This window comes from Apium graveolens, chromosome 7 (assembly GCF_009905375.1).
Source record: "Apium graveolens cultivar Ventura chromosome 7, ASM990537v1, whole genome shotgun sequence".
NCBI lineage: Eukaryota > Viridiplantae > Streptophyta > Magnoliopsida > Apiales > Apiaceae > Apium > Apium graveolens.
Genome location: NC_133653.1, coordinates 261,422,797 through 261,494,885, shown reverse-complemented (window position 1 = coordinate 261,494,885; position 72,089 = coordinate 261,422,797). Strand labels below are relative to the sequence as shown.

Genomic DNA, 72,089 nt, shown 5'->3' with positions numbered 1-72,089 from the left:
TTAACAATACTGAGTTCGATCAAATATTTTTCCGAGTAATCTAATACTTATAACAACAAGAACTCAAGTAGTTATTTGACAACCAAAAATGTTTAAAACTCATTTCGTGTAAAGATCTTTTAAAAATTCTGTTAGGAAAAATCTTTTTCAAAAACTTGTTTTAAAATTTTGAAAATCAGACATTTGGTCATCATTACTATATAAGTTACTCGTTATTCTTATAATCCTCTAATGTGATATCTAATTAGAGAAACGTCAACATAAGAGTCCTTCTACATCAGTATATATATTCTATTTTTTCTTGGGTTCTATTCGCATTTATTAGTCGACGAAATTTCATTTACCGTTACGTACCATTTCATTCATAACTCTAACTCCAATGCTGACATCTAGTACTATCTTTGATATTTTCAGCGTCGTCCTTAATGTCGTAGTTACCACCAATTGACGTAATTCGACGTTCTGTTCATACATAAGGTCGTATCTTCTTGTTAACCTTGTATATAACTAATAAGGTCGATATGTTGATCCTTGCGCGGCGCCCAAAAAGCGATAAGAAGCTTCTCGCCACCGTGGTGCCTTTAGACTTACGACGTTGGCCCTTCGTTAGCTTTAATCAACACGTTGCCTCCAGCCTGGAGCTTATCCTACTACGCAATTCTAAGTTGGCTCATACTAGAACTTTCCTATCTTCCCTTATACAAAATTCTCACAGAATTCAATCGCGTTTTCCTTTAAAACTATATAAAAATAGGGTAATTTACCCATTCTCCATCGAGCTGTTGACGTGCAACCATAGGATCTGGGAACTCGATATATTTATAGTGTCAATATATTCTCATTTCACTTTTCTTAACAATATCCTATCTTACTAACCCATATCAGATCTACTAATCCTAATTTACACTTAACTCGAACTCAAAATGAGTATACCCTAGGATCTTTCTTATCTTATATGACCTGTCAATCATATCTTACTTTCACCTATTCTTATTTCAGGGACCAATAACCTGTAGCTTTGATACCAACTGTGACAACCCAAAATCCGGGGTCAGGATTGGATGTCACTAAACTACTTTAAACAATACAATCCTGTATATCAAACCAAATATACAGATAATCCCTCAATATTCCGGATCACTTACAGGTTATGGTATGAAACAAGAATCTAACCTTCTAAAATTATAATAACTAAATACCAGTTTATTACCTCTTTACTAACTTCCTTGTATTATTCACTCTGACAGCTCCAAATTCCTTCAGCTGGAATCTCTCCACTTTTGCAGTCTATTAAAAGTTATTCATTCTTTTCCTCATTTGATGCTGAAAGAAATAAAAATTCACAAAGCAAGAGTGAGCCGAAAATGCCCAGCAAGTATCATAAATGGTTTCCAGGTATCAGATCAAAGAAACTCCTGGAAACGATTGTTGAATGATTTCAAAACATCTTTATATATTTAAAACAGTTGAGCGAACAAAACGTCTGCCCTCATTGGCCTTTAATCATAAATCACATTTTTCTGTAAAAGAACAGCGAACGTTTCAATGTTTCATCCCTTTGAATCAAATCTTTGTTTGATTTTGTAATTATGAACTATTCAAGAAGGAATGTCGTTAATGGAGATCAACAATAAATTAGACTGGACACTAGAAACCGACATATGCATTATAACCTGCTGATCAGTCAGGATATAGTGCGGATCTATACCCAACTGCATAGACCCAACCAACATATGGGGCACCCAGGCAACTAGGCCTAATAATCAAGGGACCAGCCATCTCTGGCCCTTAGGGTCCAGCTCATTTGTGGCCCTCATCGTAACCATCCAGTCCGTGGAGTATTTTGATGTCAAATCATTTTTGATTTCAAAACATCTCAATTCAGGGTTCGCAAATAACCCGAAAGAATGGGTATTTGCTCAAGAGATCAATCGATAATCAAGGAACAAGATCAAAAGGCACTTGCATAAATAAGAGTAATTACAGCGAAATATAAAAACATATAACTATTCTGAACTTAGAATAGGAACGAAGAAATATTTGCAGTATTTCAGAAGAAAGATTAGGAATACTTGCCTCAATTGATAACCCTCTGATATTTAACTATCTACCATATCACTCAGTCCTGATGTGTCTGCATTCCATTGATACGCTACTTGACCTTTCTTGTCCTTCACCATTTTTCGGTTTATCTCTATTCTGAATTCACTCGTTTCATGACTACACGTAATGTAATATCCCATATTTTCAAATATTATTTTTATAATTATTTGGAATTATTTATGTGAATTTTATATGAATTTTAGTGAATTATCTGATAAGTGGAATTGGGGTTTGGGTGTTTAGATGTGATATTATTTGAGGATTTTAATTTTTATGTGCTCAGAATAAAATATAGATAATTGTGATATTTTTCTAGTAATTTTTGAACTATTAGATGATTTTATATTGATTTATAAATTATTAATTATTTTCTGAATAATTACCAAAATTATTTTATAAAGCCGGGAATCGTCCGACTTCAACCGTTTTTGCGTTCTTACAACCCGAAACTCTTCTGAAAACTCCTTCCTAACCTAATCTGGTAATTCCGAACATTTTCCGTGTTTTGACTTTTTCAATCCGGATTACGGTTTGACCCGTGCGTGGCCCGGCGCAATATTTTCGATACGATAATCATTTCGGTAATCGACAAAATCCCGTATTCTCGAGAGACGAGATATTTTTATATTATTCTCGTATATAGTGTTTTATAAAAAGCTCGGTTTTGATAATTATCCAGTTCTGGTATTTAATTATATCGTTTATATAGTTACTTAGTGGCTAAGTAACTAATTTAACGATCCAAAACGATCCAGAACGATCTAATATTCCATAAATATAAATAGCCTATTTCTTATTTCGTTTATTCCGTTTATTCATTTGCAACCAGTTAAAACACCGTAAATACAGAGAAAAACCCGAGAAAACCGATACGTTCCTGAGAATCTAACACACGAACGAAGGTGTTATCGAACTCCGATTCGGGCGTGCAGCATATCAAAACGAAGCTCTCGAAATCTTCTTTCTGAATCAATCATCAGTTTCTTTCCAGAAATCATGGTAATTTTCTTATTTAATTATTTATATTCGAATTATTTGATAATTAAATTATGAAAATTTGTTCTTGATGTTGTTGATGTGATTTGATGCTTCCATGTTGTAGAGCATGTTTTTCTGGTCGATTTGGTATATTATACTTCAAAAATAGAGTTCAATATCATATAGAAATTAAGGTTTGATTTTCTGAAAATTATTTGAATATGTGTTCTTGGTGTTCTTGAAAAGTTCTGAGAATCAAACCTAAATTTGAGGGTGATGCAAACTTCAGAATTCAAGGTATAAGTAACCAATATGTTCAGATTTTCATGCTCTTTCTGTTTAAGCCATGAAATCATTCAAACGATTAGTAATTTTCAAAATTCGATTCTAGGGTTCTTGACCCGAATTGGGGGTTTCTTGTTCTTGAATCGTCTGATGCTTTGGATGAGTAAATAAGCTTTATTATCGAATTTGCAATCAAATGGTATATCTATTCGATGATTATAACCCCTAGAGTAGTGAAACCGAGTTCATAGGTTTATGTATTTTTCAATTTGATTTTCTGAACTGTTCTTGAATTGTTGGTTGATATAATTGATTGGGTTACATTCGTATGCATTTCAGCTTTAATTTCATATATAGCACATTAATTTTAGTAGAGTTTTATGTAAAATCGGTGGTTGGCCGGATTAATCGCCGGCGAGCTTCGGTGTTTGGCCGGAAACGGTGCGTCCCTGTTCGATTGTCGTCGGTGTTGGCTTAATCGAGTTGCTGAAATCATAAGGATTGTTCTGGTATAAGAATTGTGACGAGAGGATTATGTTGGTGGCAGGATTCGTGACCGCCGGAATCGGCCGGGAAGTCACCGGATTCCGCCATGGTTTCCGGCGATTTCTTCGCCTGTTCTTAGCAGGTCCACGACCCGACTTCTGACCCGGGAAATAACCCGGCTTTGATCCATTTTTCCCCAATTCCCTTTCCTGAATTCTGTTTCTGGATTTAGAAATTTAAAAATAAATGAAAATCTATTATTAATTTTAAAATTTTAATTTTTTATTCATTATTTATTTCTGAAAATTATTTTTAATTCAAAAATAAATCTTAATTATTTAATTAATTAATTCTAGTTGATAATTAATTATTTAATTAGTCAATTAATTTAAATATTAATTGATTAATTAATTTAATCAGTTATTAATTAATTTTAATTGATTATTTAATTGGATTTAATTATTTAAAATTGATTTAAAAATTCCAAAAAATAGTTTTGAGCTTTAAAACATTATTTTAAATTATTCTTAAAGCTCGATAATTATTTTAAAATTATTTTAAAGTCATATTCGATTATTCGAACCCTATTATTTAATTATTAATTCGGAGACCGTTTTAATTCCGAAAAATATTCAAAAATTAATAATAAATCAACCGTTCGTCTGTTTAATACGAAACGAACGCGTACAGACTCAGAAAAATATTCCGCTTTCAATAAAAATACTTTCAAGACCCAGATCCTTTTATTTCAAAAGGTCGCTTGTTTTACGAATCATTGTGAGTCAATTTTTGATCGATAAATCATATTTTGATCCGATTTCAGTTTTAAACATATCGAGTCGACCCTTCTGATGAACTGAGTCTTATGTGATATGAATTATGTGATATATGAGTTATGTGCTTATGTGCTATGTGAATTATGTGCATATGTGGGTCAAAATTCCTGTGTTTGGCTGATATAATTATGTGTGGGCTATCGTATGGGTAGACGATAGGATTTTGACGCGCAGTTCGTTGAGTGATTATCATTTAGACGATTAAAGTTCTATATTTTAATTATAGATGCGGATCTCTCGAGTTGATCGGGACAAGACGTTGGATAAAGAATGAGATGGAATAGTATTGGGTAGCTGACTTCTAGTAATCGCAGGAGCAGCATATCAGTAAAGTGTTAGAAGGGAAGACGATGATGTTTTGAGACAGAATGTCAGAATTGATGCGTTATTGCGAGTGTGCTAACTGCTAAAAACCCAAAGGCAAGTATCCCTATCATCACTTATTGTTCAAGTGATATTTATTTTAAAACTTTTGATGCAAGTATTGCTTTCCCTATTCAGTTCAAGATAGATAAATGTTTTACATATCGCTGAATTAAATAATTTTGTTTATGCAAGTACCCTCTGCTATTCTATGTTCAGAATCGATTTACAAATGTTTTGGGTTTTGAGAAAAATGATTTTGTTGCAAGTATTCATGCCCAAGTGAATGGGGGAATAAAATTATTTCGGGTGTCGAGTATTATGACCCCTTTTCAATAAAAGGTTTTGAGATTGAATGGTTACTGATTGCGTAAGAAGCCGAAGCACCGGTCCAGCGTGAGCTATTATACAGAAGTGTAATACGGAAGTGTAATATCTTAAAAGGCTTGTTATGCCTTTTCTGGCGCCCTATAGGTACCGTATGTCTTCGGGATACGGGTAGTAGATATATTAACGGTATGGCTGCGGGATACCGGTGTTGTTTCATGACTAATCATCAGGAACAACATAGTGCATAATTTGGTTCCAATCGATATTATTATATTGCTTTTGATAATCGTATGAGGAATAATTTATCAACTGTTTCTGTTTTGCAATAATGGTAAAGTGCGGTTTTGATTCAGATTTTGATTTATGCTGATACTTAGTTTGTTGTTAAATATTAAATGTGGTATTAGTATAGATGATTGGTGTTGACTTCAGTATGGGATATTGTGAGCATCAAAGTTCGTAGTGATATCTAATTTGATATGATAACAAAATAAGTATTAATTTCCAGAGTTCGGTTTTGAGTAAAGTTTATGATTCAATCCATAATCATTGTTTCATGTTATTGTGGTTTACGATATTTCCGTAAACACTGTTTTACGAGTTTTATTCTCGTCAAGATTCAAAGTATTGCTGAAGCATCTCGCTCAAAAATATCAATTGGTTTTGAATACAATTAAGGAATTAAATCTAGGATTCCTCAACTAAAATTTTATGATTCAATAATTATGATTTTAAATGTTCTGCTCTAATGCAGATGTCGGTTTTATATCAAAAAGACCCTATATATGTCATAATGATCTTGCTGAGCATTTCTTTCGCTCATACTATTTGTTTTTAAATTTAACCTCCAGTGAGGATTAGCTTGTTGTTTAGCCGCGTAATTCGAGGAAGCAAGAGGAAGCTTTTCGAAGGTGGTTGGTCCAGGGTTTGCGGACTAGTGTAAGTTTTATTATGTAAAGTTGTTTATATTATATTATATTATAATTGTGTATTGTATTTGGGCCTAGTATACTTCTTTTCGAAGTTATACTAGCGGGTTAAGTTTTAAGGTTGAGAATTATTAAAAGAGTTTTAAAAGAAAGTGAAAAATTTATTTGTGGAATTTGGAATTCTTGTTTCTAGAACTGTAACCTTAAAAGATCTTGGAGTAGTTAGGGGTCATTTATGATAATTATCTTCCGCTGGCATTTATTTATCGATTAAACATGTTGATTTGGATTGAGGTTTCATAGTGACGATCAAATCCTCTGACCCCGGATTTGGGGTTGTTACAGGTTGGTATCAGAGCTGAGGTTATAGTAAACTAGAAACGAGAGTGTGTAGGAGTGTGTATAGCTATGTGAGGGCGTTTGAGCTCATATCGAGTTCCTGTTGGACTATTGGATATAGTACCAACGAGTAAGTTAAGATGGGCGCATTCGTTTGAGATGATTGTGCTGAGCTGGATGGAACTCCGGGAAGCTGCAAAATTATATTCTGGAATCTACCGAGGCTGCTACGATTTGACGACGACGAAGATTCTTGATATCCTCAGAACATGAAGAAGTATCTATAATCGGTTGACGAGTCAACATAAGAGTTCAAATAGAAATAAGTATTAAGACTTTGGCAATACCTTCTCTTTCTATAATTTCTTTTTACCTCTCTTAAAAGAGGTATCTGTTAGAGGATATATTTCCTAACACCCGTTTATTCATTTTGTGCCAGAATTTTTATTATCTGGATTTCATTTCCTTCAGAAATATCAACTTTGAAATCTTTTCAGTTTTATTCAATTGATTTTGAATTCCTTTGATATTCTTTAATTCTGACTGAGATGAACAACCCTAACTATAGGGGACACAAGGTATACCTGTCTATGTGATAGGAGTTGGAAGGGACGCCATCACTTGTGTGTATTGTGAATACATGAAGGTTAACCACCTTTAGTAGTGTCTTAATTTGGGCACGCAATACCAAGTTCCTTTGATCATATTGATCTCTCAGTTATTCTTTTATTTCAATAATACTTTTTCTCAAATTCAGATTTTGGTCTCGTTATGGTATCAAATACTTTTCTTTTTGAAATTCCATGATTTTATCATCTCAGACATTCGAAGGTATGCCAATCAAGTTAAGTTAAGTATCTTGGTCAGGTCAAAGTAAGGCGATGTGATGAAATTACAAAGGACGACAACGGAGTGTAATGCGATTAAACTATCAATGGCGTACAACGAAGTCAATCTGTTTCTTTATTTGTCTCTCTATATCTCTCTTTCTTTTCTTTCTCTCCATCTTTCTCTCTGTTCTTTTCTCGCAAGTAGTAAAGGAAATTCTATTGAGGAATTGGTCGAAAGATGTGGATGGATCAATGGTACACAGTGAAGCTCCTGTAAAAGTTTTACTATACAAGGAATACAAGATTTATTTGAGATTATGGAAAATTGAGGTTATTTGGAAATGAAAAGTTGGCTAGAAGACCCCTTAGTGTTCTCTTCTGCTGATTCCGAGGACGGAATCCTTATAAGGGGGGTAGATTGTAATATCCCATATTTTCAAATATTATTTTTATAATTATTTGGAATTATTTATGTGAATTTTATATGAATTTTAGTGAATTATTTGATAAGTGGAATTGGGGTTTGGGTGTTTAGATGTGATATTATTTGAGGATTTTAATTTTTATGTGCTCAGAATAAAATATAGATAATTGTGATATTTTTCTAGTAATTTTTGAACTGTTAGATGATTTTATATTGATTTATGAATTATTAATTATTTTTTGAATAATTACCAAAATTATTTTATAAAGCCGGGAATCGTCCGACTTCAACCGTTTTTGCGTTTTTACAACCCGAAACTCTTCTGAAAACTCCTTCCTAACCTAATCTGGTAATTCCGGACATTTTCCGTATTTTGACTTTTTCAATCCGGATTACGGTTTGACCCGTGCGTGGCCCGGCGCAATATTTTCGATACGATAATCATTTCGGTAATCGACAAAAACCCGTATTCTCGAGAGACGGGATATTTTTATATTATTCTCGCATATAGTGTTTTATAAAAAGCTCGGTTTTGATAATTATCCAGTTCTGGTATTTAATTGTATCGTTTATATAGTTACTTAGTGGCTAAGTAACTAATTTAACGATCCAAAACGATCCAGAACGATCCAATATTCCATAAATATAAATAGCCTATTTCTTATTTCGTTTATTCCGTTTATTCATTTGCAACCAGTTAAAACACCGTAAATACAGAGAAAAACCCGAGAAAACCGATACGTTCCTAAGAATCAAACACACGAACGAAGGCGTTATCGAACTCCGATTCGGGCGTGCAACATATCAAACCGAAGCTCTCGAAATCTTCTTTCTGAATCAATCATCAGTTTCTTTCCAGAAATCATGGTAATTTTCTTATTTAATTATTTATATTCGAATTATTTGATAATTAAATTATGAAAATTTGTTCTTGATATTGTTGATGTGATTTGATGCTTCCATGTTGTAGAGCATGTTTTTCTGGTCGATTTGGTATATTATACTTCAAAGATAGAGTTCAATATCATATAGAAATTAAGGTTTGATTTTCTGAAAATTATTTGAATATGTGTTCTTGGTGTTCTTGAAAAGTTCTGAGAATCAAACCTAAATTTGAGGTTGATGCAGACTTCAGAATTCAAGGTATATGTAACCAATATGTTCATATTTTCATGCTCTTTCTGTTTAAGCCATCAAATCATTCAAACGATTAGTAATTTTCATAATTCGATTCTAGGGTTCTTGACCCGAATTGGGGGTTTCTTGTTCTTGAATCGTCTGATGCTTTGGATGAGTAAATAAGCTTTATTATCGAATTTGCAATCAAATGGTATATCTATTCGATGATTATAACCCCTAGAGTTGTGAAACCGAGTTCATAGGTTTATGTATTTTTCAATTTGATTTTCTGAACTGTTCTTGAATTGTTGGTTAATATAATTGATTGGGTTACATTCGTATGAATTTCAGCTTTAATTTCATATATAGCACATTAATTTTAGTAGAGTTTTATGTAAAATCGGTGGTTGGCCAGATTAATCGCCGGCGAGCTTCGGTGTTTGGCCAGAAACGGTGCGTCCCTGTTCGATTGTCGTCGTTGTTGGCTTAATCGAGTTGCTGAAATCATAAGGATTGTTCTGGTATAAGAATTTTGACGAGATGATTATGTTGGTGGCAGGATTCGTGACCGCCGGAATCGGCCGGGAAGTCACCGGATTCCGCCATGGTTTCCGGCGATTTCTTCGCCTGTTCTTAGCAGGTCCACGACCTGACTTCTGACCTGGGAAATAACCCGGCTTCGATCCATTTTTCCCCAATTCCCTTTCCTGAATTCTGTTTCTGGATTTAGAAATTTAAAAATAAATGAAAATCTATTATTAATTTTAAAATTTTAATTTTTTATTCATTATTTATTTCTGAAAATTATTTTTAATTCAAAAATAAATCTTAATTATTTAATTAATTAATTCTAGTTGATAATTAATTATTTAATTAGTCAATTAATTTAAATATTAATTGATTAATTAATTTAATTAGTTATTAATTAATTTTAATTGATTATTTAATTGGATTTAATTATTTAAAATTGATTTAAAAATTCCGAAAAATAGTTTTGAGCTTTAAAATATTATTTTAAATTATTCTTAAAGCTCGATAATTATTTTAAAATTATTTTAAAGTCATATTCGATTATTCGAACCCTATTATTTAATTATTAATTCAGAGACCGTTTTAATTCCGAAAAATATTCAAAAATTAATAATAAATCAACCGTTCGTCTGTTTAATACGAAACGAACGCGTACAGACTCAGAAAAATATTCCGCTTTCAATAAAAATACTTTCAAGACCCAGATCCTTTTATTTCAAAAGGTCGCTTGTTTTACGAATCATTGTGAGTCAATTTTTGATCGATAAATCATATTTTGATCCGATTTCAGTTTTAAACATATCGAGTCGACCCTTCTGATGAACTGAGTCTTATGTGATATGAATTATGTGATATATGAGTTATGTGCTTATGTGCTATGTGAATTATGTGCATATGTGGGTCAAAATTCCTGTGTTTGGCTGATATAATTATGTGTGGGCTATCGTATGGGTAGACGATAGGATTTTGACGCGCAGTTCATTGAGTGATTATCGTTTAGACGATTAAAGTTCTATATTTTAATTATAGATGCGGATCTCTCGAGTTGATCGGGACAAGACGTTGGATAAAGAATGAGATGGAATAGTATTGGGTAGCTGACTTCTAGTAATCGCAGGAGCAGCATATCAGTAAAGTGTTAGAAGGGAAGACGATGATGTTTTGAGACAGAATGTCAGAATTGATGCGTTATTGCGAGTGTGCTAACTGCTAAAAACCCAAAGGCAAGTATCCCTATCATCACTTATTGTTCAAGTGATATTTATTTTAAATCTTTTGATGCAAGTATTGCTTTCCCTATTCAATTCAAGATAGATAAATGTTTTACATATCGCTGAATTAAATAATTCTGTTTATGCAAGTACCCTGTGCTATTCTATGTTCATAATCGATTTACAAATGTTTTGGGTTTTGAGAAAAATGATTTTGTTGCAAGTATTCATGCCCAAGTGAATGGGGGAATAAAATTATTTCGGGTGTCGAGTATTATGACCCATTTTCAATAAAAGGTTTTGAGATTGAATGGTTACTGATTGCGTAAGAGGCCGAAGCACCGGTCCAGCGTGAGCTATTATACAGAAGTGTAATACAAAAGTGTAATATCTTAAAAGGCTTGTTATGCCTTTTCTGGCGCCCTATAGGTACCGTATGTCTTCGGGATACGGGTAGTACCTATATTAACGGTATGGCTGCGGGATACCGGTGTTGTTTCATGACTGATCATCAGGAACAACATAGTGCATAATTTGGTTCCAATCGATATTATTATATTGCTTTTGATAATCGTATGAGGAATAATTTATCAACTGTTTCTGTTTTGCAATAATGGTAAAGTGCGGTTTAGATTCAGATTTTGATTTATGCTGATACTTAGTTTGTTGTTAAATATCAAATGTGGTATTAGTACAGATGATTGGTGTTGACTTCAGTATGGGATATTGTGAGCATCAAAGTTCGTAGTGATATCTAATTTGATATGATAACAAAATAAGTATTAATTTCCAGAGTTCGGTTTTGAGTAAAGTTTATGATTCAATCCATAATCATTGTTTCATGTTATTGTGGTTTACGATATTTCTGTAAACACTGTTTTACGAGTTTTATTCTCGTCAAGATTCAAAGTATTGCTGAAGCATCACGCTCAAAAATATCAAATTGGTTTTGAATACAATTAAGGAATTAAATCTAGGATTCCTCAACTAAAATTTTATGATTCAATAATTATGATTTTAAATGTTCTGCTCTAATGCAGATGTCGGTTTTATATCAAAAAGACCCTATATATGTCATAATGATCTTGCTGAGCATTTCTTTCGCTCATACTTGCCTGTTTTTAAATTTAACCTCCAGTGAGGATTAGCTTGCTGTTTAGCCGCGTAATTCGAGGAAGCAAGGGGAAGATTTTCGAAGGTGGTTGGTCCAGGGTTTGCGGACTAGTGTAAGTTTTATTATGTAAAGTTGTTTATATTATATTATATTATAATTGTGTATTGTATTTGGGCCTAGTATACTTCTTTTCGAAGTTATACTAGCGGGTTAAGTTTTAAGGTTGAGAATTATTAAAAGAGTTTTAAAAGAAAGTGAAAAATTTATTTGTGGAATTTGGAATTCTTGTTTCTAGAACTGTAACCTTAAAAGATCTTGGAGTAGTTAGGGGTCATTTATGATAATTATCTTCCGCTGACATTTATTTATCGATTAAACAGGTTGATTTGGATTGAGGTTTCATAGTGACAACCAAATCCTCTGACCCCGGATTTGGAGGCGTTACACGTAATCAGGCTTTACTTTTACCATCTCTGTCTGGCTTTGAATATCTCGCATTATGGGTATCTATCATAACATATACCATTCAATTAACTGACAATATATCATTTTCTAGCCTATACGTTTATCTTTGTCATCTACCCGCCCGATAATAATAGATAAGAATCACATCTCAATCAGATAACGTTTAAAAGACACGTGGACGCATAATTTATATAACACATACACATAAGGCATGTATCACATAATTCATATAGTCACATAATTCATGTAGCACATAAGTTGAATCATCAAAAGATAGATCTCGATACGTATAGAATCGAAATCGGGTCAAAAAGAGTATTTTATCGATCAAAAATCGACTCAAAATGATTCATAAGACAAATGCCCTTTTGATACAAAAACATTTAGGTCTCAAAAATATTTTTAATAAAAGCAAAATATTTTTCTTAGTCTAGAGGCATTCATTTTGTATTAAACGGGCGAACGGTCTATTTAGTACGAATTTTTGAACATTTTTCGGAATTAAATGAGTCTCCCAATCATTTTATAATTAAATAATAGGATTCGAACACCCGAACCCGACATTAAAATAATTTTATAATATTTATCTAGCTCTGAAAATAATTTTAAATAATATTTTAGAACTCGAAACTATTTTTCAGAATTTTTAAATCAAAATAAATAATTAAATCTAATTAAATAATCAATTAAAATTAATTAATAACTAATTAAATTAATTAATTAATTAATATTTAAATTAATTGAATAATGAAATAATTAATTATCAACTAAAATTAATTAATTAAATAATTAAGATTTATTTTAAAATTAAAAATAGTTTTCAGAATTAAAAATATTGATTTTTGCAATTTTAAATAAATAAAAACATTTTATGAAAATAAATGTAAAAAGAAAATATCATTTTTGTAAATAACTAAAACATGAATATACTTTTGGGATTTTCTGGAATAGCCAGGGACCGTTTTGCAAAACCGAACAAGTCAGGGGGATCAAACAGCAATTTTGCTGTCTTCCCCACCTTTCCGCCGGCGATCGCCATTGCCGGCGGTCCCAAGCTTTCCGGTGAACTGTAAAACAACCCAGATCAACCCCAATTTAAAAGCAATTAAAGCTTTTATTCCCAGGAACTCCTCTGCCGACACAGAACAACCAAACAATCATTGAATCAGCTGCTGAATTTTCCGCCGCCGCCACGGTCGATTTTCCGACCAAGGCCTTGCTGGTATCGTTTGTTCATCAAATATACATCAATAAATTCATCTTTTCACGATCTACAAACTGGAATAATCAATTTTAACTAATAACCCTCAAATCAAAAACTCCCAAATTTCAATTAAGAACATTCAAAGCTATAAATCCTAAATTTTAAAATCTGAAAATCAAACATCAATTTGAACATGTTATTGAACTCCAAATTAGTCATATAATATACCAAAATGACCAAAAAGAAATTATCTACAAGATTAAGCCATCAAATCATACCAACAACATCAAGAAAATAAATTCATATTTTAATTATCAAATAATTCGAATTAAAATAAATAAATAAGAAAAACACCTTGATTTCTGCACTAAAATGGTTGATTGATTCGGGAAGTACTTTTCGAGAGCTTCGATTTGATATATGGCATGCCCGAATCGGAGTTGATAACGCCTTCGATCGAGAGTTTAATTTTAAAGAACGTAACGAATAATTACGGTTTTCTCTGTATTTTTTATATTTTTACTGATTGATTATGATTATACGAATAAAACGAAATAAGAAAAAGGCTATTTATATTTATGGAATATTGGTTCGTTTCGGATCATATTGGATCGATAAATTAGTTACTTAGCCGCTAAGTAACTGTAAAAATGATCTGATTTGATACCCGTATTGGATAATTATCCAAAACGGGCTTCTTATAAAACACTTTATACGAATATAATGTAATATTATCCCGTCTTTTGAGAATACTGGTTTTGTTGCTTTATCGAAATGATTATCGTATCGAAAATTTTGCGTCGGGACACGTACGGGTCAAACCGTAATCCAGATCGAAAAATTTAAAACACGGAAAATGTCCAGATTACCAGATTAGGTTAGGAAGGAGTTTTCGGAAGAGTTTCGGGTTGTAAAAACGTAAAGTCGGTTGAGGTTGGATGATTCCCGGCTTTATAAAATAATTTTGTAATTATTTTATAAAATAATTAATAAATTTATAAATCAATATAATGTCATGTAACACTCCAAAAATTACCAGAAAAATACCATAATTATCTATATTTTATTCTGGACATAATAAAATTAACATACTTATACTTTATCACATATATACATTCACATATCAACACCAATCATCAGATAATTTACCAAAAATCACATAATAATCACTTAAAAATTATTAATTGATAAAATAATTACACGTTATTTCCCGGATGTTACAGAAAATCCCTGAAGGATTAAAATTGGATGAGACTAAGACTCGTCATTTATACTCAGTTAAATTAAACGATCAATATATGGACTGAAACAATCTGGTCGTATGTGGTACAACATGTTAGGACGAAAACACGCGCTAATATTCACGCAAGTATACGCGATCGTAAGTAATTTAGAATTTATTCTAGTTCGCTCCCACAAAGACTGGTTTATGTTAATTTTAATCAATGTACTTATGCAACAATGTTATTATTCAATGCTAAGATGATCACAATTTGAGAGTGTTTATAACTACGATTAACTACAGATTATACTAAGAACGTAAACTAAGAGATTAAAAGAGATTGATTACTATATTACACAAACATGGGATTCTAACTTCATTACTACTTCAATCAATAGCCTTTTCGTTCTTTACCTTAGCATGCACTGGTGATGATACTAATCAGACAACATGAAACTAGTAGACGCCAACTTTCGTTGTACGAATACCCTACTACCAGACATCCAAAAAAGAGATAGAAGCTGAATAAACACCAATTATATTGAGACCCTATATGTCTATAGTATTTGACAACATAACGGTTTAATGGACAAGTTATCTATCATGATTACATAGGGAAAGTAAGATGGTTAAAATTACCTACAAATCATGCATAACAATACATGAACCTATGCTAGCATGACAAGTTCTAAACCCCTAAATTTACTTTCGCTTCATTAGAGATTAACACACTATCCTATAAGTTCGCGACGCTCATAAGAAAAATAAGCACAACCAATACTAGATTATCATACAATCACCACACAATAAGGTATCGAAACAAATTTACTAAAGAAATCCATAAGTAAATCCGTTAGAACCCCACGATAACGATTATCCCATAATCGGACTCATCATCAACGTGGGTTCAGATGAAAGCATGGTCTAATAAACGTATTCTTTATACTGAATAAATAATAAAACAAGTACGTAACAAGAGTATAGGTTCAGCAAATAAGAAAACTAGCATCCAAGATTACAACTTAAAATAAAGAATCTCAAGAATAAACTAGATCCTCTTCGCCTTGGTTGAATTATGCTATACATTCTTCTTACGCCTTATCCTTAAGCTCTGGTACGTCTCCTTATTGAGAAACGATCATAAATTAACATTATATAGCAGCCCATGCAGATTAGAAGTCCAACAGATCAAAATTGTAGTAGAAACAAGATTCCTTGAAATCGACCAGGCGCTGCCGCGTGTCGGCCCGGCGCGGCCATGCGCTTCACCAGCGCGGGCGCGTGCTACTATAGCGCGGGCGCGCTGACTCTCTGGAAAAACCTTTTTTTTTGTTTTCTTGGATGGTTTGAGTTGGCAATCCTCGAGCAATCTTCCTGATCACCATCCTAACACCAATTTAGCACCAAAACATTGCTAAATCTCCTGATTCTTTTTATTTATGCCTGAAATGCAAAAACACTACAAAAACACATCAAATACACAAATAGTTCGAGTACAAAACATCAATTCAAGCCTTTATGGAGCATTCTAAGTGGACATAAATGCCACTTAACACACCACCAAACTTGAACCGATGCTTGTCCTCAAGCATAAATAGACTCAAAGAACAAGAAATAAAAATGCATGAATGCAAACTATATGAATGCAATGATCCCAAGAGAATAACTTAACCAACAAACAAGCAACATCTCAACAAATACAGTTATTCCACAAGTTTAATGACTAATAATCATTAAGGCAATCACAAGGTTATAAATAGAATAAAAGCTAAACTCAAAATGACTTATAACACTTCAATTCTTATATCAGAGTTATTATATAGATTCATGCTTTTATTGCTAACACATAAATAACACACATATGCTTGTTTGACCATGCAATGAGTGAGGTCCACAAAAGACTTATATTATAGTACCCATGTAGCGAGCGATAGGTTAACAGATCCCAGACTATAAAAGCCTTAGGTCACTAGGCACAAAGTCCCCTAAGAAATTAATAACTCGAGTACTAAAGAGCCCACTCGTGATCAATTATGCATACACACATTTTTTTTCTTTTTTTTCCTTTTTTTTCTCTTTCTGAACGCGTGCGTATCGCTCCATCTCGTTCAACCCTAGACTACTCATATAAATATGAGCCGACTACTAGCCATTTGACACCTAGCCATAACAACTAGCAATGAAATCCAATTTTTTTCTTCAATTTTTTTTAAAATATCCATGTTATTTTATGGTTAAGAGAATATCTTGAATTCTAAATATAAACAAGTGATTAAACCCCAACAAACAAATAAAACATGATCATGATCTAGCATTCAAGCAACCTATAAGACTTAGTGAAATTACAATTTCCTCTAGCAAGCAAATCAACTCGAAAGAACTTAACATATTCACTGTCCTCGGTGAAGGTAATAGTAAGAAATCAGGCATACCGACTCCGAATTAGGATCATCACTCTCATGGGGTGGTGTGTCAGGAGTGTCTGGAGGCAGGTACGCAGCGTCCTCACCGAATATTGGCCACTGGATATCAACTCCTGTGACTATGAATGCAGTCCCCAATGCCTGGGTGAGATCCTGTACAAACCGTCTATGAATATCATGCATCGCATCCATCCTCCTCATCAAGCGCCTATACTGCGCTGAACTCATACCAACACTGCCCTGTGCTTCCTCCTGCTGCTGCGGCTGCTGCGAACCCGAAGGACCGGTCTCTCCCAACTCAGCTCTCCAAGCTGCTCTACTCGCCTGAGTCGTGCCACCAGCATATGCCTGAGGAACTGGCCTTTCACCTGGCAGATGGTCATAAGAATAACCAAGCCCCTTAGGATCTGGCTTTCCAACATACCACTCATGCATACTCAACAACATCGAACTATCAATCGGGGCACTCGGAAGCTACAGCTGCTCGTGTGCGTGCTAATGAATGCCAACCGCCACACATAGCTTCGTCATAATGGACGCATAGGGTATAGAACCCGTAGTACGCCCTCACAAGAATCTCAGAATACCCTGATGAATAACCATCCCGAGATCCACATAATCTCCTTGAAGAATCCCCCACAACAACTGTGCACGCTCCACCGTAACATCATGCATGTGAGAAGATGGCATGATTTTGGCATAAATAAAATAATTCCATGCACGCAAAAATCTGTTCATGCACGAGGCAGGGAAAGTGGCATACTCGTTTGTGCCCCTCTTGAACTTCCAACGAGTCTTAGGCACACACAAGGTAGCAACAATCAGATCCAAGTTAAAATCATCCCCCGTCTTCTCATTCAAATTCTCCGGCTCTAGCCTCCTCTCGGCCTGCTCAATCACCCGCCAAATCGCCTCAGCACTATACTCCACCTTCAACCCCCTCATCACTGTGAAACCGTTCTTCTCCGCCTTTGCATTCACATAGAACTCGCGAACCACACTCATGGGCACAGCAGTGGGTTCCTCGCAAAAAGCAACCTAACCCATCTCCAAGATCATCTCCAATAACTTACCATCTTTCCATGATGGCAGAAAACCACGCTCTTTGGCTATAGGCTTCGAAAGCAGCCTCGTATACTCCGTCTCAGCCTCGGGAGTTGAAAACTTAGGCCTCACACCATCCACACACGAAGAATCAGTGGTGCTGCTGCTAACTTAGGTTCGTTGTCTTTTGGGTGCCATTAGGATTGAATAAGCTTGAGATAATATAAGTTTGTAAGAGAGATTTGTGTGTGAGAATTTGCGAAGTGATAGAGGGGTTTGTGTATAAGTATGTGTATATATAGGAATTTGGAGAGAATTAGTTATGGAAAAGAAGTGGGAATTGATTATGGGAATAATGGGAGTAATGGGGTGATGTAAATTGATTTTGAGAGGGAAATATGGAATATGGTTGAGTAAAATTTGGGTAGGAATTGATTTTGACTTCAAATTCCCGTTTTTCTGCTTTTTTTAGAACCAGGGATCCAGCGCGGCCGCGCGCTACCTTAGCGCAGGTGCGCCGTACTTCTGCTAATCCAGCGCGGCTGCCCTGCCAGGTAGCGCGGGTGCGCACAGCTTCTAGAAAATTAGCGTTGTCGCCCCGCTTCACAGTGCGGGCGCGCCGTGCTACTGCAGTTGGCACTGAATTTTGTTTTGTTTTTCTGATTGTTTTTGTGTTTTTCTCCTTGTTTTCTTCTTCCTCTATCTACTAATGTACAACAAACTTGGGTTGCCTCCCAAGAAGCGCTTACTTTACGTCGTTAGCTTGACGTAGAATCTTGAGATCAAGTGGATAACAAAACGGCACTAACCACCTCACGGTTTGCCGTATCTCCATAGTAATGCTTCAACCTTTGTCCATTCACTTTGAACGCTTGGCCTGGACCATTCTCAAAAATCTCCACAGCTCAATGTGGAAACACAGTTTTGATTATGAAAGACCCGGACCATCTCGACTTCAACTTTCCAGGGAAATGACGAAGATGAGAGTTGAACAAGAGAACTTGTTGCCCCGACATAAATGATTTGAGCACTAGACCCCTATCGTGCCACCTCTTGACTTTCTCCTTATACATTTTGTTATTATCATACGCCTAAAGTCGAAACTCATCGAGTTCATTCAATTGAAGCATTCTTTTCTTACCAGCTGCATCCAAATCAAGGTTCAACTCCTTCAAAGCCCAATACGTCTTATGCTCGAGCTCCACAGGAAAATGACACCCCTTGCCATAAACTAACTAAAATGGCGACAAACCTAGCGGAGTCTTATATGTTGTTCTATATGCCCACACGGCTTGATCAAGCTTCAAAGACCAATCCTTCCTTGATGGACACACAACTTTCTCTAGAATACGCTTGATCTCTCTATTAGATACCTCAGCTTGACCATTAGTCTGAGGATGGTAGGTTGTAGCAATGCGATGATTCACATTATATTTCTGCATCATAGCAGTGAACTTGCAATTGCAGAAATGCGATCCCTCATCACTGATTATGACTCTTGGAGTCCCAAACCTTGTGAATATCTGCTTATGAAGAAAATTTAGCACTACCTTCGCATCATTTATCGGCAAAGCCTTGACTTCCACCCATTTCGAAATATAATCAACCGCCAACAAGATATACTGATTATTGTAAGATAAGACAAACGGCCCAATGAAGTCAATTCCCCAAACATCGAAGACTTCAACCTCGAGAAGCACATTAAGAGGCATCTCATCCCTTTTGGACATATTACCAACCTGTTGGCATCGATCACACTTCAAAATAAACTGATGCACATCATTAAACAATGTAGGCCAGAAGAATCCCTCTTGAAGGATACGAGTTGCTGTTTTCTCTCCACCATAGTGGCCTCCATAAATAGTCGAATGATAGTCTCGTAAGAACCCTCCCCCCCCCCGCCGTTTTGCTGTATGGAATACATCTCCTGATGATTTGGTCAGCTCCTTGCCTAAACAAGAATGGCTCATCCCATATGTACCACTTCACTTCATGAAGAAACTTCTTTCTTTGAGCAGAAGACAAGTTTGGAGGCATAATGTTGCTCACAAGGTATTTCACAATGTCTGCGAACCACGGTTCTTCTTCTTGCACCCCAAACAACTGCTCATCGAGAAAAGACTCATTTATCAATGTCTTATCCTGTAAAGTTGCACTTAGATCTTCCAACCAAGAGGGATGATCAGCGACTTGATTTTCAGTACCTTTCCTGTCCTTGATCTCTAACTCAAATTCCTGAAGTAAAAGAACCCATCGAATCAATCTAGGCTTCGAGTCCTTCTTCGAAACGAGATATCGAATCGTAGCATGATCAGTGAAAACTGTCACCTTCGTCCCAAGCAAATAAGATCGAAACTTCTCAAAACCATAGACAATAGCCAATAGCTCTTTCTCAGTGATAGTATAGTTCAGTTGAGCACCATTGAGGGTCTTACTAGCATAGTAGACCACATGAAATATGTTGTTCTTTCTCTTCCCAAGAACTGTTCCAACTGCATAGTCACTTGCATCACACATCATCTCAAAAGGTTCATTCCAATCAGGTGTAGTTATGACATGTGCCGTTATTAAACTCTTCTTCAAAAACTTAAAAGCAGCTAGGAACTCCTTATCAAACTTGAACGAAACATCTTTCTCTAAAAGATTGTACAAGGCTTTAGAAATTTTGGAGACGTCCTTGATGAAACGCCTATAGAAACCCGCATGACCAAGAAAGCTGCGGACTCCCTTAACAGAAATTAGTGGAGGAAGGTTTAAAATGACCCCCACCTTGGCCTTATCCACCTCAAGACCTTTACTAGAGACCTTATGCCCAAGAATAATGCCCTGTCGCACCATAAAGTGATAGTAGTACTCATGCCCAACCAATCGGTCAAACATCTGATCAATGAACGGAAGAAGGAAGTGATCCTTCCTTGTGGCTTTATTCAGCTTCCTATAATCCATACAAACTCTCCACCCCTGACTGTTCGAGTAGGAATGAGCTCATTCTTCTCATTAGCAACAAATGTGATGTCTCCTTTCTTCGGCACACACTAAACTGGACTCACCCAAGAACTGTAAGAAATGGGATAAATGATCCCTGCATCTAGCCACTTGAGAATTTCCTTCTTCACAACTTCTTTCATTATCGGATTAAGCCTTCTCTGTTGCTCAACCGTTGGCTTACTTCCTTCCTCTGGCAGAATTTTATGCATACAATAAGAAGGGATGATTCCTTTGATATCTGCTATAGTCCATCCAATTGCCGATTTAAACTCTCTCATAATTCTTAAGAGCTTTTCCTCATCACTACCTGAAAGGTCAGATGCAATAATAACATGCAAAGTAGATGAATCACCTAAAAAAGCATACCTCAAGTGTTCAGGCAATGGTTTAAGCTCAAGTGTAGGATCTTCCTCAATATAAGGCTTGAGTCGCTCCTCAACATTTTTCAGTTTTGACATTCCAAGAGATTTAAAAGGCATATCCAGCCTTCTCTTCCAAGGAGAAACATTCAAATATTGCAACTGCTCATCACCTTCATCATCTTCACTATCTGAAGTCCCCAACAAGGCCTTCTCTAAGGCATCAGACCTTAGCATTTGATCAAGTTATGAAGTAACTACAGAATCGACCAACTCCACTTTAAAGCACTCCTCATTTTCAGTTGGGAATTTCATGGCATTGAACACATTAAAAATCACATCGTGATCCAGTACTCGTATGGTAAGCTCACCCTTATACACATCTATCAAGGTTCAGTCAGTAGCCAAGAATGGTCTTCCCAAGATTATGGGAATCTTCTTATCCTCCTCAAAATCAAGAATTACAAAGTCTGCAGGAAAGATGAGTTTGTCCACCTTGACCAAGACATCCTCCACAATGCCTCGTGGATACGTAATAGAACGATTGGCCAAATATAAGGACATATATGTAGGCTTTGGATAAGGTAAATCTAACTTCTTGAAGACACACAAAGACATCAGATTGATGCTAGCTCCCAAATCACATAAACACTTATCGAACGACAAGTTCCCGATAGTGCAAGGAATAGTGAAGCTTCCACGATCTTTAAGCTTCAGAGGCAACTTCTGTTACAACAAAACACTGCACTCCTCCGTGAGAGCGACATTCTCTAAGTCATCATGCTTCAACTTCCGAGAGAGCATAACTTTCATAAACTTCACATAACTAGGCATCTGTTCAAGAGTTTCAGCGAAAGGTATATTGATATGAAGTTTCTTGAACACCTCCAGAATATTCTCAAACTGCTTATCTAGCTTTTTCTTCTGCAGTCTTTTAGGAAAATGAGGTGGAGGATAGATCTGTTTCTCCCCTGTATTACCCTCAGGAGGAGTTTGTTCCACAGTAGTCTTCCTTGGTTCCACTTTTTCTTCCTTCTGCACTTCTTCCTCATCCACAACTTCATCTTCCAAAACTTGAGATTTTTTCGAGATTTGTAACCTTCCCAGACCTTAATATGATTACCTTAACCTGCTCTTTAGCTTCCTTCTTGCCTGAAACTTCTGTGTCACTAGGTAGTGAGCCAGGTTGACAATTCAGCAAGACATTGGCAATCTACCCAATTTGATTCTCCAAGGTCTTGATAGACACCGCTTTGCTCTTGCAGATGAGCCTCAATTCCTCCAATTTAGATTTTTCATTAGACTGTTAAAGCTGGAGTTGTCGTTTTGGTGCATATTACGGTTGTTGAAAACCAGTAGGGTTGTATTGCTTCGATGCATACTGCTGATAAGGCTGCTGAACCGCATTCTGAGTATTGCTTCAGCCGAAGTTAAGATGGTTACGGTTATTGGGATGATAGGTGGTTAGAACTGGTTGCTGGGACCTCTGAAAGTTGCTCACGAACTGAGCTGATTCACTAGAAATAGCACACTGCTCCATCTCATGGGCACCAACACAAAGCTCACAGACACTAGTGATCTGATTAACTCTATAATTAACCAAAGATTCCACCTTCATCGTCAAAGCCTTAAGCTGAGCAACTATAGCAGTAGCTCCATCTACCTCCAGAATTCCTGCTACCTTGCCTTGAGTTAGTCTCTGAGAAGGATTCTGGTATTCATTAGCAGCCATCAGTTCAATCAATTCATAAGCTTCATCGTAGCTTTTAGCCCACAAGGCTCCTCCTGATGCTATATCAAGCATGGGTCTAGAAATAGCACCTAAACCATTATAGAAACAGTTAGTGATCATCCAATCAGGCATCCCATGGTGAGGACGCTTCCTAAGCATCTCGTTGTATCGCTCCCAAGCCTCACACAAAGACTCTCCAGACTGCTGCACAAATTGAGTAAGAGCATTTCTGATTGCAACAGTCTTCTCCATAGGAAAGAACTTAGTAAGAAACTTTTGAGCTAGATCTTCCCATTTAGTGATAGAGCCTGGTGGTAGAGAATGTTACCAACTCTTAGCTTTATCCCTTAGAGAGAATGGGAACAGCCTTAGCTTTATAGCATCTTCAGATACGTTGTTGTTATTCCCTAACAATACAACAAGAATTACAGAAGGGGGGTTGAATGTAATTCTGGCTACTTTTTCATGATTTAAAAAACTATTCTAACTGAATATATATAAATGTTTGATTTGCTGAGTGCGGAATGAAAGAATTATATAAATTAAAATACAAAGTAATAAAAACACAAGCTTTTAAAACTTTCTGGTGGATTTGAAAGGATCCACCAGATATATATATATATATATATATATATATATATATATATATATCAAATGAGAACCCTGTAAAGCTTGAATAGCTCACAACTGCTTATAAGTTTAAACAACTAAACTACAGAGAAATGCTTACATGATATAGCTTGATATGTCTCTCTGAAAATGTATCTGCTTAGTTCGATCGTTGTTCTACTTGCTACACTTGGTTTATATATCACCAAGTTTACATAATAATAATACAAGATAATAAAATAAAACATATCTAGTCTAACTTCATGGTACTTCACTACTCTATTCCAGCATCTTTGAATATCTTCACAATTGCATGGAAATGGTAATGCTTCTTTGTTCTCAAATTCCTGCTTAACAGGCTGCCACATTCATTTTGCAAACACCCAATGCATATGACTGTGTTGTCACTGTCAACAGATATTTGAATTTGATCATCCGTCAGGTACATGTTTGTCATCCTCTGGGAAGCTTTGTTGATCATCCGTCGGGTAGCTATTTGTCACTTGACTCCATTTCACTTATACAGAATTACAAGACATCTCATATTTACAATTAATCAACCTATTCTGCATATCCCCTAGTAGTCAACATGACTTATATATTCCTACAGAATCTACACAAAGTTGATTGTAGAAACGTGCTACAATACTTATTTGTTACATAAGCTACTCACCCGATAGATATCAAATTGTCATCCGTCGGGACTATATTAAATCATCCGTGGGGACTATATTTAATTATCCGTCAAGTGCTACAAAATTCATTTAGTAAATCTACTAAGGAGTTTTATATAATTTATCATCAAGTTCACAAAATATTCCTAACAATCTCCCCCAATTTATGTCTACTGGAATTGTAGCCATAAACTAAGAGAAACTTGATGATAACAAAACACCCTAAAATTACAGATTGAAAAGTAGTAGATAAAACTGATAAGTGCTACAAAATTCACTGAAAATTGAACAAAACAAAGTGTACAAAAAGTTGCCCACAATCATTATCAAGGTGCTCCTCTTATCTGAGCAGATAAATCTATTTCCTTGATTGTCTAGATTTCTTCCCAAGCCTCTTGTTGTTCTCTTCTATCTGATTTTAGAGTTGCCTGTTGAATTCAAGTCCATCAGCTTCAGATAAATCCAACATTTCTTTCATTTCCAAAAGAGTCTGATTTTGGAGCTTGTTTCAATAGTAACATCCTTTTGGGAGGATGAAACTAGAAGTGAGCTTATTTTCTTATTAACAACCACAGTTTGTTGGGAAACTGTGGTGTGGCTAGGCTTAGGTACACTCATCTCACCAGCCTTATTCTTAGAGTTTATTTGATTTTCACCATGTCCTTCACCTTACTCACTCACCCTCACACTCCCCTCTTTGTGTTTAGTAGATTTTGTAACTGGTTTCTTTTGAGAGAAACTAGATGGGGCTTTCTTAGCTTTGGATTTTGAAATTGTTGTTTTGGTAGCTTGGGTAGGCATCTGTTGGGTCAATGACACAGATGCTATAGCTACACTTGAAGGAAAAGAAATGTGTGAGGTTGGAAGAGTGGAGACACTGGTGCTTACCTCACTTACCTGAGGTCCCCCATGATTGGAAAGTAGTAGAGGATCACCTATTTATGGTGACTTGCCCTGTTGAGATCAGCGATGACTCTCCTTTCTTGAACCCAACAATTTAGCTTATTGGTTGGGTTCTCAACAACAATATTCTCAATAAGATGGTTAGAAAGCATCATAAAGAATCTAGCATAATATATACTTTTACCTCTCTTATTAAGTTCTCCTAACTTATAACCTAACTCAGATATGATCAAGTCACTGAGATTAAAGTACTTATCAGTAACTAGCATATAAAGCATGTTAAGCATGGAGATGTTAACAGAATCAAGGTTGCTGATTTTACCAGAAAATACTTTAGTTACCACATCACACAGATAGCTTTATTCCTTTCTAAGACCTAGCCTCCTAATTTCACTTAACTTAGAAGTAGAAAGTGCATAGCCCATAGAATTTAGCATGTTAACTATATCAGTATCTGTGTGTGGAACAATAGCAGTGTTATCTGGAATTCTAAAGCATGCTTTGATAATGTCACTATTGATGCAAAACCGCTTACCTTTAAGTGTAAAAGTTATGGTTTTGTCAGATGAGTTGTACACGACAGTTGTCCATATCTCCTCCACAACTTCACAGTAGATTATGGGTGATTCCAGTATAGCATAGCTGAGTTTACAGCTCTTCACAAAGTCCATCATCTTGTGAAAGTATCCAGACTGTGGAATCTCCTTATTTAAAAGAGCTACAAAGTTGTTCTTTTCATATATATATCCATATTGAGACATGATTTTGACTACTGGTGCCATTGTTAGAGAATGAGAAATTTGCAGAGAGAATATTTGCTTTGGAGAAGAAAGGAAGTTAGAGCAATTGATTTGAGAATGATAAAAGAGTAGAATAAAAATGAATTATGCTTTTATACTATCTCAGAAATAAATTGTCAAAAATAATAAAATGAAGTAAAGTAACTAATCAAAATATCCCAAAATAGCCGTTTAAAAATTAAATAAACTGTAAAATTTCTATCACTTATCCGTCGTGTTATACTTACAAACTGTAAGTATACCCAATGGATAACGTTAAGAGTTTTAACAGCTAAGATTGAGACAATTCGACGGATGAGGATAAATCAATTATCCGTCGGGTTATAAAATAATCCAGAAAAGTAATTGATTTTTATTAACAAATGATATTCCGACGAATGATCAAACTCGATGGATAATGAGCATCCATCGGGATGTAAATTTTGACTTAGTCAAAATTTCATCCAAATCAGAAAAATCAATGAAGTTTCTGGCTGCATTTTAACTTGCAAAAATATCTGAAATAATTCAAGAATAATTAAGCATACCTAACTCACTCACCAACCTTGAAAAGGTGGATTCATCAAGTGACTTGGTAAAGATATCTGCAAGCTACTTTTCACTTGGAATAAAATGATGTTCCACAGTACCATTCATCACATGTTCCCTAATGAAGTGGTACTTGATGTCTATGTGCTTTGTTCTTGAATGTTGTACAGGATATTCAGTGATGGAAATTACACTTGTGTTATCACAAAAAATGGGAATTCTATCCACTTGTAGGCCATAGTCCAACAATTAGTTTTTCATCCATAACATCTGTGCACAGCAACTGCCAGCAGCAATATATTCAGCTTCAGCTGTAGAAGTAGAAACTGAATTTTGCTTTTTACTGAACCAGGACACAAGCTTGTTCCCTAGAAATTGACAGGTTCCTGTTGTACTTTTTCTATCTATTTTACAACCTGCATAATCTGCATCTGAATAACCAGTTAGATCAAAACCAGAATCTCTAGGGTACCAAATGCCATGTTTTAGTGTTCCCTTGAGATATCTGAAAATTATCTTAATAGCTACTAAGTGAGATTCTCTAGGATCAGCCTGAAATCTAGCACGAAGACAAGTAGCAAACATTATATCTGGCCTACTAGTTGTTACGTACAGAAGTGAGCCAACCATGCCCCTATAGCTTGAAATATCCACAGACTTTTCAGTAGTGTTTAATTCTAGCTTAGTTGCAGTTGCCATGGGAGTTTTTGCAGATGTGCAATCCATTATATCAAACTTCTTTAAAAGATCATGAATATATTTAGTTTGACTAATGAATATTCCATCACTAACTTGCTTAACTTGTAAACCAAGAAAGTAAGTTAGTTCTCCCATCATGCTCATTTTATACTTACTTTGCATCAATTTGGCAAACTTTTTGCAAAGTTTTTCATCTGTAGAGCCAAATATAATATCATCTACATAGATTTGAACAAGTATACTAGAGCCATTAACATTTCTAAAGAATAAAGTTTTATCAACAGTACCTCTTGTGAAGTGATTTTCCAAAAGAAACTTTGATAAAGTGTCATACCAGGCTCTAGGTGCTTGCTTCAGTCCATGAAGTGCTTTCAAGAGATAGTAGACATATTCTGAAAAATTTGGATCTTCAAAACCAGGAGGTTGACTGACATAGACTTCCTCCTACAAATTTCTATTTAGAAAGGCATTTTTGACATCCTTCTGATAGATCTTGAAATTGGCATTAGCTGCATTGGCTAAGAAAATTCTGATGGCTTCAAGTCTTGCAACAGGAGCAAAGGTTTCATCAAAATCTATTCCTTTTTGTTGACAGTAGCCCTTAGCAACCAATCTAGCTTTGTTCCTGATCACTATGCCATTTTCATCCATCTTGTTTCTGAATACCCACTTGGTGTCAATTGGATTCTTTCCTTTAGGTTTGGGTACCAACTTACATACCTTATTTCTTTCAAATTGGTTTAGCTCCTCCTCCATAGCTAAACTCCAATCAGGATCCAACAAAGCTTCTTCTACCTTCTTTGGTTCTTCCTTAGATAGGAAGCTGCTATATAGACATTCTTCTTGAGTTGCTCTCCTTGTTTGAACTCTAGAAGATGCATCACCAATGATGAGCTCAAAAGGGTGATCTTTAGTCCATTTTTTTTGTTGAGGTAGATTAGCACTAGATGAAGAGGCCTCATTGTTGTCTTGATGTGTGACTGAGTTTTGATTATGAGAAACTCCCCCTAAGTTTGTGAATCTTTGATTTGAGAAAGGAGAACTTTTTGTAGGTGATCTATTCTGACTTTCAGCTTCTCTTAATGTTCCGACGGTGATGCACTTTGTGTCTCGACAGATGAAGCTGATTGTCTCCCGACGGATAAGGCAGATTGTCTCTCGACAGATGAAGCATTTTGTAACTCAACAGATGTTAAATTATGTGCTTCATTAGTTGTAGATTTTTCTGTATTATCCTTACTCACTGTTTCTTGATCACTTTCATCATCACTGTCATCACTAACCATCTCCACATTATCAAACTTGAGGCTTTCATGGAAATCTCCATCTTGCAGTCCTTCAATCTTTTTGTCATCAAATAAAACATGTACTGATTCCATAACAATGTTGGTTCTTATATTGTAGACTCGATAGGCCTTTCCCACAGCATATCCAACAAAAATTCCTTCATCTTCTTTAGCATCAAACTTCCCATGTTGGTCAGTTTGATTCCTTAAGATATAACATTTGCAGCCAAACACATGAAGGAAATTTAGAGTTGGCTTCGCATTATTGAACAATTAATAGGGTGTCATGCACTTTGCTTGATTAACCAAAGAGATATTCTAAGTGTAGCAGGCAGTATTCACAGCTTCAGCCCAAAAATATGTTGGTAACTTTGATTCTTCAAGCATTGTCCTTGCAACTTCAATAAGAGATCTGTTCTTTCTTTCCACTACTCCAGTTTATTGTGGAGTTCTTGCTGCAGAAAACTCATGCATAATCCCATTCTCTTTATAAAATTACCTGCCAAGCCACATTTGAAACATTTGAATTTGGATTTATCCACCATGTTTCTACTTGGCTGCTCCAAAATTCTTTTTGAATTTGAGCTTGGAAAATCTTCTGGACAGGAATGCTAGATGTTCATCAACATCATCCATGTCATCTTGGCTCAAGTGATCTTCATTTTCAGCTACCAGCCCTTTACCCTTGCTTTCACATACCTTTGATGTAGACTGATGTGGATCTCTCCACAAAGAAAATAAAGAAGAAAAAGAAAAGGGATAAGAGAAGAAAATGATATTTCAAAAGAACACGATCAATCCAGAAATGTGAACTTTGAATCTCAAATTGCTTAGATCAATCCAGAAACTAAGTAATTTGAATCTAATCTTCAAAACAATCCAGTAATTGAAGTTTAGAGAAAAGAAAAACTACTCATAGTTTATCTCAAAACATAAGTTTTATATCATCCATTGTCTCTCTTAAAAGATTACATTAGAAGGGTATTTATAGGCTTAGACAATAACCCAAACCCAATAGGATTCTGAGAGAAATTCAATATCAGCTTGAATTAGCCAATATCTGAATCCTTCCAGGAAACAAATTTAAAAACCAAATCCGAATAGAAAAAAGACAAAAACCAAATCCAAAAAGGAAAATAAAATTTTAAGTGCTTAAAACAAGAAAAACCCTTTCAACTGAAAGGTAAAAACTTGCAAGCAAAATTTGAATTAATAATTATATAATAATCAGCTACTTGTCCAACTTCATGCATCGCTCCTTTATTCCTTGTTGTCCAAGTAAGCTGCATAACCCATGTTTGCGTCCTCTCCAATTGAACATCACCACGAGCACACATAACCAAATCCAAATTAACATACTCATTCCTTGATCCTCATCATTCTCCTCTCCTTTGAAGAAAACTCGCCCTCGAGTTCTAAAGTATTTAAGAATAAGCACACAACGAGGTGATTTCTCGTAGAACTTGAAAGCTTTGAATTACAATTCCATGACTAGTATCTTAGGAAGTGAACTAGAAAGAATAAGATAGTTTATTGAGATAGGTGCATTCAACAAGTTCTCTACCCCTAAAAAATTAATGTGTTCCACGATGATGATGTTGTTTTCCTTGTATACAACCTCTTTAGTTTGGACCAAATCCTCGAGTACCTTTTTTTCTTCAACCATGTCACGACACACAAGTTTAAGAGATGTATCTATTTGATTTTCTTCAACAACCAAGAATTTATCATCAAGTGGCTGTCTTTCTTCATGCTTCTCTATCATAGCTTCTTTTGTAACTGGTTCATCCTTTTCATCCAAACTTGATGTAGTCGCCACATGTAACACATGGTAATCAGCAACAAGATCCGCGATATTCTCCACACTGACAAAGTCTTCTTCTTTAGTTTCTTCTGAAAGAGTAAACTCGTGAATGGGAGACTTCAATTTCTCGTCTTGTTGAAAAGATTCAAATTCCAAAGCAAGATTGCATAGATCATTAAACGAGATATATGGACTTGATTTAACCTTTCGATAAATAGGCAAATTCAATTTATGAATAAATCTTCCAATTTTAATTGTTTCCGTCTCCTCCAAGTCACAAATAAGGCGCAATCTATAAAATTCATAAGTATACTCGGAAACACTCATAGTAACTTGAGAGAGGGATGTCATCTTAATTATACATTCAAATTTATATTGCCAATGAATATATTTTGAACGATGTTTCTTCTTCAGAGATGTCCAAGTCATAATCTTTTCTTTTCCAGATCTAACTCTTTTTGTGTTTAGATTATCAAACCACAAGCCTTCTTTCTATATAAGTTTAAGCGTTGCAATCTTGAATATTCCAATCATGAATAAATCTTCCAATTTTAATTGTTTCCATCTCCTCCAAGTCACAAATAAGGCGCAATCTATAAAATTCAGAAGTATACTCGGAAACACTCATAGTACCTTGAGAGAGGGATGTCATCTCTGAAGTTTCTTCTTCTGAGATGTCCAAGTCATAATCTTTTCTTTTCCAGATCTAACTTTTTTTGTGTTTAGATTATCAAACCACAAGCCTGCTTTCTTTATAAGTTTAAGCGCTGCAATCTTGAATATTCCAATCATGAATAAATCTTCCAATTTTAATTGTTTCCGTCTCCTCCAAGTCACAAATAAGGCGCAATCTATAAAATTCAAAAGTATACTCGGAAACACTCATAGTACCTTGAGAGAGGGATGTCATCTTCATTATACATTCGAATTTATAATGCAAAGGAATATATTTTGCACGAAGTTTCTTCTTCAGAGATGTCCAAGTCATAATCTTTTCTTTTCCAGATCTAACTCTTTTTGTGTTTAGATTATCAAACCACAAGCCTGCTTTCTATATAAGTTTAAGCGCTGCAATCTTGAATATTCTCATCTCAGTCCAACCTGTATAAGCAGAAATCTTGTCGACGTGGTGTAACCCATTCAACAAAATCATCTATGCTACCCAAACCTTTCGATAAATAGGCAAATTCAATCCATGAATAAATCTTCCAATTTTAATTGTTTCCGTCTCTTCCAAGTCACAAATAAGGCGCAATCTATAAAATTCAGAAGTATACTCGGAAACACTCATAGTACCTTGAGAGAGGGATGTCATCTTCATTATACATTCGAATTTATAATGTAAAGGAATATATTTTGCACGAAGTTTCTTCTTCAGAGATGTCCAAGTCATAATCTTTTCTTTTCCAGATCTAACTCTTTTTGTGTTTAGATTATCAAACCACAAGTCTGCTTTCTTTATAAGTTTAAGCGCTGCAATCTTGAATATTCTCATCTCAGTCCAACCTGTATAAGCAGAAATCTTGTCGACTTGTGTAACCTATTCAATAAAATCATCTATGCTACCCAAACCTGTAAAATAACCAAGCTCTATACCACGATCATAGACTTCATCACTATCTTTCACCTTAACTAAAATTTTATAAAATTCATCAAACCTCGATTCCGTTGAATTAGCAAGCTTTTGAGTACGTTTATCAATCTCATCCAATTTTCCAAGTAATTTTCTGAGCAATTCATCCGTAGCCATAAGAAAAATCTGTTAAAAAAAACTTGATGAATAGTACCCGTGAACAGTGCCGATGAACAGTGCCCGTGAACAGTAACTCGTAAACATAGTATTTTTTTTTTGAACCTAAATCTCCCAACAATTAAGAAATTGGAGAAAAAACCTTGGCTCTTGATACCAAATTGATGTGGATCTCTCCACAAAGAAAGAAAAGAAGAAAAAAAAAGGGATAAGACAAGAAGAGGATATTTCAAAAAACACGATCAATCCAGAAACGTGAACTTTGAATCTCAAATTGCTTAGATCAATCCAGAAACTAAGTAATTCGAATCTAATCTTCAAAACAATCCTGTAATTGAAGTTTAGAGAAAAGAAAAACTACTCATAGTTTATCTCAAAACACAAGTTTTATATCATCCATTGTCTCTCTTAAAAGATTACATTAGAAGGGTATTTATAGGCTTAGACAATAACCCAAACACAATAGGATTCCGAGAGAAATTCAATATAAGCTTGAATTAGCCAATATCTGAATCCTTCCAGGAAACAAATTTAAAAACCAAATCCGAATAGAAAAAAGACAAAAACCAAATCCAAATAGGAAAATAAATTCCTATGTGCTTAAAACAAGAAAAATCTTTCAAGTGAAAGGTAAAAACTTGCAATCAAAATTCGAATTAATAATTATATAATAATCAGCTACTTGTCCAACTTCATGCATCACTCATTTATTCCTTGTTGTCCAAGTAAGCTGCATAACCCATGTTTGCGTCCTCTCCAATTGAACATCACCACGAGCACACATAACCAAATCCAAATTAATATATTCATTCCTTGATCCTCATCATTCTCCTCTCCTTTGAAGAAAACTCGCCCTATTCATTTTTCATTCTAGATCAGTAGTTAGCACAAAATCAAATCCTTCTATGCAGCCACTCAGCGGTCATTTGCCTGAAAATATTGATTCTAGTCTAAAGCTTGAGGAATTAAGGCTTGACTACACAGATGTCTCCGGCAAGCTACCAGACTCCATAAGAGAACTCAAATCTTTAAGGATTCTAAATTTCACCAACTGCCTTTTTTCAGGTTCTATTCCGGCCACAATTAGTAACATGACCACACTTACTACATTGGACTTGAGCAGAAATTATTTTTCAGGCAAGGTTCCATCACTTGCAAGAATGTCACAACTCTCTTATCTGTCACTTGCTCCCAATAATTGCACTAACAATATACCAGCATCCTTTTCAAATCTTACCTGTCTAACTTATTTAGATCTTAATCATAATAGGTTTTCAGGGATCGTGCCATCTTGGTTTATGAACCTAACTCGTTTAACACATCTTGACCTTTCTTACAATCCGTGGAAGGGATCAGTTCCAACATCATTGTCACAGATTGAAAATCTTGAATTTCTTAATCTTTTTCATGCTAATCTCAGTGGAATTGTGGAATTAGATATATTTCTTAGCTTAAAAAAACTAACTGCTCTCAAACTTTGGCAGAACTATTTTTCTGTAGTAGAAAATAACAAAACCAATATTACTCATCCACAATTCAAGTACTTGGCATTAAGTGGATGCAAAATGACGAAGTTGCCACATTTCCTTCAGTTTCAAGATGAGCTAGAGGATCTGTTCCTTGATGATAATCGAATTGAAGGCCTCATACCAGAATGGATTTGGAACAAAAGTAAAGAAAGTATGGATTCAGTATGGCTTGGAGGGAACCAACTAACAGGATTTGAGCATAATCCAGTTGTTCTGCCATGGACTCGTTTACGTTTATTGGCCCTTTGGAATAACATGATGGAAGGTTCACTCACAGTTTCCCCGGCATCAACTCTAGCTTATTTTGCATCAGGAAATAGAATGACAGGGGAAATCTCGCATTTGATCTGCAATGTGAAATCTCTCATTGTGTTAGAACTGAGTGACAACAATTTGGTTGGCAAGATTCCTTCATGTCTAGGAAACTTTAGCAATGACTTGATGATACTGGATCTAAAAAGGAACAATTTTAAAGGGAGCATACCTGAAATGAGTTAAAGACTGAAGAAGGTGGATTTAAGAGAAAATCAATTCCAGGGAAAACTACCAAGATCATTAGCAAACTGCACCGTGCTTGAAGTTCTTAATCTGGGAGACAATCAAATAAATGATTCATTTCCATTGTGGCTTGGAACTCTTCCAGAACTGCAGGTCCTAATATTGCGATCCATTTGTTCCATGGTACAATAGAGAGTTATACCACCAATTCAGAGTTTCCAAAGTTGCGAATCATCGACCTCTATAACAATTCTTTTGCAGGAGATTTGCCACTTGAACACTTCAAGAATTGTGATGCCATGAAATTTAAGGTAGACAAGCTGGAATATATGAATACCATAATCCTGCCATCAATTGGGGGTTGGATACTCTCTCAAGACTACGATATTACAATCACAAACAAAGGTACCACGTTATCGTATGAGAAGGTCTCTAGCCTGATTACATTTGTTGATCTCTCCAGCAACAAATTCACTGGAAAAATTCCAAACTCCATAGAAAGCTTTAAGAATCTTCACTCCCTCAATCTTTCAAACAATATTCTCAGTGGTTCTATCCCAACAGTCATAGGAAACCTCACTGCTCTAGAGTCATTTGACATTTCCCAAAACAATCTCACAGGTAAAATCCCTCAACAGTTAGCAGGTCTAGGATTCCTTGCAATATTTGACGTGTCTTTTAACCATCTTACTGGACCCATACCACAAGGAAAACAGTTTAATTTATTTCAGAACGACTCGTACAAAGGAAACATGGCATTATGTGGATCACCTCTATCCAAAAAGTGTGGAGAACAGCCAACACCTTCACCACCATTAAGCTCTGAAAAAAACGATGATTCTGATTCATTCTTGACTGTGATTATTGTGTCAATTGGATTTGGAAGTAGGCTAATAATTGGAATTATATATGGGAGGAAGCTAGCAACAAGGTGCTCCGAGTATATAATTATTTAGTTCTTGTTGAAGTTGAAGAAAAAGACCAAATGAATGTAGAGCTAACGGATGAGCATCCTGTAAAGAACTCTTCTTGAAATGAAGATGAAACAGTTATCTTTACAAAATTGTTAGCATCCTTTGTAGCTGAGAGTTTCTGCAAAAATTGAAATTTTGAAATGAAATCAGAATTATGTGCAGGTTTACCAAATAAAAGAAGAGTAAAATGCAAAGTGTGTACCTATAGCTTAAACAATGCAAATTGTGTACTCGGTGTTTATAGAAGTACGCAACTTGTGTGAAGCCCTTAAATGGCTGTTAAATCCGTAAAGACCAAACTGCAAATTTGAATAACCATAATGTAATTTGACATATTTGAATAAACATAGCCTGGTTATTTCATCCCCAACCCGAAATGCATAAACCCTAAATGTCAAAAACCATTGTGTACTATAGAGCTACGACAACCAAACACTATAATGAACAACATCATAATCTGGTCAGCAGCCTGCACTATTACAGGTTTTTTCTCCTGAACGCCACCGAGCTTCTGGATAATTACTTGAAGTATACCACAGAGAGAATTATCATAAACTCCTCAATGCTTGGGGGTTTATCATTGCTTGGGCCTTCCAGGATTGAGCCAAAGGCATATGTAGCCGCTTCAGGAGACCGCCAATCAGATTTCAATATGTTGGATTCGACAAAGGGCATTACAAGAGGTCCTGGTCCTCATCCTCAAGTAAAGTTTCTAGCAACACTGGAACTAGAGATGTAAAAGCCTTCTCTATGAAGCGGGAGTGAGGCACTTCAGTATCGTATTACACTGTTATTTTTAGAGTCTGAGTAACTGGTTCCAGTATTCTGCTTGTGTTTGCTCATTTAATAATGTAGATGACAGATGAAATATATTAATTCGTGAGTTTTATATTATTATTAAAAACTTTATCAAGGGCATTACCAATGGTTAGCACCCTTGAAGAGGTGTCCACTTTTCCACGTAATTAAAAATATTATTTTTAATATTTTCTGTCTTTCACATCAATTTTGACTTTCCTTTTTTACAAAACACTACAGTAATTGACATCCTTAGATAACAACTTCACAAACTTAACAAAAACATATATAAAATATAAATATATTAGAAATATATATAATTATTTAATGCATCTCGTAATACAAATTTTGTTGCATATACCGCTAGTAAACCTTCATGTATTAGTAATATATATAATTTGTGGCATACACTGGAAAAAACCAAAATAAAGTAGGCAGGACAAGAATGGCATGTGAAAAGATGCCTAGAGGTTAAAAAACAACTGAAAAATTAAGCAGGAGATATGGCATTACAAGTTGGGACAGTGGCAGTAGATTCAGGAACATCATCCAAATTATTAAGCTTTTCAGTGGTACTAGTGAATTCTCTTGCTGATTGTTTAAGGGGGTCATTGGTAGGATCCAGCAAAAGCTTCTTATATCTCAAGCCCTTCTCTTTGGCCTTCTTCACACACTTATTGAAGCCATCAACCTCTGCATTTGAAAGAGCATGGTTAAACCTATCTGTCTCTTGTTTCAAATCTGCAATGTACTCTTGTTTGGATTGTTCAACTAATCTCTCGGCCATCTCCTGATTTATCTTTTCCAAGTTAACCTCGCTTTGTGCTTCCTCCAGTTCTTGAGTCAACTTCGATATTTGGGCAGCATCCTGTACACACATTTCCTGGAGACTCCGAGCCCAAGCTAACGCCTGCAAAACAACCTGCAAAACAACATAAAATTGGGTGTTCCACAACTGAAAGGGACATAACTTTACTTTTTTCAGTTCCCTGAAAGTACTGACTAACCCGAACTATATTCATAGCCACCATCTCGGATGATTCCACGATGCCTGATTATTTGGAACGCCTTAGATCTACATATGAACTGACAGCCTTGGTTACCTCCACAGCAGCTTTTCAGGACTTCACTGTGTCAGCATCTGACATATCAGAATCGTCATGGAGGTTCAGCAGATGTTTGTTGGCTAAAGCAGAGAAATACTGTTGGGTTGTCGACTCCAACGTGGGGGAAGAAAGATGTTTCTTGCTAGCGGTCATTGGAAATGTCCCTTTGCCAAGTGCAGATGGAGGAGGAGGGTCTTACAATTTTTCTCCTTTTTGATCCATGAGACGGCGTCTCATTCTCAGACACTGCACAAGAAGAAGAAACCTATCAGCAAACCAAATTTTTTTAACCCCTTCCACATTGAATCTAGTATCCTAAATTATGACATCAACTTTGTATTTCCATACGTCTCAATACTTACAAGAAAATGTTTAAATACGGTTTTATGTATTTGTGAATATTTGGAGAAGTTTATACGTACGTGTGCACACCTCCATTTATTAGTGCACACCCTTTCATTGGGATTAAAACCAAATTATTCTTATCAAACATAAAGAGCTTGGATTAATTTGCAAGAGTATACATCAAGGGTGTGCACCTATTAACTCCCATATTTAATGGTACTTTGTCCTAACAATGATTGCTTAGCATATTTTGTCGTATACTTCTAATTCTAATTGATTATCACTTTAATTTAATTATGTAAATAAATTTATTGTAAATTTTGTCCATTTGCTTGTTTAGTACTAAGTTAAAAGAATTAGTAGATCACATATGCCAACAACATACTGGACCACGTGAAGATAGCAAACAAAGAAAAAAAAATCATGGTTAGGAAGGTGCTTTCTTCGAGTAAACATAAAACTACACATCCTCTCTAAAGAATCATGGAAAATAAGTACAACATCTTAGCATATCACTAAAAAAATCAATGTCTAAATTACAAATTACTATAGTATCGTCCAAAAGTAACTAAAATAGAGTACACAAATTACGAATACAAGCTACATAAACTATCACGTACGTAAAAAAATAAATAGTTTCTTAAAATAGAGTGAAGCCAAATGTGACCTAATATTTTGAATAAATTGAATTTATATCATGGCTCGAGATTGCATATTTGCTTATTCTAGATCCCATTTTTGGTCAAGCTGATGGTCATTCTAGTCGGCGGTGCTACATAATATATTGATACTTTACTCCGACTTGTTTTGTAAGATAAACAAAAGCCGATTACATAACGTTGCTTTAAAACTAGGAACAAACAAAACTATATCCTACAACTTCTCCCTACCAGAAACTAGGTGGTTCGTGATTTTTTTTGGTTGGCGAGGGGCGTGAGAAAGAGATCCCTGTATAACGGGGTACACTACACGCGAGAAGAACTAGTGGAAAACATAAAAGAAGAAATCACTTTCTCCTAGAACATCTCGACTACTCTTAGACTTTTTTAATCTAATTTCTTTTTACTGAATTTACTTTAACACAAGTGTACATTAATACGAATTTAATTCCAACAAGGTTCAAAGCCTATTTTGGAAACTAGGAGGTTCATGATTTTATTTTTTTTGGGGAAAGGGGTGAGAAAGAGATCATTCTATAATGGGGTACATTACACGGGAGAAGATGTAGTGGAAAATATAAAAGGACAAATATTTTTTACACATGAGCCACATGTCAATCTTGTGTGAAACTACGAGAAGGATTAACTAAATGTCTGTGTTTGTTTCGGATAGAGGATCGACTACAAATAGATTTCACACATTACATAACTCTCATTATAATGAAATATTTCACTATTTTAGATGTTTTAACAAATATTTGATACGTTGGTAGCATTAAAATGAACTTGCAAAATATTTATTGATGACAATGTTTGTACTGACATTTAATATGATATTCCTTTAGTTCTAATGATCACACTAATAGCAAGCTGATACGAGATCAAAGGATTCCTATTTATTGGCTTGTTTTATACTAACCTTGTTTTGCAGAAACTTGTTTAAACTTCTTATCAGCTAGAATTTAGACTTAAGTTTAATTTTACTTAACAGCTAGAATTTAGACTCAAGTTTTACTTATCATCAAGCTCTTGGTGATGATTGACAATGATCTAACACGTTTTGTGCCCAAAAAATAGCAAGATAAAGATTATCTGCTATTTCAAGGAGATCATTTAGGACTTCATTTATGAGGACTGTTGTATTCACATGTATGCATACAATATTATAGCGCAGGTTACATGCAACATATCCGTATTATACTTCCTATTTATCCTTAATTTTAAATAAACCAAAGTGCCTACTTTCACACGTTGATTCAATTAGGACCGTTGGGGTTATTCACTATTTAATAGTTCATATATTCTATATATACTAGTGTGTACTCATTTTAGAGCGCATTCGATGAATATCATTTCATGTTAAATTCTAGTAGTATACACATGCAATTGTATTTGGGTTCATAAGTTTAATAGTACGTTTCATGTAACTTGTATTTTTCAAAGGTGCAATATTATTACTACTGAGTACTAAGTTTGGAAAACAAGGATTTAGGGAATTAGTTTCATTTCACCAAAGTTTGTGCTTGAATAGTATAGTCTGTAGAGAGCATTTGATTAAGGAAACACGTTTACGAGCAAGTTACTATGAGTGATAAATTTTTGAATCTTGTAATCCTATCAATTCAGTAATTATTATATATTCTCTTAGCAAAATCCTACCTAAATTTCTCTGTTTTGCTTATTTGTTAATATTTATATTGTGGGGTTCATAACGATTCTCAACTCACGGAAAGCATATAATAACAAATAGTTAATAGACGATAACAAGTATTCTCGACAGTTTGACAGTTCAACAAATAGTCAGAAATAATATCTATTCACCTCTCCATGTGTGCATTTTAATATACAAGTGAAGACAAAATATACCATATAAATGAATAGTGAATGAAAATATGAATGGAGTATTTTGTAAAAAATAAAATTTGTAAGTACATTACCTACAGAATAGAGAACACTGGTGAGGCCTGCATTGTAAATTTATGGAGCATGTTATGGAGCACTTTCTTCATTGTCTATCGGCAAAATTCGATAACATGTGTAAGAAATTTGGTATAAAAAAATTGGAAAAAAAATTAAAATCAGCACAATAGACTAAAAGTGTAGGATTAGTTTATTGGAGTGTATTTCCCCCTTCTTATTATTATTACCTAACTTCTGTATCAAGCTTGTAAAACATACACCCCACCACTTCTATTCTAAAATTAAAACTAGTGTTGATTGAACAGAAATGAATGAACAACTTTTAAAGAATTACAATAATCTATTGTAATTCATACTTGATAAGACACTTTCATCAACATGTAAGATATAAACAAACCTGGAATTTGTCATAGTTTTGCTCTAAGAAAGCCCAAGCCATTCATCGGAGGATTAGTTTTGCTTTTTTAATTAGTTTACGGCTGGGGTGGGTGGAATGAAGTCTTTAATCATCTTTATTTATAGATATAATTTAGGGTTTTGTTTTGCTGGTTGCCATTAGATATTGGGCCAAAATTAAAATGTTGTTGGGCTTATTTTAAAAATTAGGTAAATATACTAATAAAAATTAGGTTTTGTTGTATGGTGGGCTATTTCTGATATGCTTGGCCCATTAAGGCATAATGAATAAATAAGTCTATCTAGGTTAAATTGTTCTATGCACACTCAATTTCAATTTTAGAGATCTTAATAAAAATGATGTGTCATGTGAGATGACTATTTTGTTCCAATACGGGAGTGTCATATTTGATGGGTTTTGACCATTTTTTGGTTTTATAAGTCTTTAATGACTGATTTATTTTTGGTTCTATACATTTATTTTTACATTTAATATATTTTCCTTGTTTTTTGTTCTTATTTTCAGGATAATTAGAAGAAGTTTTACTTTGTTCTTTCTACGGACTTCATATCACAATAATCTAACGACAGGCCTTGAAGCACAAAACAGTCTAGTTTCAAATTGATGATAGGAGAGATTTTTACAATTATTGGAAGACATTAGTTATTATTATTTTTGTCTATAATGGAGGGCACTCTTTTTCCTCCCTGAGTTTTTTTCCATAGGGTTTTACTCTTGCGAGTTTTTAAGGAGGCCTTTTTTGTGGGTTATCTATTTCATACATTAAGATTTTATTGTCTAAACGTCCGGAGGCAACTTGCTTGCCTTTCGGTTAGATGATTGAAAGATATACTCTTTTGTTTTCCGAAATCTTATCAATGAAATTTTTCATTGTTGACAAAAAAAAAAAATTAAAGATCTTAAACTTATGTATTCCTTAGCAATATTGGTTGATCATTTATTTAAATTATTATTTATACACTCTATTTAATTTTTTTTAATACTAAATTATTATATTTTCACATATTAAAATCATTGTTGTATTTTTTTAATTTACTGTAAAATAATTTTAATTTGTGAGGTTAATATTTGTAATGGTAACTCAAATTAAAATTCATTATTATTCAAGACTTGTGCTATATTCTTTAATTTATTCCATACCACATTTTCAATTTGTAGTAAATAAAATTGTTCGTTATAATTTAATTTTTCATGCACGGTCCTTGGTCTCTAAGTTCTAATTGTTTTCATTTACTCGAATACGTTTAACAGACTTTCAAAATTTAATATAACAACTAAATTTTAATTTTTATTGTTATATTGATTTTGGTTGCTGAAAATATTCATAAATACGACAACTTTTCGTTTGTTTCATGTTTTCTTTTGAAATAAAAAATAATTTAAAAAAATTGAAGATATTCATATATTATTTAGATGTAAGTAGGGATTTTTAAAAATAATAATATTTGTTTTAAAATTAGTTATAACGATATTTATTTATTTTAAAAAAATTACTTTGATATGAAAAATTGAAGATATTAATGTCATATTTAAAACTATAACTTTATTTACACAATTATAGCCTAAATTTGGTAATTTTCATTTTTCGGTCAAGAAGGGTAATTGGATAAATCATGAATAATTGAGTTTTAAGTTGCACCATGGGCTATGGACCCCTAACTTAGGAAAATTTAAAGTATTTCTAGTTGAAGAAAAAGAATAAAGTGCAAGCTTATCTTAGCTCAAGGTAAGGCAGCAAGGCAAAAGGCTTTTCGTAGGAAAGGAAAATATGGAAGCCACGTAACAAGAAAAACATACGATGCCTCATGATTTTAAAAAGATGACACGAGATATTTACTAATTTTTTTTGTAAGTACTTTTTAAAGAATTTCTTCATTTTGCAGGGCGCGCAAGAGATTTCTGTAAGCATGAAGGCTATCAGGAATAAGCTTGATCTTGGAGTCCCCCTGATGTAGTAAATGGGTGTCCTAATTGAGAACGTGGGGCTAATTTTGGTATGGGATTTAAGAGCTCAGTTCTTGATAAAAATGGATGTACTCGTTAGAGAAATTTGGAGTATTCCTTCATTTTGCACCCAAAAAAATGAGATCATCTGACGTGTTATTTGACAGAGACTTATAATATAAGGGAAATATATGCGTCCGGCACTTGGAGTAAACGGGTGGCTATATGTCGTTCGTAGTGAAAGGAAATAACCGGAAGAAGAGTGTTATTATTGATGACGGAGATACATGATTGGTGAAGTCCTACGATTATACGATCACTGGGCCTTTGCGGTTGGGCCTCATAATTGAACATTCCTGACATTTGTAGGAGAAGATTTCCGGTGCGTATTCAACTAGGACTCGGGATGAGAAATTTATGTCCATTAGGTTTCTTGTTCCTTAAGAAACCTTGATTCTTTACAAATTAGAGAATGTACATAAATTGAATTGGGTTGGAAGTGAAGCCTTATATGTAACCACTGAAAATCCATAAAATCTCACCCATGTATTCATTACAACCACAACTCTCATATGGCCTTTTTGAAGAAGAACCGCCATCGTAGATCTTGATTTCAGCGACGAATCTTATACTTTGTTGTAACTGAATTTTCTCGTCAATAAATTTATGCTAGAATAAGTTATCCTCATCAAGATCATTATTGCGGGAAGAAGAGATATATTATAGTGATGGACGCTCTTTGGAGAAAAAAAGATAAGACCTGAAGGATAGCCATGACTAAGGTTGTATAATGGTGGCAACGACGGAGATCTATGAAAGATGATTTTCATCTAGGGGTCGATCAAGATTCGAAGGATGTAGCTGCGGGCACGATTGAGATCCACATATGGCGATTTCCAACCATGAGGATCAAACAAGGGTTAAGGTTGCAACTGTAGCCAAGAAGGAGCTGAGATGGATGCAAATTCGGATTTATTCGGTAGACAAGTTGTTTATATTATTTTAGCTCATTCTCAATTTCCATAAGTCTGAGTTGTACGATTTTACAGCCTATATAAAGCTTATTGAATTCCCTTAATTCTGAGGATATCTGATAACAAGAATCCAGGTCAAACGGTCCAAATATCTATGAAAAAACTAACAACAAATTTTTATTAAAAATAAACCTTTATGGTTTAGAGGAGTGAAGAAACCTATTTGGATTAGAAGATTTGAGAAACCTATTTGGTTTAAAAGATTAAATAAGCCTATTCAACTTCGAAGATTGAACTATCCAATTCGATTTAGGAGATGATAATCTTATTTGGTTTACAAGTTTAGAAAATTAGATTTGGTTCAGAAGATATGACAATTTTATTCACTCGAGAAGACTTAGTAGGGGAAACTCAAAGGATGATCAGGAGGAGAACTCTCTTAGAAGAAGACAGTATAAAAGACATCTAGTCATCGTTCTTAGGTCGATCCCTCAAGGTTACAATCAACTATTTTTGTTGTGCACTCAGTTATTTGTTTATTAGACTTACGCGTGAAGAAGACTGTGAAGAAGATTCTACATGGAGGAAATCCCACAAACTCTTGGGACGCACCTTGACTAAGAGATCTGATGCCTAGATGACTTTCAACAGTTTTCAGGAGAGTTAGTTGATTGGACATGTCCGTAGATCTAAGATGCTTTCTCAAGGTAACACTTAAAGTTCCATACTAATTGCGTCTCTTATAGAAAGAAAATATTATCTCAAAAATATCAACAGTAATTGGGTGTTATATTTCAATCAGGAAGAACACATTCTACACATTATTAATGTTTTGAGGTGCATTTCCCTCTTAGAGCGCGCCCTTGTACAAATATTTATTCAAAAATTTCCAATAAAGATATACTCATGATCATGCGAGTTCCGCAAACTGCTTGAAGAATTTCTTGATTGGAAACCATTTCCTCGTCTTTTATAACACACCTTTTCCACTGTGCACGATTTCAGTACAATAATGATTATGAGGTAAACTGCAATGACTACAAGAGGGTTTGTATATTATTTTTAAAATTTCAGAAGAAAAGAAGATATTGGAGAAGCGAGGTACCCCAATCCACTTCAGGTGCCCACAAATTTCCAAAGAAATTATAGGGAGAGGCACTTCAGACACTAGAAGGTAAGACCAAAGTTGTAAGGCCTCATGAATCTTAGTATACACCCCAAAACATGAGTGAGCTATCTCTCTTATGTTATATCCTCAACAATTAAAATTCAATGCTCAAAGGCCATCTCTCTTAGGGTGCACCCTGAAGACGGTGACCACCTTTCATTTGTTCACACGATTTATAAAAAAGGGTATTACGATAATGATCTTGTGAGCTTAGCGAGATCTTAGCTTCAGGTGAAACAATCTTAAATTCTCAATATTCTGAGAGTGGTCATGGATCTCCGTAAGCATATACACATGTTTTTTTATTCTTTCATTTTTAAGGTATATATCATCAAGCTACTTGGTTGGGTTGGGTTGTGAGGAGTTTTACATCATGTTCATATATTATGGTCGCATCGTGAGCAACACGATATGTAATCCCTTACTATTTACATCTCATTAAACAACCCACAACAATCAAAAAAATTATGTAACAACCCAAAACCATCCAAAATTTTTATACAAATCTAAAAATAAATTAATTTAACAATCTCATTTTTCATTTTTCAAAAAGGACTCAAGCCTATACGTAGCAGCAATTAACAAATAAATTACATTATTTCGACCTTTTCAAAGATTGCTTACTACACCTATAAATACATAAGATTGATTGAAAAAGCAACACAAAAGCACACACCTGGCTTAAGTCAGAAAGCTATATTATTTTATAGAAACATAAAGCTCCATGTCCTATCTTCATTGGCAACAAAATAAGCGCAAGTGACGAAAACTCTGTAAACCCTTTACTTCCCTTTATCAGTTGATTTAGTTGGTAAAGCAGAACCAAATTCTGAAAATAATTTAACAAATATGCAAGAGTGAGCATCTAACATTCTTAGCAAGTCTGAGCAAAATATGAGGTACATGATAACTTCTTATTTAAGTATATGAAAAGAAACAAGAATTAAAAGGAACAAAACAGAGTCATAGGTAGTATAAGAGATTTTTTTAATCCTCCATTAATTGAGTCATCAACTCTAGCCATTGTTTTTGTGACATGGTGCACAATAGTCCATCATAAGTAGTTTAAGATCAAAATAAGTCACACCCCTTATGATTACCAAGAGCCATCGTTTAAAATTGAGATTTTTATTATCTCTCGCACATCACCGAACAAGACTACTACTCTATCGCCTTACAAATCAATTACGGGAAAAAGCAAGATGAACACGTCTTAATTATTAAGAAACAAGGCATATATCATCATTTATTATTTTAGGTATCCAATAAAGAGATTAAATTCACACCATAAAATGAAATGTAACATGAAATCATGCAACCATAAGGTATGACACCAATATTGATAACAATAAGAAACAACAAAGGTACTGTTATAGAAACAAATAAAGACTTCAACAAAATAGGATCATAGAAGACAAAATTCGGACTTGCTTGACCCTCCTCAATCTTAGACCTTCAATCATACTTATAATTAAGTTGTACTTCTTTCTTTTTCTCCAAAATTTTAAACCAAACTAAAATGCAAATTATAACTTAATCCAAATTTGATTGACTCCTTGTTCTTCTCTTCCTTCCTGTTCACTACACTACTATATTTATATACATCGCTCTCGCTCTATTTTTGGGAAATAAATCCCTAAAGTTTGGTGACCATATCTTAACTAACCAATACTCCCTTGACCTTTTTTTTAAAACCCATCATATAACAATAATTAGAACTTAAAAAAATCTAAATATTGCTAAAATTATTAACAAAATAACAATAAAAGATATTACATAAATATATATCCCTTTATTAGTATTATTACTAAAATGACAATTTGCAATGTTAAATTAATTTAATACATAACATATTTTCACAACCCTAAATAATTTAATTACTATATTTAATATAATAGTATTCACTATTACTATTATTTATAAAAGCCAAACTAACTTGAGGTATTACATCCTTCTATGCTTAAAAAATTGCATCGTTGAAATTTAATAGTAGTTGCATTAATTTCTTCTTGTTTTCATCTTTGGATTCTTACCTATAGGTCGATCTTTCAACATGACCTTCAAATATGGAATAATTCTATTTTAAGGTGTAAACTCTTTACTCTCTAATACTTTAATTGGAATTTCATGATACGTTAAATCTTCTAAAATTTGAGGGTATCTAATGCAAGCACATGTTTATCATCATGATGATATTATTTGAGTAACGAAAAACAAAAGGTATTGTGAATTTTGTATTAGGAGGCAGGGCCAACTCATAAGCACCATGGTATTTCGTAGTCAAGTTATAAAATCCTGGTTTCTTTTTCAAAATGCGAGTTCTTATTAATTGTTTTTAACTATTATGATTATACGAGATTGTAGAGGTTATAAGGTTAGATTGTAGACCACAAAGATTTTTCTTGATATGTTTTGCACAAACGAATTTGTAGACTTTTATTTCTGTGAATTTTTCTTTTTCAAAATATATTAAATATATAATTTTATTCCAAAAATTGATTCTAAATTCCAGTTTATTTGATTAAATATTTTAACTAATTCAATAAATTCCTTTTAATTCCTAAATCTTCTTTTGTTTTATATTTTGAAAAATCCTAATTTGATTTATCTATTTGTAATTTATTTTAGTTAAGTATTTGTTTATTTATTTGGGTGATTAAATCATTCGTAAATTTAAGGAAATTTTATACAATTGAGTTTTGTAAGGAATTTAATATATATTTATATGTATCATATTATATTAGAGCTCAATTTTGCTCGAATTATCTTAAAAATTTTCTTATTAATTGTGGTGCAAAATCACAAACATGAGCGTGGTTGATAATTGTTAGAGACCGTGGAAGGGTTGGCTTAACGAGTTCCTGTACATAAACTGGAACTGGAGCAATATAGATAGGCTGAATCAGTGCTAACAAGACATATATACCAATAGTGGTAGTGCTAATCGATATCTCGGTATGAACTGTGGAAAGCTGGCTCTTATCAACAGACTCAAATTTAACTGGGCTTGGATCTCAAAACGGTATATGTCAGCAGTTCGCATCTGGACCGGATATAAGTCATCAGAAATAGGGTAAAAATGTTTGAGTAGCTGATCAGGATCAACAATATCCTCTCTCTCTCGGGTCAGTATAGGAGTAAGTAGCTGATAGAGTCATAGTAGTAGTAATAGATACATTTAGGGACACTACGGAGTCACCTCAGTTAAAGAAGCATAAATTGAACTCTCGGAGTCGGCTGAAATAGGAACCACAGGGATGGCGGCTCCTACAGGTGCAACCATAAGTGAAGGCTATAAGTCAATGATCTCGGGTGGAGAAAGTGGCAACATTTGAATTGATGAATCCTCAGAGTAGCTATCTATAATCATAATCTCCTCAGAGGGATCACTATCAGAGTCAAGTCCAAATTATACCTGCTCTCTAGCGTAATAAACAGATGAGCTATCTCGGTTCGTGTTATGGTCTGACATCTGCAAAAATTACATATATAAATATTTATATTACTCTATCGAATTATATTCTTAGGGGATCACATTCTAAGAATATAACTATTGCTCTGATACCACCTCCGTAATGCCCCTAAATCTACCCTTCTGTGAATCCGGGTCATCACGTCGTTCAGTGCATCAAAGAGCTATATTATTAGTACAACTTAAGCAAAATACGGAAGTCCATATATAAATACTACAACTCCCCCACAGATCCAAAGATCCGTACATCGTCACTTACATCTCTCTGAACCTTAAACAACATCACTTTTATTTTACTTATACATAATACTAAACATGAGATAGTAAAGTAGCTTCAAGAAGTATGTCTGATAAGGAGAATCTAACTATCATCACACGTGAGTTTCCCCTTCCCCTTCTTCTGCCGCTTAGAAAGCTAACCACTTTCAGTCTTAATTTCTAAAAATATATGATGATAGCAAGAGTGAGCATTCAAATGCTCAATAAGTTATATACTTAACCACATGGATCATATATCGACAAAAAATAGAATGAATGATTAAACAAGATCAATCACAAATCCAGATATCACAATTCAAAGTAAAATATTCAACTGGACAATAAATGACACTCATCTCAATGAGACAATCAATCAATAACACTTCAGACCAATCAAGACAGAAGTTTAAGAATACCGGTCGTCCACCCCGATACCCCATCATGCAATCAAATACCATGTCGAAAGTATCATTCTCCTGCAGTTCATGCCTGGAATGACCGAAGCAATGATTATCCCAAAGCAATGGAATATCGAAAGAAACAAGACCGACAAACAAAATTCACGACTAAAGTTTGACCAAGATAATAACACCATCAAATCTTGATGAATGTTTTAACCTAATATTAATCTGTATATTATATTTTGCTGACCCGAACAATGGGCCAGTTCTCGAGTTCAAAAAAGGTGGATAATCCCGAAAGATAGGAATTATCCGAATATGATTGAATGTGGTTGACCTAGAAAATGGATCAAACCTTACTGAATAAAAAGTATAGTCTTCCGGAATAATGGGATAGACTAAGATACAAAAATATGATCGCTCCGGATAACATATAATATGAAATAAAATTGTCTTTATTCTCAAACAGTCATTCAGGAATGTAATTCCATATAATTATCTCGACAAAATAATTATACTCCAAAAAATAATCACATTAATCCAGTGAAACAATTTTCTTGATAAGAGTAGGGTAAAAGCAATAACTTGCCTCGATTTCCCGAATTAAGCGCTAACATAATTCCAGAAGCCTTTTACTCCCGAATCAATTCTCAGAAAAATTTCGAAATAATTTAAGGTTCCATTTTCCATTAAATAAAATAAAATACTATTCTTCGCTAAAATAAAAAAATAATATTGGGACTCTCTCACTTTAACACATATTATTGTAAAATAATCTTATTAATAATAATTTAATACTTTAAATCCGATATTTATTTAGATCTCGCTTAAGGTGATTTTAAATATCCGCAAAGGCTTAATTAAACGATGTCACATGCTTCCACTAACTATAATCATTACCATACTTGAATTTTATTCTTGCACTCCATCTAATTATCATTTCTCTTCATTATAATTTACTATCTACTTTACGCTCCAAATAATCCACTTCGATTATTATTATTTTATTCCTCATTTACCATCTCAACTTATTCCCAATTATAATCTCCAAATTCTTGTATTATTTTATCTTTTATAAATAACCAAGTGATTTGAAAATTATTTATGACAAGATATTCCACTATCTCACGTCACCCTTTTTATTATCCTCCTTTATTATTATCAAAAACCATTTATAATTTTATATAATTTTAATATCTTCAAATTTTCTTCTACTGCATCATCCCGACATCATCACAATTTCTCAGCCATGGTGGTCACCGGCCGAAAAAGTCACCGGCGGCGACTCACCATCACCGTCACCACTGTCCTCCTCCTCTCTCTCTTCCTCCACCTCTCTCTCTGCCTCCTCTCTCTCGGCTACCACACTGCCATACCATCTCCACCACCGCAGCGCGTGGTTGCTCCATCGCAGGAATAATACATACACACACACGCTCTCCACTCATCTATCAATCTCTCTCTCCCAATCTCTCATCCTCTCTTTAAATCTCTCCCTCTCCTCCCGGCAGCCGTTCTCGCCCTCGCCACCATCAGAATGGTGGTGGCTTCGTCTCACACACACAACCGCACACCACATACATCATCTTCCCATCTATCTTAGTCTCTCCCTCGATCTCACTCTCTCGCTCCATCACTCTATATCTCCGATTAATCACCAAAACACACACAACAGAACACACGCCACCAATTCCCCTATTTCTTTCCATTTTTCCGATCACCCACCGCTTGCCACCACCGTCGAGTCACCATAGCCCTGACCGAGCCCCCTAAAACTCCAGTTCACAAACAATACCAAACCCCCAAATGTTCTAACCCTAAACCCGTTTAAACGTAGCTTATTCACTACAAGAATAATGTCAATAGACATCACACATTAGACATCGGTTAACTTTGCCACTGATGTTAAAAAGAGTATTGACATCACCCCGTGTTTTTGTGATGTCTTTGTTCTTTGTAGACATCGGTTATAATTAAACCGATGTCTAAAATTCACCAAAAAAAAAAACAAAATTCGCGCCCACCATTTCTTCCCCCGTTAGTGAAATTTCATTCAGTTTAGTTCTACATTCCCCCAATCCCAAAATTCTCCCCCCTTAACCAAATTTTGGTTCCCCCCAAAAATCAATCTTCAGACACAAAATCAAAACAAAAAAACTAAAAACTAAAAAACAGAAAACTGTTCTCTCTCTCTCAAACCTGTCTCTCTCTCTCGAACCCCTCTCTCTCTCTCACCTCTCTCCCCTCACAATCTCTCTGAACTCCGGCCATCATCTCACCATCATAATCTCTCGAACCTCTCTCTCTCTCTCGAACCTCTCTCTCTCTCTCTCGAACCTGTCTCTGGAACCTCTCTCTCTCTCTCTCTGAACCTCTCTCCGCTCTGAATCTCTTCGTTAAGCCTCTTTCGTTTAACCTCTCTACTTCGGTAAGTGTTGTATCTTCTTGAATCGAACTGGTCTTCTCTGCATGAAGACCAGTTTTAAAAGTTGAGGATTTTTGAATTCAAAACCCTAATTTTGTAAATTGGGGTTTTTTCTAATTCGAAACCCTTATTTTTTTTATTAATTTAGTGTCAAATCTTGTTGCTAATACTTTTCTTCTTGTTGTATACAGGACCTAATCTGAGAAAAAGATTTAAAGCTTTAGGTAATTTGGATTTTTTAGTTGTACATTTATATTTTTGTTTATTTTTTTTTATTTTTGTAAATTAGGTTTTCATTTGTTTGTAATGTTGTGATTTGTTTTTGCAGGACATTAGTGTTGTTTGATTTTTCGATCTTCGGTGAGTTTTCTTCTCCAACTCTGTTTTGTACGCTTATACATTTGATTTATTTTGTTAGTTTTGATAGTGTGTTTTTTGTCTATGTGCTATGCAGTTGGTTCTTATGTTGATCTATGTATTGTGTATAATATGCATTATGTATTATATGAAATCTCAGTTTTGTTTTATTTGCAATTATGTGCAGGAGAATTCATTTTGGTATTAGTATGTTATATTTAAATGTAGTCGTGTTCTGAATTTTGGATGCAAGTGTGTGGTTAATTTAGTGATTGTGTATGCAAGTGTTTAGTTGAAAATAGTACATTTATAATTTGATAATCTGCATCCGTGATCTGACTATTATACTATGGTTAATTATATAGTGATTATACATTAAGTACCGAATGACTAGTTAATATATAGTACTAGTACTATAATTAAATGTATAATATGAATTACGTAATACATTACAAATCGATTCATATCATATTATAATAAAATATATAACATTAAAATGTATAATATGCATTATGTATAATATGAATTCTCAGTTTTCTTATGTCGTTTATAGTCTGCCCTATGTGTGGATGTCATACTTAAAATCAAGTTAGACTTCTAAAATAAATATTAGGCTTATAAAATAAATATAAGCCTTATACTGAATTTTTTAGTGACATACCAGGTGGTTTTAAATGGATAGGTCTTGGATAAAAGCCGATAGGGATTCTCTACAGTATGAAATTGGTGTTGAAAACTTCTTGATATTTGCCGAGGAAAATGCTAAAAACCCCAAGAAAATTCCTTGTTCTTGTGCACACTGCTCTAACTTCAAAAAGTTTTCTGTGAATATAATCAGAGGTCATCTTTATGAATCAAGGTTTAGTTTAGGATATTCTGATTGGATTTGGCATAGAGAAAACCATGATAATAGTACTAGGTCATCTGTTGGTAGTACTTGTCCTCCCTCGAAGCCCATACCAATTTCAGAAACATTTAACGTGTGTGAAGCAGCCTATAGTAGGGAAGATTGCGATAAAGAGTCAGATAACTTTAAGAGGTTTGTTGCCGATGCAGAACAACCTCTATTTGAGGGAAGTGAGTGTACTAAACTGGAGTCGGTCTTAAAATTACATAATTGGAAGGCTAGGTTTGGAGTTTCCGATAAAGCTTTTACTGATCTGCTTCAATCAATTGGATCAATTCTTCCTAAAGATAATCTGCTTCCGTCTAATATGTACGAAGCCAAGAAAACATTGACTGATTTAGGCCTCGAGTATATTAAATTCCACGCTTGTCCAAATGAATGCGTATTATACAGGGGTCCAATTCTCGAGTCTTCTTCCGAGTGTCCCAAATGCCATCTCTCTCGCTAGAAAGTTGGGAAAGATGGTCAAGTTAGGGTAAATGTGCCAGCTAAGGTTATGTGGTATTTTCCGATAATCCCCCGATTTAAAAGAATGTTTAAATCTTCATCTACTGCTGAATTAATGAGTTGGCATGCAAATAATCGATCCAAAGATGGAAAGATGCGTCACCCCTCTGATTCTCCTTCTTGGAGAAATGTAGATTGTAGGTGGCCTGAGTTTGGTAGCGAGGCAAGAAATATACGTTTAGGATTAGCGGCCGATGGTATAAATCCACACAACAATGGATTAAATAATCGGTACAGCTGCTGGCCAGTTATGTTAGTAACATATAATCTTCCTCCATGGTTATGCATGAAGAGGAAGTTTATGATGTTAACAACATTAATTTCAGGCCCACAAGAGCCTGGTAATGATATTGACGTATATCTCCAGCCACTGATCGACGATTTAAAAAAATTGTGGGAGGAAGGTGAACCAAACGTGTACGATGGCCATACCAAATCCTTTTTCACTCTAAAGGCAATCTTGATGTGGACAATAAATGACTTTCCGGGATATGGAAATTTGTCGGGGTACGTTAATAAGGGTTATAGGGCATGTCCAGTATGCGGTGATCAGACCGTGGCTAAATATCTAAGTCGTAGTAGAAAAATGAGCTACCAAGGACATCGTCGGTATTTAGATCTTTATCATCCGTATAGGAGACAAAGGATAGCTTTTAATGGAGAACAAGAATTTGGTTGTGCACCTGAACCACTTAGCGGAGAGGAAGTGTTGGGGCAACAACAGCAACTTAGGTTCAGTTTTGGAAAGGGGGGAAGCCAAAAAAGGTGGAGTCTTCATGGAAAAAACAGTCAGTTTTTTTTGAGTTAGAGTATTGGAAGTTTCACCATGTTCGACATTGTTTAGATGTCATGCACGTCGAAAAGAACGTGTGTGATAATATAATTGGGACACTTCTACACATGAAATTCAAGAGTAAAGACAGCCTTGCCTCGCGTCTTGATTTGGTTGACATGGTAATACGGCCTGATTTAGCTCCAGAAGTAGGTGAGAAAAGAACATACCTACCTCCTGCCCCTTATACTCTCTCCCGGAAAGAAAAACAAATAATATTAGCATCATTGTACGACATGAAACTTCCATACGGACATGCTTCAAATATAAGAAATTGTGTATCGATGATTGATATGAAGTTGTATGGTTTAAAGTCCCATGACTGCCATATCCTTCTCCAACAACTACTACCTGTTTGCATTCGTTCAGTGCTTCCGAAAAATGTTAGGGTTAGTATCATAAGATTGTGTTTTTTCATCAACTCTCTGTGCAACAAAGTTGTAGATGTGTCAAAGTTGAATAAATTACAAGCAGATGTGATATTGACCCTGTGTGAGTTAGAGAAGATATTCCCTCCGTCATTTTTTGATGTTATGATACATCTTATGGTCCACCTAGTAAGGGAACTGCGATTATGTGGACCGGTTTTTTATAGATGGATATTTCCATTTGAACGCTTTAATAAAATATTGAAGAGTTATGTAAGAAACCGATTATATCCAGAAGGTTCTATAGCTGAAGGTTACCTCAAAGAAGAGTCAATAGAATTTTGCAGTGAGTTCTATAGCGGGAGTAGTAGAACAACCGGTCTTCCGAAAGATGAAGAAAACATTTTCGGTCTAATCGGTGGTGTGACTATGAAGTCAGTTGCGGAAAAAGAACGAGATGAGGCTCATCTTTCAGTTCTTCGTAATAATTCGGAAGTGGAACCATATGTTATGTAAGTAAAACATAAAAAGTATACATATAATTGTTAAAGTTGTATTTGGTATAGTTTAGTCGAATTTGATGTAAGTAATTTCAGGTTGCATAAAAAATATTTGGAAGAGATTTATCGAGGGAAAAAGAAGAGTGTACAGTGGCTATTGGGAGAGCACAATCGACAATTTGCCGATTGGTTTGAACAAAAAGTTGGTTTACATTATTTTTCCTTCTTTTTTATTTTTATATGTCGTGTTTTTAAATTTGTAGCCACTTATATGCATCAATAAATTATATGTAGGTCAGTACAGAAATGAGGGAGAATGCGGAAGCCGTATCTGAAACTATAAGATGGTTTGCTGGGAAACCTTCATTTTCAGTTTTGACTTACGAAAGTTATGTTGTTGAAGGGGTCCGATACCACACAAAGGATCGAGATAATGCAAGGGTAGTTCAGAATAGTGGTTTGTCATTAGTTGCAAGGACAGTCCAAGTCTCTAGTGCTAAGGACATGAATCCTATAGAGAGTGATTTAAAATTTTATGGGGTGATCAGGGAAATATGGGAATTAGACTACCACGCATTCAAGGCCCCTCTGTTTTTATGTACATGGGCAACAAGTAACAAAGGTGTCAAGTCCGATGATCTTGGTTTCACCATTGTCAACTTCAATCGACCAGGTCACAAAAAGGACAAATATGTCTCTATTGACCAAGTCAACCAAGTATTTTATATTGAGGATCCAGTTGATGCTAATTGGTCCGTTGTGTTATCGGCGATAACTCGAGACTATCATGATGTTTACAATGAAGATGCTCCTGAAGACACCTCCTGGAACCCTCCCTCATTCTGTTCTAATATCCCTACATGTGACCCTGCTAAAATTGATGATGCAAGTGTTTGTAATAGAAGAGAAAATGTTGAGGGTATATGGGTCAAAAAGTTATAGGAGTCTAGCTATATATTCTCCTTATTTGTAATTTTTCTTGTTATTTGTAATTTTTCTTGTTATTTGTAATGTAGCTTGTGATCTCTATTTTCTTGTAATTTTTCAATGTAGTTATAGAAGTCTATCTGTAATTTTTCTTGACAATTAAATGAGAATTTTGTTTAATTTTCTGCATATCTGTTAGACATTATACCATGAACTGTGTAGTTGTTCTAATCTGTTAAATATTAGTTAATTTTTTAGATTAGAGGAAGAGGAAAGAATGGCACCAAAAAAGCAAATGTGAAAGCAATCAGAAAAGACTGCATCACAGAATCTTAGCGGTGGAAGCCCCAAGCGGCTGGAGGATGTTCCGAACAATGATGAAAACAATGAAGGGCATGCATCGGAATCTCAACCGACTAACTCAGAACAGACAAATACTACAACTAATACTGCTACAAGGAAGTCTGGGGGTAAGCGAGGCGTATGCGCAATGTACAAAGTGATTGTCAAGAAAGCTCGCGGGAAGAAAGTTAAAGTCACTGCCAATGAATGGGGAATTCCTAATGGGGAAACTAGAGCCCGTTTGCAGTCTTACATTGGTATGTTGGCTAGGACTATGATTCCAATCGACATTCCTACGTGGCCAAATGTAGACCCTGAATTAAAATCAAAGCTTTGGTTAGATCTCCAGGTACTAGATCAATTGTAAAAAATTATTATTAAATATAGATCTTGAATATAAGTTTTTCCTGTTATGATTTTGTGAACTTGTGTTTTTTCAGGCTACCTTCAAAGTTAAACCAGAAATTGAAAACATGGTCCTAAAGTCAGCAGGCTCTAAATGGCGACAGTTTAAGACTGATTTGACGAGAAAGTATGTGCTACCATTTATTGGAGAAAAGAAGAAGCTGAGTAAGCCGCCAAGAGGCTATGGCTATGTTAGTAAGGCAACCTGGAAAAGGTTTGTGAGACAGAGGACTGATTCAAAGTGGAAGGTATATTTTAATTCTGTAATATATGATTTGGTGATTTTTTTGCATCGTCTGTTGTAATTTTTGTAATCTTGTGACATATTTTTAGGAAATTCATGACACACAAAGTGAAAGAGTGTCTAAGAGAAAATATCATCACCGGTTGTCAAGAAAGGGGTACATCGGTTTAAAAGAAGATGAGGTAAGAAAAGTTCATTTAATTGTATAACTGTATTTAATTTATAATAGGTCAGTCCATAATAAATTAGAGTCCTACATTTTTTAGCCCTGGAGTTATTTGTATTACTGTATTTTATTTTATTTGTAACAGATAAAAAAAGGAAGGTTGAATCCGGGAGAAGAACCGGATAGAGCGATTTTTTGGCAAAAGGCTCGTAAGCGGAAAAACGGACAAGAGGTCGAAGAGGTCGATGAAGATTTGGCTGTTGTATGCGATAAAATTGTAAGTTTTAATTTTGGTTAAATTACATTAAAGTAGGCGAATCAGTAAAATTAGGATGACATAAATCAGTAAAGTAGGCGAATCAGTATAAATAGGACCCCTGTCAATGTTTTAGTTAATTGGTCTTTAATTATACTGATTACAATTATGCGAAATAATTATTATTTATCTTTTATTGAAAACTAGTTAACTCCATTTTGGTTAATTTATTTTCTTGTTTATAGAATGCATTGTTGGAAAAAAAGAAGAAGGGTGAGATTCAGTTTTCTGGTGCTGAAGATGTTCTGACAACGGCTTTGAAGAGTCGTGAGCATTCTGGGAGGGTTCGGGCTGTTGGAGGGTACATCACTCCAAAACAATACTTTAATTTGCCAAGAGAGCCAAAGCTTCGAATCACAAAGGCAGAGTTGATGGCCCGTGATCGACAAAGGGATGAACTGCTTGAAAAAAAAACGCAAGCTCTCGAGGCAGAGATTGATCGCTTGAAGTCAGTGATCGAAAGTGGAGGTACTTTTCACTCTCCAATGCCATCTGAAAAGGCAAGTTTCGATCCGGAAAAGGATAAAGAAATGAAGTCAAATCCACCACCTGCAAGAGGAGTTGTGTTGGTATATGAAGATGATGACTGTGTTTTTACAGATGGCCCAACTAGGCCTTCACCTCCTAGAAGTCACGTAAGTTATTTTAATTTTGTGAGCAACCTTGTCATTTATCTTACTAAGGTAAATCATTGTTACCTTAATTTTTTAATTTTGTTTATTTAAATATTATAGGCCCAACGATCTTGTGAGCTATCTGTCGAGAGACTTGAGAATAAGGTTGCATTTGGTATGGTATATCCTCGCGAGGATAATTTAACTGATTTGGTACATGGAGTTGATATACCAATTGGACATCAATGTGTCTCCGTTGATGGCCTCATAAAACCAGATGCCTTGCTTCCAGCTGAGACACGTGGTGATGACATGATGACTGTCCGCGATGCTCTAGGATCTTTTTTGGCATGGCATGAGGAATTAATTAGCTACACAAATGTTGCGGTATAATGAATAATATATATATGTATAATATTGTCTGAATTTTGAAATTAAATTGTTCATTTCAAGATATTAAAAATTAAGTGGTATGTACATTTTATTTTGGTTTTATATTATCATCAGGTGCAGAAAAAAGAAAGGCCCCGAACAAGTGCTGAAAAAATAAAAAAGAATGACGGGTTGCAGGATTTGAAGGCACAATTTCTTCAAGCAAAGCCAGGTGCGAAAGTGCCAAAGGGCTTTAAGCTGTTGTATAAACATGCAACAACTTGGATGAAAACTACCGGGGTCAGTATCCAGGTTCGATGTGAGCCGAATGTGTTTGGACATGAAAAAACAATTTATTTGTTGCATGAGAATGTTGTGTCTTTATTGGAGTTTGAAATGTTGGGCCAAGCAGTAGTTGCATGTTACATGGCGTAAGTTACCTTTTTTTTCTTTTTAATGATCATTTTTTTTAATGTTTGTAATTTTCCAGAACTTGCATTTTAACATCAGCACTCTTTCGATAGGCACTTGCATTCTGAGATTAGTGAAATACCAGAACTGGCGGAGACATTTGCTTTTATTGACCCCGGATCCACATATCACGTGAATGCTGATTTTGAAGCATACATTTTAAACCGGTTGAGAGAGGGTAACCCAGATCGCCTATTCTTTCTTCCGCATAATCAGAAGTAAGTACTTATTGTAATACTGAAAATTAAAAACATGGATAATACAGTACAAATTTCTATGTGATGTGTCCTATCTGTCTTTGTTTTTTTATGAAAATAGTATGCATTGGATTTTGGTCGTTATCTGGGAAGGGGAAATATATATTCTGAATCCACTACCTCACCCGACACAATTTTCAGAACTAGAAAAGGCGTTATCAAGGTAAATTTTTATTAACGTAACAGTTTGGTATAATTGCATGTTCATTTCTGTACATTATATGAGATTTTATATTTTTTATGCAGGGCTTTGAAAAGTTACAACTCTGAAACCGGCAGGGGCAACAAGATGGCCAAGGCAAAGTTTCTTAGTGTAAGTACAATAGATCGAGTACCTAATATTTGTGCTTAATATATATGATTTATTTGACATGCCTGATTTGTCTTTTAATTAATGAAATAGGGATCTCCCAAACAACCCGGTGGGATTGAATGTGCGTATGTAATAATGCGATACATGAAAGAAATTATCGATGATGACAAGTTGAATTTTGCTAAAAAGGTATTACCTTGACGCTTCCAGTTTGCTATATACTGAGATATGGTTACTTTTCGATATGGTTACTTTTCATTCATGTACTGAATTTTGTTTGTTTCGAATTTGTAGTGGTTGGCCAAGACTCGATCGTGTTACAGCATTGAACAGCTAGATGAAGTTCGCATTGAGGCTCTGCAGTTCATCCAAGAGCATATCTGATCAATTCATGTACTCAAGGTCTTTTCTTTTGCGTAGTCGTACATTTAGTAATTTAGACGGTTCTGTGTAGTAAGAATGTAAGTGTATAAATACTGGGGTTGCTGTATAGGTTTGCAAATGCTGGGGGTTGTACATTTGGTAATGTAGATTCTGTAGTTTTTGAATGATTGATGCAGATGATGGGGTTGGTGTTGGTGATTTTTGGATGATTGATGCAGATGATGGGGTTGGTGTTGGTGGTTTTCGGATGATTGAATGGTTAAATGTATGAATGATTGACTGGTTAGATTTGTATGGATGCGTGTTATTCCAATGTTTTAGTTTTGGTTATGTAGTAAAGGACATCGGTTTTATTTATAACAAATGTCTATTAGTAACGAGTACATCGCTTTTTTAGAAAATTAGTGATGTAAAACTTTACACAATTTGGTCTATAAATTTCTTTCACATCACTTTTAATTAAGAAAAGCTGATGTCAAAAAAGATAATGTACATCACTTTTAACCAAACAAAACTGATGTCAAAAAACGCAATGTACATCAGTTTAAGGGAAATAACTGATGTGAAAAACTAATATGTTCAAGTCTAAAGGATACATAGACATCACTTCATTCTAGAAAAAACTGATGTTTATACGCTTAATTAGACATCACCTTTTATTAAAGAAACAGATGTTTAATATGCCATTTTACATCACCTCTGTCAAAATTATCGATGTTTTTGTGACAAAAAACATAGCTCAATATATGTTTAATATGTTTTAATAGGTGTAATTTAGTTATTAAATAATTTTGTTATAGCATTTTTTGTGAAAAATCATCACATAGACATCAGTGTTTTCACTAAAATCGATGTTTTTGTGACAAAAAAACATAGCTCATGATATGTTTAACATGTTTAATTAGGTGTAATTTAGTTATTAAATAATTTACTTATAGCATTTTGTTTTAATAATCAACACATAGACATCTGTTTTTTAACTAAAATCGATGTCTAATCCAGTATAGACATCGGGTATTCACCGATGTCTAGAATAGACATCACCGACATCAACATCGGTTGGGAAACAGCATAGACATCGGCCAAAAAGCGATGTCTATGGACTTTTTTCTTGTAGTGATTTTTCGTGTTAAAAGTCCAACTTGGAAGCTATGCTAATAACCCTAATTTCCTTGATGAATTTAACACCAAAATTAATACGCACAATATTTTTCTCATTCAAACAAATCTTCCCATTTAATTTGAGATTAATGATCATTCAAATGAATTCCTATATATTCTCCCAAAATAAATAGCTACTAAAAAGGACAGTAATTAAAGAAATTTACCTTAGCTAGTGAAGATGTGATTGGGATCTTATAATAATTCCTTCTTTCCTTTAATTTTGTAAGATTTTCCTAAACTTTTCTTCCTCTTTACTTCCCAAAATGTTTCCGTCTAATCTCTCCCATTCTTGTCCCTCTTATGTGAGTTTTAAGTTTTAGGGATAATTTGAGTAGTGGTCAAGTTATATTATTATTAATTTAATCAAATTTAGATTCTACTAGAATAATTCAACCAAAATATCTCATAATATAAAAATATCTACACCATAAATATCTTACTTCTTTATTATTCATAAAATTACATATTTATTTAATCATAAATACTTTCTTCTTAAATAGTATATTCTACACCTTTTTAACTTAAATTAAATTTTATAGATTTCACATTTTCATTTTCCGAACTACCAAATATAATTTCTAATAATTAAGTTATTTAAAAGAATAACTCAGTTTTTACCGAATAATTTATTGGCACAAAAATTCAAAAATAATTCGATATAATAGCAATAATATATTTTTAATTAGAAACGACACTCCCGACCCTAAATTAATATTCTTTTCTAGATCAATACATAGGCTATACGATCAAAATAAAATTTAAATAAACAGTGATAATTACTTACTCGCCTAAAGCATGGTCGTTACAGTCTCCTCCCCTTAAAAGGATTTCGTCCTCAGAATCAATGCTCGTCGCTGAATAGTGAGGGGTACTTATTTCGCATTTCATTTTTTAACTCCCATGTAGCTTCCTCGATATCATGGTTCTTCCAGATCACCTTTACTAAAACAACTTCTTTGTTCTTTCACGATTGTATTTTGCGATCCATAATTTCCACAAGTTGTTCTTTATATGTCAAATTGGATATAATCTCAGTTGGCTAATATTCAAGAATATGCTTTTTATCTGGATGGTATTTCTTCAAGACTGATATATGGAACACGTCATGTATATGTTGAATATCTGGAGGTAACGTAAGTTGATAAGAAAGAACTACATATTTCTTTAAGATTTCGAAAGGTCCAATGAAATGTGGGCTTAACTTAACTTTTCTTCCAAATCTTATCATCCCTTCCAAGGTGAGATCTTTAATAAAACTTTCTTCCTAAATTTGAACATCCAGACTTTTGTTCCTTGATCCACATACTTTTTTTGACAATCTTGGGCAACCAGTAATCTTCTTCGTATACTTTCAATGGCTTATATGGTTTATTGAATCAATTCGGGACCTAACATTTTACTTTCGCCAATTTCATCCCAACACACAGGTGATCGACAATTTCGTCTATATAGTTCTTTGTTAGGAGCCATACAAATGCTAGCGTGATAAATATTATTATAGGAGAAATCGACTAGAGGTGGACGATCATCCCATCTTCCTTTAAAATCCAAAGTGCATGCTATCAACATATCTTCGAGGGTCTGAATTCTCCTTTCAGTTTATCCATCCTTCCGTAGGTGATAAGAGGTACTCATGTTGATTCTCGTGCAAGAGGCTTTGTTGAATTTTTTTTCCAAAACTTTGATGTGAGTCTTGTATCTCTATCTGACACAATCGATATGCACACTCGATGACGAGTCACTATTTTCTTTAGGTACAGGGTCACCAATTTCTCCACAGTATATCTCTCACTAATTGGCAGAAAATGAGCTGAATTGGTGAGACGGTCCACTATGACCCAATTGGCGTCATGATTTGATATGGTTCGTGGTAGCCCTACCATAAAATCCATGGTAACGTGTTCCCATTTCTACCCGGGAATTTCTAAAGATTGTAGTAATCCGCTTGGTCATTGGTGTTCGTCTTTCCCATATTGGCAGGTTAAATATTTACTGACCAACTATCTAATCTCTCTTTTCAAATTTTACCGTCAGTAATTTGCTTTATAGCTTGATATATCTTGCTCCTTTCGGGGTGAATCGAATAGCGTGAATTATGTCATTCATTCATGATCACGTGCTTTAATTATTTAACATTGGGAATCTAAATCCGTGAAGCGGACCTCTTGATTCCTTTTTCATCTTTTGAACTTCGAAGCTCCTCACCGGTCAGTTTTGATCTTCTTTCTTCCATCATCTTGTCTTGATATCTTTGTTTTTTATCAAGTAGCTCTGGTTGTACATGAATCTCGAATACTTGCTTGTTGACTTGAATTGGCATCTTGACTTCTATCTTTATCTTCTCAAACTCGTGAATCAACCTTCTAAAAATATAAAGATCTTAATTCTTTCCTTTCTACTCAAATCATCAACTACGACATTCGCTTTTATTGGGTGATAGTTGATTGTGAACTCATAATCCTTGACAAGCTCCAACCAACGTCTTTTTTGTTAGCCTCATATTTTCTGATGATGTTTCATAACAGAATGGATTAATGTAACAAGATGATTCAACAAATCGATCCGAGTGTTTTGCAAGTCTAGCAGATAAGGATTAGGTTTTTATGTAAATCTCGTGTTGACTGGATATATATCTTTTCAAACAAACCCTATCTTATAAACCAAGTTTGAATTATTCAAAACTTATCTTTTTCTTGGTTTATCTATTTCAAACAAACTAACAGATTAGCTTTCAAGATTGATTCATATATTTTCAAACATACTTGTTTTCAAATCTTATCTATCTTATCCTTTGTTTGAAAATAAATCTGTTAGAACTTTGCTTATAAATACAACTCACATTTTTAGATTTCAACTAATGCTTTCACGTCAATTTCTGCTCATCTGAAAACACCTTCTTGTTCTTTATACCCGAGATACAAATCCAGTTGAACAAGATATAGTTTGAGTTGTAATTAATTTGTTTATACTTATACTCGTGTATTCATATCGACTTTGTGCCGGGTTGTGACAAAACTTGATTCCAAAGTATAGCAAGGTAGCTAGAGGGCTAAGGAATAACAGTTGGCTAGGTAGCAATTTTAGCTTGGGAAATGGTTTGTTTCAAGTGCTATATTTGTAATCAAGGAAAAGACTGTAAATTCTTTTATTAAAGTTGATATAATACATTCTCTATGCTAGTTGGCATAAGGACTTGGATGTAGACCATAGACTATGTAGGGGCCGAACCAAGTGAAAACTTCTGATATTTTTAATTATTTAGTTTTCAGCATACTGCATTTTCATTTCTGTTATTTACATTCTGCAGTTAAAAGAGACTTTTTCATACCATATCTCATTTGTAAAGGGACTGTCCCATTTGCATAAGAGACTATCCCATTTGCTTTGACAGTTAGTATATAATACATATCAATCGAGCCTTTGAATTTCAATTGGTATCAGAGCAGGTGCATTTAATTCTCTTTTTAGTGTTTATTTTGCTAGCGATCCATGGCTCAACCAGATAGGTATTCAAATAATTATCCACCACTGCTTCAAGGTGCTGAAAACTACAATGACTGGAAATTTCGGATGAAAATCTTTCTCCAGCGTGATGCATTCGAGTGGAATGCTGTAGAGAATGGCTTTAAACTGATATAAAAAATTTCAGGCATATGACCGCTGCGTTTTCGGTTTCTCCCAACATCAAGAATTAGTATGTTTGGAAGCAGGAAGATGCCAACCTGAATTTCACCATATAAGAGCAAGTCCAAGAGTTCCCTAAATTCTTTTCCTAAACTAGAATTTAAGGCATTTTGTTTAAATTACTGCTCCCACAATGTCCAAGTGGTGCCTTAAAATACCAGGACATGAATAAAATGCCTCATTTTTATCTATTTAATTTATATCAATAAAAAATTTATTTCCCTCTTTTTTTATACATCTCTTCTCTCTCATCTTTTCTTTCCCTCCAATTATAATTCAAATATAATATTATACTAATAATATGGCACCATTATAAGACATATTGTTCGAGTTATTATGCAAAATTCATGTCTTAAATCACTAGGACATTATATTTTATTATATTTATAAGGCATCTAATAGGACATTGTTGGACTTGCTCTAAACCACACCCTCTGAGCCCAAGAGATGACAGAAAGAATAAGTTGTTTAGCGAAGCAGGTACCATAGATGTAATGTTCACCACACTGAAGCAATCGTTGCTTGTGTTTCCTTGGAGCTTCCAGGATAGGATCTTCGGATAAGCAGAAGGCGCATGAGAGGCTGTTTTCAAGATTTCAAACCCTTGTTTGAACTGCAACAAGGCCATTCTCTCCTCTACGTGGCAAAGCGGCTGCATGGAAGGATTTGATTTTGTACTACCAACTAATCTAGAATGAAAAAAAACAGAGTAAAAAGATAAAATGCAGTATGGAAACAGTGTACAAAGATAATGACACCATAATACCTTAAAATACTAGTTGACTGCATAAAGACAGACTTGGCTTGTATTAGATGTTACACATTGTATTAAGCAGTCAAGCAGCCGGAGGGGAAATTGTACACAAGTCGTCGGAAAGAAAAGGTGGATGTGGAAAAAAAGGTGGAAAGAAAATACAATGAAATATTGGAGAAACTTCCGCAATGATTTATTGCGGAAAGTTTGAACGGCCCAGATTAATTAGTTTCACAGTCACATACTTTCTTTCCTTTATTCTTTCTTTCTTCCAATATTTTTTCTTATAAAAGCATTTATGCTTTGTAATTGAGAAGAAAGGGAAACAAGCGGAAGAGGAGGAAAAAAGGACCTGGTTTGGTTACAATGGCATCCTGGAAAGATAAGTTCAAATATTCAGTACCTGTACACTTAAGTGCAACTAACTGGTAGATCAAATTAACCCAAAAATATTATTCTACATCATTCTTGCACTGTGTTTTAGTTATAGAATGTTCACATCTGATTAATTTGTAACTTACATTACATGTACTAACAAAAGGTTGCATGTACAAATTTGAAGGGATAACACACAGCACAGAAGATCCATTGCTGCAAGCTTAGTTCAAGGCGTCTACGTTCTGGAAGAAGATCGTCAACACAATCGAAAAGGCCATCATGCTCTAGCACCTCCATGGTGGAGTTCTTTCAATTTCCAATCACAGCCCCAAGTGCTCATAGATGACTCCGATTCCTCGATATTCGGAGCTATCTACAAGTTTGAATCCCCCCTGAACACATCATCATGCAAATACGTGCTTGCATTTCGAGGTACAGTAATCAAATGGAGCACAATAAAACAAGATATTAAACTGGATTTGCACTACGTATTTTCTCAGCATAAACTTCAAAACAGTTCCCGAGTTGCAAAGGCCTTGAGAGTTGTGAAAATACTAGTTGATCAAGTTGGTGCTGCAAATGTATGGCTAGCAGGACATTCTTTAGGCTCACTTATTGCACTATTAGTTGGACGAAACATGGTAAAAATGGGATTTCTCCTGGAAACATATCTTTTCAATCCGCCATTCAGTTCACTATCAATACCTTTGGAGCTACTAATCAAGAACAAGATATTAAAGTTCGGGGCTCGACTTATTGGGGATGTAATCAGGGCAGGATTATCATTAGGCCTAATAGGCCACCAGGCATCGCAAGTCGATAACCCGTTTATCAAGCTTTCGGGGTGGACTCCGTACCTGTTTGTGAATCCAAAGGATCCAATTTGTTCACAGTATGTTGCTTACTTCGAGCAAAGAAAGAAAATGGTGAGTATAGGTGCTTTTACAGTTGGAAATATGGGAACACAAGTCTCTGTGATGAGTATTGTTGCATCACGTTCACTAGCTACAGAACCATATCATCTGCTTCCAACTGCTTATCTTGTGACAAATTTGAACAAGACAAAGACTAAGGAATCCCATAAATTGTCGCAGTGGTGGTCTGAGGGTTTTACTGGGGCGCTTGAGTTACACAATTTCTAGCTCACTGTAATATGATTATGTTACAATGCTTTCTTTGTTTTTCTTTTCTGTATTCAATAGTTGCAATGTTGTGTGCTTCTTTAGTAAATCATTACCATGTTCATATGTTTAATTAAACCGAAATTTGTTATTATTTTTTTTATGTTATACATATGGTTTTTCTAATGAGAATAAGTAATCAGTAGGTAGAGCTAAAAAATATTTCGAGAGAGTGTGAATAAAATTGCATTGTACAGGGTCTATTATCTTATAAAAGAACATAGTTTTCACGGATTCACTTCATATTCTCACTTTAGTTTCCCTCTAACTCTCAATGGAATTCTCTTTTCTCAAATTGTTTTCTTTTCTTGGTCCAACTATTTGTGGTTGAATCAAATTATGAATTTCTCCGATTTTAATCATTTGATTAAAAAACATTTTCCCGCAATTTCACATTAGCATATCAAGATGTTGGGGTTAAACCCAATAGGTAGTATGGTTTTGGTGATAGAAAACATAATTGAATTGGGTAATAATTGTATGGGTAGACAATTATTATCATAATTGAGTTGGGTAATAATTGTATGTGTTGACAATTATTATTATAATGGGAATGGGTAATAATTGCAAGGGTAGACAATTATTATTGTAATCAGATTTGGTATGTCTTGTTGACTAAGTTTGTGATGGCTATATATACATAGTCATGTTATTGTTTTGATATATGCTTGAGTATTGTTTGACTTAAGTATCGCTTGAGTGAATACCGTTTGGTGAGATTGATTGTATTATTGATAATTGTTTTGATTAATAATACAAGTTGGGACGTGGGTTTTTCCGTATCATATATTGAGTGTGTGTTTTACATTGTTTGTTTGTTCTATACTTGTGTGTGTTCCCCCTAATAATTGGTATCAAGAGCCAAGGTTCATGATGGAAAAGGTTGGGGGATTTGAAATTGAATTGTTTAATGGAAGAAACAATTTTACCTTGTGGCAAAGTACGGTAAAAGATCTGTTAATTCAACGAGGGTTATATGCGACTCTCGGAGGGAAGAAGCCTACTGAAGTTGATGATACAAAGTGGGGAGACATGAAGTTACGTGCGGCATCAACGATCCGGTTGGCCCTTGCACCGGAAATCAAGAATGATATTCTTGAAGAGGACAATCCCAAGAATTTGTGGGAGAAGTTAACGAAGACTTATCACTCAAAGTCTTTGGCCAACAAGCTGTTTCTCAAGAAAGATTTGTTTGGGCTCAAGATGGAAGAAGATGGAGATTTAAGAGATCATCTGAATCGTTTTAATGACTTAATCAACCAGCTAAATAATTTGGATGAAAAATTAAAGGATGAGGACAAAGCTGTTCTACTACTAGTGTCTCTACCGAAGAAGTATAATACTGTGATGACTTCTTTATTGGTTGGGAAAACGAAGTTAGAATTGGATGAGACTATTGTTGTTCTTCTGGAGGCCGAAAGATTGATGAAACAAGAAACGAGTGACACATCTGATGGAAGTGCATTTATGGTACGTGCGCGTGACACGGAAAAGAAGTATGCTAAGAAACATAACCCTAATATCAGGTGTTTTTATTGTGAGGAATTGGGTCATATACAATTTATGTGTCAAAAGGCAAGAGAAGACTTGAGAGATTTGAAGAAAAATCGAGGGGGTAGTGTTTCGCTTGTAGAAGCTGATGAAGATGTTCTTTTGGTTCAAGAAGAGAAAGAAGAGAAGGGATCAAAAGAAGAATGGGTGTTTGACTCGGGATGTTCTCATCACATATGTGGTAGGAGGGAGTGGTTCTCGTCCTATAAAAAGTGTGAGGGAAAGATTGTAACTTTACCGAACGGTAAAACGGTAAAGGTTGCTGGCATTGGTGAGGTAATAATGAAACGTCACAACGGTCGTGTTCAGAAGTTAACTCAAGTAAGATACATACCGGAGTTAAATCGAAATCTGATTTCGTTGGGTAAATTAGTTGATTTGGGATATACTGTTATGATGAAGAACAGTATGTTGAAAGTCACTAAAGAAGATTTAGAGATACTCAATGGTCGAAAAGATAAAAGAAATCTTTTTGTAATAGAAGGAGGGGTTATTGTTCGAGGGGAGGTATTGGGCGATCGACGTCGATGACTTGATGGTGACCGTTAATTCAGTTGTGCATGAAATCATATTGGGTTGAAGGGGAGGATTGTTGGGGTTAAACCCAATAGGTAGTATGGTCTTGGTGATAGAAAATATAATTGAATTGGGTAATAATTGTATGGGTAGACAATTATTATCATAATTGAGTTGGGTAATAATTGTATGTGTTGACAATTATTATTATAATGGGAATGGGTAATAATTGTATGGGTAGACAATTATTATTGTAATCAGATTAGGTGTGTCTTGTTGGCTAAGTTTGTGATGACTATATATACATAGTCATGTTATTGTTTTGATGTATGCTTGAGTATTGTTTAACTTAAGTATCGCTTGAGTGAATACCGTTTGGTGAGATTGATTGTATTATTGATAATTGTTTTGATTAATAATACAAGTTGCGACGTGGGTTTTTCCGCATCATATATTGAGTGTGTGTTTTGCATTGTTTGTTTGGTTCTATACCTGTGCGTGTTCCCCCTAACACAACATCTATCTCAATAGCAATTTATCGGATAAATTGCCGATTTTTAAAAGAGTACAAAGATAGTAACTAAAGTACTGCACTTACTAGTGTGGTTGCTGAGTGAAATCTCTTGCTTGAGAACTCTCAATGTGGCCTTAACATCTATTACTATTATATAAAACACAAAATATTTAAAGTTTTGGTTGCTTGTTTTTTGATACACTTATTTTTGTTTTACTTAAAAGTTTTATTTGCATAAGTAATTAAAATTATAATAGAAAACGAAATAAAGATCGTTTTCAACTATAACATGTTACCTTTTTTATCTCTCTAAATTAAAATAACTTCTCTAAATATCACGGACAAATTATTTAATAAAATAGAATAATATTATGGCATGGTACCTATTTTTTGGTATACGTTGAATTTACTGAATTAGCCTTGTTTTACTTAGAAGTTTTATTAGTTTTAAATATAATAGAAAAAGGAATAAAGATTGTTTTCAACTATAACACGTTACCTTTTTGATTTCTTTCAATTAAAACAACTTCTCTAAATGTCACGGACAAGTTTATTTAATAAAATAGAATAATAATATTATAACCACTAATCACTAATAAATCACCTTTTTCAGCTACTTAATTGTTTATTTTATTACTCCCTCCGTCCCTTTCAATTGTTTACATTTTTTTGAGAGTGTCCGACACACATTTTAAGGTGCATATAAAGTATAGTTCTGTAATTTTTTTTTACAATTTTATTTTTCTGAATAAAAACTAAAACATTTAACTTTTATTCAAAAAAAGAAAATTATAAAAATAAGTTACATAAGTATAATTTTTATGCACCTTAAAATACGTGTCAGACACTTTCTCAGAAATGTAAATAATTGGAAGGGACTGAGGGAGTATTATTTTACTTAAAGACTTTGTTAAGCTCTTTAACTTTAACTGATTTAAAAGAATAACTTAGCATTATCATCCTTATTCCTCCACAACAACAACAATCTCATCTCATTGTTTAAAATAATACAAAAAACCTCGGTTTTTAAAAAAATGCAAAAGTCAAAATAATCTAGTAGTTGTCGCAAATATATTTTGTACGGGTCCATATTAAAAATATTTATTTTATATTATTTTTACTATTATTGTAAAAATAAATATACTTAAAATAAGCATTATCTTATAATTCAATTAAAAAATTAAAAAAAATTGATTTATGAAGTCGAATTATTTGTCTATCTATATTATTATATTAAATACGAAACTTTACCATACTGTCTTCAATTACATAATTGCCCTTTCTTAATAAAATTAATATTTTACACAATTGCCCTTATATAGTTAAAATCTAACCAATTACCTTTATAAGTAAATCAAGGTAATTTTTTATTTTCACCAACTAAAACAACTCTTTATCAACAAATATTTTAGACAATTCTTTTTAATCTATACATTTTTAAGTAAAACATGTTGCCTTTTTTTATTTTCTCGAAATAAAAGAAATCTTTATCTAAATATATATTATGAATAATTCTTTTTAATATATATTGATTATCTATCTATCTTCTATACAATCTATCTATCTATCTATTAGTATTACCAGCCTAAAACGGATTATTTTTAATATTATATAATTGTTTTGAATTTAATTTGAAGTAAAAATTTTAAGTTTTGAAACTTATTTATTTGAAATTTTAATAATATGATTTGATAATGCTTATTAATATACACATAGTTGTATAAATTAGTGACATTACAGTTTTAAAAATAATTTAATAATTAAAATTTATATTTTTATTGAAAGTTATAAGCGCGTTTACGAAAGATTATTATATTTAATTAAAATATAAATTTTAGTTGAGATCAATAGTATACGAACGGTCATTACTCTGTTCACCGATCAAATCCAACTAACTATATTCAGATTTATGTTTGTTTAATAAGTTAAAACCCGAATCATGTTAAAATTTTATGTATCAATGGCAAAAAATTTATGTTAGTTTGAGTCTGTTATATTAACCAAATCCAACTAATTATATTTACTATTTTATTTATATTTTTTTAGCCCAGAGTGATTATTATTTTATTTTAGTTTGATGACATTATATCGACCCCACAAATTTCCTTTCAAATATTTATTTTTGTTTAGGTCTGGTCATATAATATAATATTTTTAGTGGGATCAATATTATTTAAAATTTTATTTAAAATTTGATCAATAGTGTAATTTTGTTTAGCCGGCCGGGTGAATTTTACATTTTATTTTTGTTTTAACGAAAAATATTAGACATATTATAATTTTGTAATGAATATTTTTCTATTTATGAAAGTGTTTTATTTTAAATAATACTATAATTACGCTGACCAGCCCGACTACCAACAAAACTTAGATTGTTTCGTCTTTAATATAATAGTATAGACAATATAGAAGATAGATAGATTAATAGATAGATACTCAACATATATATTTAAAAGAATTGTGTATAATATTTTTAGAAAAATATTTGTTTTATTTGAAGAAAATAGAAAAGACAACATGTTTCATTTAAAAAGGTATAGATTAAAAAGAATTGTCTAAAATATTTGTAGAGAAAGAGCTGTTTTTGTTGGTGAAAATAAAAAAAGCAACGCATTTTACTTATAAAGGTAATTGGTTAGATATTAATTAAGGCCTCATTTGTTTTCCACTGAATGCACCTCAATGAAGTCATATCTGAGCGATTCTTACAATCAGCTTGTTTGGGGGACATATTTCTTTTTCGATGCTTTCAGATAAGGCTGAACCATTCCTCCAAAAAATTCTAGATGAAGCATTCATATATCGGTT

General features: G+C 34.2%; 1 protein-coding gene, 1 long non-coding RNA gene, 1 other non-coding gene and 1 pseudogene across 3 annotated transcripts; 3 read left to right on the top strand and 1 right to left on the bottom strand.

Moving 5' to 3' along the window:
* The first annotated feature begins 23,445 nt into the window (after positions 1–23,445).
* LOC141676365 (small nucleolar RNA R71) lies at positions 23,446–23,552 on the top strand. The gene has a single exon (XR_012556959.1). It is a non-coding gene; the product is annotated as a small nucleolar RNA R71 (small nucleolar RNA).
* A 9,721-nt stretch (positions 23,553–33,273) lies between these two features.
* Positions 33,274–36,108, top strand: LOC141674818 (receptor-like protein 7; annotated as a pseudogene).
* A 1,216-nt stretch (positions 36,109–37,324) lies between these two features.
* On the bottom strand, positions 37,325–40,679 carry LOC141675113 (uncharacterized). The gene is made up of 3 exons (XR_012555896.1): positions 40,595–40,679; positions 40,215–40,289; positions 37,325–37,519 (listed from the first exon to the last, which is right to left on the bottom strand). It is a non-coding gene; the product is annotated as an uncharacterized LOC141675113 (long non-coding RNA).
* A 24,779-nt stretch (positions 40,680–65,458) lies between these two features.
* Positions 65,459–66,796, top strand: LOC141670841 (GDSL esterase/lipase At4g10955-like). The gene is made up of 2 exons (XM_074476870.1): positions 65,459–65,569; positions 65,704–66,796. Exons 1-2 carry the CDS (start codon positions 65,508–65,510, stop codon positions 66,659–66,661), a joined length of 1,020 nt encoding a protein of 339 aa, XP_074332971.1. The 5' UTR covers positions 65,459–65,507; the 3' UTR covers positions 66,662–66,796.
* The last annotated feature ends 5,293 nt before the right edge of the window (positions 66,797–72,089 follow it).

Bases quoted from the DNA above. Each gene is read 5' to 3' on its own strand.
- LOC141670841 (XM_074476870.1), top strand. From the start codon at position 65,508: ATGGCATCCTGGAAAGATAAGTTCAAATATTCAGTACCTGTACACTTA. The intron at 65,570-65,703 runs GTAGATCAAATT...ACAAATTTGAAG, and splicing joins CACTTAAGTGCAACTAACTG to GGATAACACACAGCACAGAA.